Source organism: Oryx dammah, unplaced genomic scaffold (genome assembly GCF_014754425.2).
Source record: "Oryx dammah isolate SB20612 unplaced genomic scaffold, SCBI_Odam_1.1 HiC_scaffold_17, whole genome shotgun sequence".
Classification (NCBI taxonomy): Eukaryota; Metazoa; Chordata; class Mammalia; order Artiodactyla; family Bovidae; genus Oryx; species Oryx dammah.
In genome coordinates this window covers 46,310,831-46,382,919 of record NW_024070201.1, presented here as the reverse complement: position 1 = coordinate 46,382,919, position 72,089 = coordinate 46,310,831, and the positions used below count along the sequence as shown (strand labels likewise).

Genomic DNA, 72,089 nt, shown 5'->3' with positions numbered 1-72,089 from the left:
AGCTCACAAAATATAAACAATTAGAAAATAATTATATAATAGTAAATATATAAATAAGTATCTTGTAATAAATTTTCATGGAGGCAACACCTGACTAGACTTTCAGGTATTGGGGCAAAAGATTTTGTAGCATTGGGGAATATAAATCTAGATTCCCCAGAAAACAGGCCTGAGACAAAAGCTTGCATATTGGCAGCTCATTTAGATATGTAGCCACAAAATATGGGCCTTTGTAAAATAGAGTGAAACAGGAAAGAAGAAAAGCCAATATAAGGATTTTTTGGTCCAGTTGCACACTGTTAGTGGAGACTATTGTCCAGCCCTGCCAGAACCATCTAAAGAGCCTTCTGAAATACATCTCAGAGTATTTCATCCCCAGGGGATGAAAGGACTTCTCCCAATGGCTCAAACAGGGTTCCTGGCCTGCCCAACAGGTGTTAACTCCAGGTACTTATGCATGACAGCAGAGCTGTTTGCTAGGGGCATCCATGGACTTGGGGAAGCCCCATGGCAAGATGTTCCACATTACTAGGCATGACCTGAGCTTGACTGTCTGATTATACCTGCTAGGAACTGGTCACAGCAGCACTGCTTGAGTGAATACAAGAGGATTGTGGATGGAGTGCAAGAACTGTCTAACGTAAAAATCTGCACGACCAAGGCCTCACAGGCTTCCCAGGTGGCACAGCAGTAAAGAATCTGCCTGCTAATGCAGGAGACACAAGAGATGCAGTTTCAATTCCTGGGTCAGAAAGATCCCCTGGAATAGGAAATGGCAACCCACCCCAATATTCTTTCCTGGAAAATTCCATGACAGAGCAACTTGGTTGGCTACAGTCTATGGGGTCACAAAGAGTTGAACACAACTGAGCAAGTGAGCATGCAGGGAGCATCACCATAAGCTGTGAACTTTCTTTGAGGCTAAGAAGGGCTCACACCTTGAGTTCATCCAATAGATTCATTATTTTAATTTGGCAACTTCAAATAAAAAGTTATCTCATTAACATGGTTCAACGTCCATAACTATACCTAACTAAAAAGTATTCTTCTGAAAATATTTAAAAGTGTTCCTAGAAAGAAAAGAGCTTCTATAGATGTGTATAGTTCTTCTCAATTCTTACTTCTTTTTGTCTTCTTTTTTACACAGAATGAAATAAAGATTGCTACTTAACTATTGTTGTTCTTTCTATTTTTGTGGTTAAAATAATACATATACTTTGTAAACCAAACAAATGTGATAAGATACACAATGAAGTGTAAAAGTCTTCCTTCTCCTTTTACATGACTGGCCCTTGGAAGTAAGCCCTTTAAATAGATTTTATGCATAATTTGCTAACTGTAATTACTTTGCTATTTAAAGTAAGCATATAGATATAAGCATCTAGATATAATTCCTTTTTTCATAAATATGACTTCAGTTCAGTTCAGTTCAGTTGCTGAGTCGTGTCTGACTCTTTGTGACTCTATAAATCACAGCATGCTAGGCCTCCCTGTTCATCACCAACTCCCGGAGTCCACTCAGACTCACGTCCAGCGAGTCAGTGATGCCATCCAGCCATCTTCATCCTCTGTCATCCCCTTCTCTTCCTGCCCCCAATCCCTCCCAGCATCAGAGTCTTTTCCAGTGAGTCAACTCTTCACATGAGGTAGCCAGAGTACTAGAGTTTCAGCTTTAGCATCATTCCTTCCAAAGAAATCCCAGGGCTGATCTCCTTTAGAATGGACTGGTTGGATCTCCTTGTAGTCCAAGGGACCCTCAAGAGTCTTCTCCAACACCACAGTTCAAAAGCATCAATTCTTCATATTTATTTAACTTTGAACTTTTATGTGCAGCAGGATTTTTAAAATTTCTCTCTTTGTTGCCAATTGTGAATTCCCTTCTTCTGCCTCTTGACAAGACCAAGGAGCATTTTTCTTTGTTTTCATTTGATTCATCGAGTCCTGGACTTTTCTACTTTGGTTCTTTGGTCAGCAACACTTCCCTATGTATAATTCATTCTTCTTCACCATACATGAGACAAAAACAGACCTACTTCAGAAGAAAATTAAAGACAAATAAGTCTATAGTTCCTCTTCCCTTTGTATTATCAGGTTGCCAGTCATAGACTTCCTGTATTGAGCAGGACAATGTTTCCTCCACTGCTGCAGGGTTCTTTTACCTGAAGTGCTTCTTGTACTTTTCTTCCACTGAGAAATCTTTCCCAGTTGGAGCTCATGCTCCATTTTGATAAGATAAAAATACCACTCCACATGCCTCTCCTGAGAATCTCCCATGTATATGCAGGAGAGCTGATTTCTTTGTTGGAGGCTTGGTGGTATTCTCTTCTTCCTATCCAATAGTGTCAAATGAAGCTTCCTAAGTTTACTAGTTTTAGTCTGTAGTTTAAAATAATAATTTATTTCCGCTTGTGAGGTATCAGATTTCATATCATGTGACTAAATGTGCTTTTTCCAAACAAACCTATCATCAGTTTAACATAGATTTTTAGATAGGTTTTCTATGTCTTAAAATAATACTGATAAGTTCTTTTCTTAAAATGTTAGTCCCTATGGCTGTTTTAATAAACCAACACATCTGAGAATAATCTAGCATATTCATAACTTCTCAGCTTTACTTTATTTAACTTTAGAGAAAAATATGCATTTATCTAGCCATGTATCTCATTGCATTCTTTGTTAACAACTCTATCAAAACATTTCAATATTCAATTCTGTGGCAATGATGTCTGCAGGTAGGTCTGTATATTTAGATCTAAATTTTGGAGTCTGATACTTTACATATGTGCAACTGACTGAGGGTCTATTATTCAGGTGGTGAATACTTCAGCTTTAGACAAATATTGCTTTATTTTTCTTTGTTTCTTCATTTGTTCACATTTATAAAGCTTTCAGTGATCAATGCAAAGAAATAGAGGAAAACAATAGAATGTGAAAGACTAGAGATCTCTTCAAGAAAATAAGAGACATCAAGGGAACATTTTTTGCAAATACAGGCACAATAAAGGACAGAAATGGTATGGACCTAACAGAAGCAGAAGATATTAAGAACAGGTGGCAAGAATACATAGAACTATTCAAAAGAGATCTTCATGACCCAGATAACCATGATGGTGTGATCACTCACCTAGAGCCAGACATCCTGGAATGGAAAGTCACATGGGCATTAGGAAGCAACACTAAGAATGAATCTAGAGGAGGTGATGGAATTCCAACTGAGCTCTTTCAAATCCTAAAAGATGATGCTGTGAGAGGACTGCACTCAATATGCCAGCTAATTTGGAAAATTCAGCAGTGGCCACAAGACTGGAAAAGGTCAGGTTTCATTCCAATTCCTCCAAAAAGGCAATGCCAAAGAATGTTCAAGTTCAGTTCAGTTCAGTTCAGTTGCTCAGTCGTGTCCAACTCTTTGTGACCTCATGAATAGCAGCATGCCAGGCCTCCCTGTTCATCACCATCTCCCGGAGTTCACTCAGACTCACGGCCATCGAGTCCGTGATGCCATCCAGCCATCTCGTCCTCGGTTGTCCCCTTCTCCTCCTGCCCCCAATCCCTCCCAGCATCAGAGTCCTTTCCAATGAGTCCACTATTCTCATGAGGTGGCCAAAGGACTGGAGCTTCAGATTCAGCATCATTCCTTCCAAAGAAATCCCAGGGCTGATCTCCTTCAGAATGGACTGGTTGGATCTCCTTGCAGTCCAAGGGATCTCAAGAGTCTTCTCCAACACCACAGTTCAAAAGCATCAATTCTTCGGTGTTCAGCCTTCTTCACAGTCCAACTCTCACATTCATACATGACCACAGGAAAAACCATAGCCTTGACTAGACAGACCTTAGTCAGCAAAGTGATGTCTCTGCTTTTGAATATGCTATCTAGGTTGGTCATAACTTTGCTTCCAAGGAGTAAGCGTCTTTTAATTTCATGGCTGCAGTCACCATCTGCCGTGATTCTGGAGCCCCCCAAAATAAAGTCTGACACTGTTTCCACTGTTTTCCCATCTATTTCCCATGAAGTGATGGGACCAGACGCCATGATCTTCGTTTTCTGAATGTTGAGCTTTAGGCCAATTTTTTCGCTCTCCTCTTTCACTTTCATCAAGAGGCTTTTTAGCTCCTCTTCACTTTCTGCCATAAGGGTGGTGTCATCTGCATATATGAGGTTATTGATATTTCTCCCGGCAATCTTGATTCCAGCTTGTGTTTCTTCCAGTCCAGCGTTTCTCATGATGTACTCTGCATAGAAGTTAAATAAGCAGGGTGACAATATACAGCCTTGATGTACTCCTTTTCCTATTTGGAACCAGTCTGTTGTTCCATGTCCAGTTCTAACTGTTGCTTCCTGACCTGCATACAGATTTCTCAAGAGGCAGGTTAGGTGGTCTGGTATTCCCATCTCTTTCAGAATTTTCCACAGTTGATTGTGATCCACACAGTCAAAGGCTTTGGCATAGTCAAGAAAGCAGAAATAGATTTTTTTTTCTGGAACTCTCTTGCTTTTTCCATGATCCAGCGGATGTTGGCAATTTGATCTCTGGCTCCTCTGCCTTTTCGAAAACCAGCTTGAACATCAGGGAGTTCATGGTTTACGTATTGCAGAAGTCTGGCCTGGAGAATTTTAAGCATTACTTTACTAGCATGTGAGATGGTGCAATTGTGCGGTAGTTTAAGCATTCTTTTGCATTGCCTTTCTTTGGAATTGTTCAAAGAATGTTCAAACTACCACACAATTGCACTCAACTGAGTGACTAAGCTGAACTGAACTGATAAAGATCTATCCAAATAGATGTCCTATTATAATTCTGGGAATTATTAGCAAGTTTTCAGAGTTTATATATTATAGCTCTATGGAAGAAGCTACAAATTTGATTCTTTGTCAAGAATAGGCAGAGGACCATAACTGAATATGTAAATATTAATTCAAATAGTTGATATCAGAATAAGAGGAATATTCACATAGGTCATGCAAAACACTACTGACCACAATGGGAAAAAACCGCATCCGAGTTTGGTAGATTTTGTGGTCTGTCAACATCAGTTGAACTGTTGTTGAGCTATTTCAGAAGTGGCCTGATTTCAAGGAAGTTCCACTATGGATTTCTGAGCTACATAGCTGGAATTTCATCAGAAAAAGTTTCAGTAAAGGCTGATAAGTGAAAAATAAAAATGATTCCAATTTGAATCATCTCCTTACCCCATTATATTTGAAGAGTCTGCTCTTGCTTAAATATATTAATGGTAAAACCAATTAATTTTGTATTTAAATAGTCCAAAGATATTATTTTTATTTTTAATACCACAAAGCATCACAACACTCTTGTCCACTATAATGTAACCAGACTGTGTTGTTTAGATAAATTGGAATCTTGAAAACTAGGATCAGGGCATGAAAATCTGGATGGATGTTACAGCTCAGCAACCACCATAAATCTGTTGGTAGAATATTCTAATTTTAGCTAATTACTAAATGAACATAAGAAAAATGCATTTTAAGAAAGGATAGGTGTCACTATATGTAACTTTGTTCTGTATTTTCCAAGTCTTCTGTAAATATGTTATCATACTTTCATAACTTAAAAAATAAAAAAGAAAGGCAAAAGATAAGACAGGTATCTTTGCATGTCTTCTATGGAAAAAATATATGCATTGGGAAAACTAAACAAGAGATAACTTGTTGACAGCACTACAGATGAAAAACATAAATGATAACACATTAGTATGTTTTCAAAATTTGTTTATCTAATAATACCTCTTAGCAATCATTCCATATGAGCATAGATAGACCTATTTTATTCCATTTCATGATTCTATAGCATTCCTGTAGATGTTTGTCAACGTTTATTTCAGCAGTCATCTATTGATAGCCATATATTTCTTTCCAAAATCTTGTTATGTATTGTGTTTTTAGAATTTTAAAGTGGCAAATTTTGTTGCCATTAGCTGTTTGGTGGCTCAGCCACGTCTGACTCTTTGTGACCCCATGGACTGTAGCCTGCCAGGCTCCTTTGTCCATGGGATTTCCTAGGCAGGAATACTGAAGTGGTTACCATTTCCTTCTCCAGGGGATCTTCCCAGCCCAGGGATGGATACTTCAGCTCCTCCTGGGTAGGAGATAGACAGGTTCCAGGTTGAAAATTCCCAATCAGCCAGCCTCTTCTTTGCATTTCCTGAGATAAGAGATATGTGTGCTCCAGCTGAGGAATTTACAACCAGCTCCACATTTGGGGATGAAAGTAACAACAGTTCAGTTCAGTTCAGTTCAGTTCAGTCGCTCAGTCATGTCCGACTCTTTGCGACCCCATGAACTGCAGCACGCCAGGCCTCCCTGTTCATCATCATCTCCCGGAGTTCACTCAGACTCACGGCCATCGAGTCCGTGATGCCATCCAGCCATCTCGTCCTCGGTTGTCCCCTTCTCCTCCTGCCCCCAATCCCTCCCAGCATCAGAGTCCTTTCCAATGAGTCAACTATTCTCATGAGGTGGCCAAAGTACTGGAGCTTCAGCTTTAGCATCATTCCTTCCAAAGAAATCCCAGGGCTGATCTCCTTCAGAATGGACTGGTTGGATCTCCTTGCAGTCCAAGGGACTCTCAAGAGTCTTCTCCAACACCACAGTTCAAAAGCATCAATTCTTCGGTGCTCAGCCTTCTTCACAGTCCAACTCTCACATCCATACATGACCACAGGAAAAACCATAGCCTTGACTAGACAGACCTTAGTCAGCAAAGTGATGTCTCTGCTTTTGAATATGCTATCTAGGTTGGTCATAATTTTTCTTCCAAGGAGTAAGCGTCTTTTAACTTCATGGCTGCAGTCACCATCTGCCGTGATTCTGGAGCCCCCCAAAATAAAGTCTGACACTGTTTCCACTGTTTTCCCATCTATTTCCCATGAAGTGACGGGACCGGATGCCATGATCTTCGTTTTCTGAATGTTGAGCTTTAAGCCAACTTTTTCACTCTCCACTTTCACTTTCATCAAGAGGCTTTTTAGCTCCTCTTCACTTTCTGCCATAAGGGTGGTGTCATCTGCATATCTGAAGTTTATTGATATTTCTCCCGGCAATCTTGATTCCAGCTTGTGTTTCTTCCAGTCCAGCATTTCTATTGATATACTCTGCATATGAGTTAAATAAGCAGGGTAACAATATACAGCCTTGACGTACTCCTTTTCCTATTTGGAACCAGTCTGTTGTTCCATGTCCAGTTCTAACGGTTGCTTCCTGACCTGCATACAGATTTCTCAAGAGGCAGGTCAGGTGGTCTGGTATTCCCATCTCTTTCAGAATTTTCCACAGTTGATTGTGATCCACACAGTCAAAGGCTTTGGCATAGTCAATAAAGCAGAACAGGGTAAATAGTTAGTCTTTGTCTCTTGTTTACACCTCAAGGGAATAATCATGGCAAGGACAAAGAGAGGCACAGATTCTTCTGAGTAAAAGGTAAGGGAGACACTATACATGCTCAGAAAGCCTCCTTGGAGTCAAAAGCCAAGGCATAATGCCAGGCCATAATGAGTCTTGTTCCTGCCAGAAGCCTTCACTTCGAGATCCATCTTGGCTGAGGGGTGCATGTGCACCCCAAGAGAGAGTCCCAGGGCAGGGCAGGTGTGGAAAAAGAAACCAGATAACTGGCCTGAAGGAAGGCAAAGTCAGAAGAATTGCCTTATGTTGTTGTAGCCATGTTCATTCTGGGAAACACTCAGAAGGACAATGCAGATAGTGGAATGCAGTTTATTATACCGGCGGGCCCAAGGCAAAGTCTCCTCTTAGCCAAGGACCTCGACCAGTCTTTTTGAAAACCTTATATACCCTAAGTGTACGTGCCCAAACCCACCTCTCCAAATTCCCTGAAACTAGTCTGAACAAAGGGAAAACACATAGCAGCAGCATTGAATGCTGTGGGAATCAGCCCAGGCCTATGACCGTGGATGGTGCAGTGCTAAGCCATGTCTTACTCTTTGTGACCCCATGGACTGTAGTCTGCCAAGCTCCTCTGTTCATGGGGATCTCCGGGCAAGGATACTGGAGTGGTCTGCCGTGCCCACCTCCAGGGGGTCTTCTGAACCCAGGGATTGAATCCACATCTCTTACATCTCCTGCATTGGCAGGTGGGTTCTTTTACCACTAGTGCCACCTGGGAAGCCCCATGGAACAGAAAGATACAATCAAAGTTAACCCATGAGTCAATGGCACCCCACTCCAGTACTCTTGCCTGGAAAATCCCATGGGCAGAGGAGCCTGGGAGGCTGCAGTCCATGGGGTCCCGAAGAGTTGGACACAACTGAGTGACTTCACTTTCACTTTTCACTTTCATGCATTGGAGAAGGAAATGGCAACCCACTCCAGTGTTCTTGCCTGGAGAATCCCAGGGATGGGGGATCCTGGTGTGCTGCCATCTGTGGGGTCACACAGAGTCGGACACGACTGAAGCGACTTAGCAGCAGCAGTAGCAACAAGCCTAGGTAGTTAACAATGGAGAGTTATCAGTAGGCCTGTGGTCATACCCCAATAAGCATAATAGAATTTATGATTGTTTTGATTACACATATAATTAAGGTATTTTTTAGGCTACAGAGAGTCTAGGTACAAGCCCTGGGGCTCTTCCATTCAGGGGAGTCTGGTTTTCCAGTGGTATGTTGCTTCCATAGATACTGGGCATATAGCTCAAAGTCCACAGTCCAGCCCAAGATGGAGGCCTGCTTTCAAGATGGAGCCTGTTCTGTCTGTTTCCTCTTTCAATATAAATGACTTAACTGCCTCTTTACTATGTTCTTCCTCACTAGAGGGGACACCTACACCCTTTCTCTCCAGGTATGCATCTCTGCCTTGCTTCTACCTCACCTAAAAATACTGCTTCTCTGTGTGCTCTCCTACTTGCTGTTCTGCTGTGTCTCTTATAATAAACTTTGTACCAGCATTTACAGTTTCTGTCTTCATGATAAATGCATTTTTCTCTGGGGGCAAAGATCCAGGGAAAATTAGCCTCTAGCTTCCAGCCCTTGTTGGTTTGGTGGCTAGGATTCCTAGTTTTCATCCAGGTGGGCCCAGGTTCAATAACTGGACAAGGATTTAAGATCTCGCTTCATGCCACCATTCACTGCTGCCTCACAGAGATCACTGTCACATCTACATTGCAGATGGATTCTTTTACCGCTGAGCCACCACAGCATTGCTGTGTACAAGGGCTGTGTGAGTTAGACTATTATCATCTGAAGCATGGCCTTATTCAAAAATCTATTGGGAGAGTAGCACTGAAACATATACATTCAGTTCAGTTCAGTTCAGTTCAATCACTCAGTCGTGTCTGACTCTTTGTGACCCCATGAACTGCAGCACTCCAGGCCTCCCTGTTCATCTCCATCCCCCGGAGTTCACTCAAACTCACGTCCATTGAGTCGGTGATGCCATCCAGCCATCTCATCCTCTGTCGTCCCCTTCTCCTCCTGCCCCCAATCCCTCCCAGCATCAGAGTCTTTTCCAATGAGTCAACTCTTCGCATGAGGTGGCCAAAGGACTGGAGTTTCAGCTTTAGCATCATTCCTTCCAAAGAAATCCCAGGGCTGATCTCCTTCAGAATGGACTGGTTGGATCTCCTTGCAGTCCAAAGGACTCTCAAGAGTCTTCTCCAACACCACAATTCAAAAGCATCAATTCTTCAGTGCTCAGCCTTCTTCACAGTCCAACTCTCACATCCATACATTACCGTATGTAAAATAGAAAGCCAATGGGAATTTGCAGTATGATGCAGGGAGCTCATCCTAATGCTTTGTGACAACCCAGAGAGGCAGGGTGGAGGAGGAGGTTGGTGGGAAGGTCGAAAGGGAGGGAACATATGTATGCATACCTGTTGCAAGGAAAAGTCAGTTCGGACCCCAAGTTGGAACTGTTTCTTTGACTTGCTTTTGTTATTATAATCATATATAATGACTTGCCTCAGAGAATCCTGCCCCTCTGCCTCGGTGTTAGGCTTAAGAGCCTTGGTTCAGGACTTTGTCCACCTGTGGGTGTCAGGAAGGAAGAAATTAACACATCTCCTGCCTAAAGCTTGCCATTCTAGGAGATATTTGTAATATTCATTGCCTTTTTACTTTGTTTCTTCATCTCCCTCCCATCTCTGATCATAAAGAAAGAGCACTTCTAGACCTCAATAAGATGGTTTTTTGATCAGCTGGCTCAGGATGAAGTAGTATTCCTTGCCTCAATATTTAATCTCTGATTCAATTCATTGGCCTCTTATGTGTTGAGCAGAGTGAGATTAGTCTTGTTGATACCTATGACTGATTCTTTTAATGTATTGCAGAACCCAGTACAACACTGTAAAGCAATTATCTTCCAATTAAAAATAAATATTTTTTTAAAGAAATAGCAAAAATGTCTATATTAAAGAGCTAAAGCTCTATCTGTAGGCATCCACCAAATAGAGGTTAAGTCACACAAAACCAACATTACGTAAAAACTGGGGATGGTCAAAATTATCCCTTTTCCCCTGAGAGTTGCTTTTCAGGTTATGTTGTTCTTTGAATGAATCCAGCCCAATGGGATACTCTAATGAGCTAGGTTTTTTTTTTTTTTTTAACTCTCCCTCTTTCTTTGATCTCTATAAAATCAAGCTCTGCCCTAAGTTCTTGGATGATGAAATCATAGAGTCCAAAATTTCCCTTATATTGTGTCAGAGCCTTAGTCCATGTAGAAAGGACGCTATATATTGTGCCCCAAGAAGAAGAAACAGGAAGAGACCCAGGCTGGCAGAGATCCCTTTCCCAGGGGCTAAGATCGACTCAGCAGAAAAGAAAAATAGTGTTCTATGAAACATGAAATAGGCAGACTCAAGTTGTGACTTTGGAATGACAAGCTCTGGTTATCAGAAGAAAAGAAGCTGGTAAGACTATGGGAAAACCTTTCCAGGTAAGTCTGATGTAAATCATTAGAACTACTCCTAAATCCCTTTCTTTTAATCAGATTGTCTTCTGTAAGTGCCTTCCATCTGTAGCACCCACTACTTTGAACTGGCCATTCATCTGCTACTCACTTAGCAACCTCTACCCCAGATATCTGAAAGTAGTGCCTCATGTCAGAAAAGTAAACAGGTTTATAGGGTATATAGGAGGTAACAGAATAAAAATTTCAAGAATCAGATGGTTTTCAAATAATGCAGAAATGTATTTAGATATGAGCATGTAGGGCTGATTTATAAGTCCCAGCTCATTGTTATCGTACAGTCAGTAAGTTGTGTCTGACTCTTTGTGACCCCACGAAATGCAGCATACCAGGCTTCCCTGCCCTTCATTAACTCTCAGAATTTGCTCAAACTCATGTCTATTGAGTTGGTGATGCCATCCAACCATCTTATCCTTTGTTGCCCCTTCTCCTCTTGCCATTATTCTTTCCCAACTTCAGGGTCTTCTCCAATAAGTCGGCTATTATTATCAGGTGGCCAAAGTATTGGAGCTTCAGCTTCAGCATCAATGCTACCAATGAATATTCAGAACTGATTTCCTTTAGGATTGACTGTTTTGATCTCCTTGCAGACCAAGGGACCTTCAAGAGTCTTCTCCAGTACAATTTGAAAGCATCAGTTCTTCAGTACTCAGCCTTCTTTATGGTCCAACTCTCACACCCATAGACAACTACTGGAAAAACCATAGTTTGGGCTCATAATGTACTTAATAAGTATTACTTAAGTAGAGAAATTGCTTAAGGAAAGGAAACTTAGCTTAAATGCTATGCAATAGGGCAGAGATATGGGCAGAAGCATGATGTGGTTTCCCTGGTAGCTCAGTTGGTAAAGAATCTGCCCGCAGTGCAAGAGACCAGAGTTTGACCCCTGGGTCAGAAAGATCCCCCGAAGAAAGAAATGGCAACTCACTCCAGTACTCTTGCCTGGAAAATATTATGGACAGAGAAGCCTGGCAGGTTAGAGCCCATGAGTTTACAAGGACCCAACTTAGTGACTAAACTCCCCATGATGTGAGCAACAGCAGGAAAGGGAAGATAACAATGAGGGGAGGATAATTCTTGAGTTTTCAAGAAAAAAATGAAAGCAATTTTAGGTAAATTTTAGGAAAGCATTTTAGGTAATAGGAACGGTCAGTCAAAGATCCACTTCTAACCTTGTCTCCAGAACTTCACTCACTTGATAGCAAGGTCACACTGAATTTCTCACTATTCCTTAATATACCTAAGTTACGTAGGAATCAGAAGCCTACAAACTTTTCAGATTCTTCTAATATGCAACCAAGACTGGGAACCACTCTTTTGACTATGAAGTATGAAAATAAGCCAGGAGAGGGAATAGAGAAAAATGGCTGCTTCAGAAGATGATATACAGTTATTGTGATAAAAACAGAAGTTTAATAAACCAGTTTTTTTTTTTTTTTTTTGCAGACTTACATAAGGGTGAGCGGTGGGTCATGTGAAAGTACACAGAGAAATTGAACAGTAAGGGCAAATACCCTGAAGCAGGAACAAATTTATCATGCTTCCAGCACTTCATGATATGGCTGAAGAATAAATTAGTAGCCCAGTGGACTAATTTGAATTAAACTACTCATGATTAAAGGCAATTCAATCTACACATGAGGGCTGACTGTAATGAAAGAAAGATGCACAAATCAGGAGAAAAAACACAGAAGACTGTCCATCAAGTGCAGAAATACATAGCTTGAGAGAGAGAGTAGGAGATTGTTTTGTACTTGACATTACCTATGGATAACCAGTGTGGTAGTTGGACCTGTAGTCCTTGTAGTTCTTGGCATAAATGGAAGATGCCCTCAGCAATAGCCATCAGGAAACTTTGCAGCAAGTGGGGAAGGAGAAAAATTACATAGCAAACTTGGGACCACATAGTGAGGTCATGAGTAGCACCTAGGTCTTGGGTTCTTCTTTTATTGGAGTCAAGTATGTGGGCTTAGGATTTTGTAGGCTCACTGTTTGTTGGTGAATTTAAAACATAGGAGCAGAAATCTAAAGTGTGGGGAAAAGGAAAACAAAGGACCCAAATGGCCAGATATCAAAAATAACCAAGAACTCTAAAATAAAGGAACCTGGCCTCCCCATTCATCTAGTCCTCTGGCTGCCAAAGTGTTTATGTGAGATAGCCATCTCTGAAGTGTATGCCTAGGCAATCAAAGCTCAAGGCAAGCACTTACATTACAAAAAAAGAGAAAATCCAATTGTCCGGGCTTATTCTACAAAAAGAGCAAGCTGATGTCTTCATTTAGATAACATATCTATGACATTTTGTCCAAAAAAAAAACCAGAGGAATCCAGTGTCAAGAAACAGAATCATAACCAGAGACTAGATTTCTGAAAGAAGGATAACATAAAGAATACAGAGACTCCCAACAACTCATCACTCTTGCAATAAAAGGTAAGAGTATTTCTTCTCCGTAGGCAGCTTCCCAATGAGAATATTACAGTTCTTCTATCATGTTCTTCCATCTTTTAATCAAGGTTGAAAATCTTTTCTCCTATTCTTTCAGAATTTCAGACAAAATTTTTGATGTAGAGAATTGCTGAACTGAACTGGAAGAGGTGAGAGTTAAAGTCCATTACAACATTCTTTATACACAAAAGAAACTTGAGGCTCATAAAGAAGTGAGTGTGAAAATGATGTTGTGATAGAACTGAAGGCATGTTGAAAACTCCATGTTTCCAAACGGGTATTCTTTCATCTTTCTCTGAACCCCAACTCAAGTGAGTCATTGAAAGCCAAACTGATATAAAGAAACAGCACACTGCCATGTCTCATTGGGAAGTGTCAAAACTTCCTTTATCAACCACCACCAGTTTCTACTATGCTATCTTCAACTGCTCCAACTTTATGACCTTCACTTTGATGGGCGTACCTGGCTTAGAGGCACAGCACTTGTGGTTATCTCTTCCTTTCTTCTCCATGTTTTTGGCTATCCTCATCAGCAATGGCACCATCCTTTACATGCTAGCCAGGGAGCCCACACTCCACACACCAATGTACTTGCTCCTGGCTCTGCTGATGGTGGCTGACCTTATATCCACTCTGGCTCTGTTGCCTAAGCTCCTCTGCCTCTTCTGGTTCAATGATCGGGACATAGCTGTCAATGCCTGTTTCACTCAGATGTTTTTCATCCATGGAACATCCGTGGTACGATCAGCCCTACTTGTTGCAATGGCCTTTGACCGATTTGTGGCTGTGTGTGAGCCACTACGCTACCACACAGTTCTGAGCCATTCCTTAGTTGGACGCCTGGGACTGATGGCTTTAGCCAAGGGGGTGATTCTTATCCTACCCATGCCTCTTCTACTGCAAAGGTTGACCTTCTGCCACATGGTCATTCCTCATACCTACTGTGACCACATGGCTGTGGTGAAACTGGCCTGTGATGACACCAGACCTAACCGGATCTATGGGCTCTTTGTGATTCTGCTTGTGGTGGGGCTTGATTTAGTGCTCATTGGCTTCTCTTATGGTCTCATCTTGCAGGCTGTGATACGTCTCAGTTCTCGAGATGCCATCTGCAAAGCCCTTAACACCTGCTCAGCCCACCTCTTTGTCATCCTTATCACTTATGTGCCTGCACTCTTCTCTTCTCTCACCCACCGCCTTGGTCACAATATCCCACCTCATGCCCACATTCTTCTTGCCAATCTCTACCTTCTTCTACCCTCATTGTTCAATCCCATCATTTATGGCATGAAGACAAAGGATATAAAAGCCAAGTTGGCAAAATGCTTGTGCAGAAGACATTCATAGGTTATAAGTCTTGATCATGTACCTGTGAGTAAGTGAACAATGAGGACAATTGTATATACCTTTGCCCAACCACCCAAGGTCCGGTTGTATCTCCAGATGAACTGTGGAGACCATGAAGAAGTGTGTGTTGCATGTGTTAGCTTATATGAAGAACAAATATGATTGACTTTCACTGATTTGTAAACTAGAAAGGAGAAAGCCAAGACAGCTCTTTCTATGTCTTTTTAACAGCACCACCCTTATGACATGGGTCTCTTTATAATTTTCACATACGTGTTCATGTTTGCTAACTACAGACAAAATTTTTCTGTGAATGATCCAAGGTAAACTTTTCCTGTCTTGTGGAAGGTTTGTATTTGTTTCAATTTTCTATTTCTCTAATTCTATGCCTGTTTCTAAATAGTATTGTATTGTTGCAAGGGACTTGACATACTCATTATCTTAAATATCACCTTAACGTGTAATGTTTCTGAACTTTTTACTGCAATGGACCTGGGGGGTACTTTGCTTAGTGAAATAAATCAGAGAAAGGGAAATACAGTGTTATCAATGATCATGAATGAATATCATGAATGACTAGCAAAACAGAAAGAAACTTCCAAATATAGAGAACAATCTAGGGGTTACCAAGGAGGAAAGAAAATGGAGGAGGGGTAAAATAGTGATAGGGGCTTAAGATGTACAAACCATTTTGTATAAAATAATAATTATAAGATTACATAGTATAGCACAGGGAATATATCCAATATTTTGTAATAACTTTAAATTGACTTAATCTATGAAGATGGCTGGATGGCATCATGGACTCGATGGACATGAGTCTGAGTGAACTCTGGGAGATGGTGATGAACAGGGAGGCCTGGCATGCTGCGATTCACGGGGTCGCAAAGAGTCAGACACGACTGAGTGACTGAACTGAACTGATGAAGATATTGTGGTGTTGGAGAAGACTCTTGAGAGTCCCTTGGACCGCAAGGAGATACAACCAGTCCATTCTAAAGGAGATCAGTCCTGGGTGTTCTTTGGAAGGAATGATGCTAAAGCTGAAACTCCAGTACTTTGGCCACCTCATGCGAAGAGTTGACTCATTGGAAAAGACTCTGATGCTGGGAGGGATTGGGGGCAGGAAGAGAAGGGGACAACAGAGGATGAGATGGCTGGATGGCATCACTGACTCGATGGACGTGGGTTTGAGTGAAGTCCGGGAGTTGGTGATGGACAGGGAGGCCTGGCGTGCTGCAATTCATGGGGTCACAAAGAGTTGGACACAGCTAAGCTACTGAACTGAACTGATGAAGATATTGAATTACTATGTTGCACATCAGAATCTAATATTGTAAATCAACTATGTTTCAGTAAAACAAGTTACTTAAGAAAAAGCAGTGAAAGAGATACACTTTGATAGTTTACAGTGAACAATGTCAGATTTACGATCTCCAAAGATTTAGCTTCGGGACCAGAGACCAGGCTTGATCACTCAAGAGCTTTTGTGTAGCAGTTTTATTAAAGTGAAAACGGATAGAAAGCTTCTGACATAGACATCAGAAGGGGAACAGAGAATGCCCCCCTCGCTAGTCTTTGGAAAGGGAATTACATACTTTTTCAATTGGTTATTACAATAAATCAAAAGAATGTCTCATGGTTGTAAAGATCTTATTAGACCTTCCACAATTTACATTTTAAGATGACAGGATTAGAATTAATAATAGAAAGATCTTACCAGACCCAATCCCATTATATACATTTTAGGATAATAGGATTAGTCCGAAATTTCTCAAGAAGGAGAAATGTGTCCTCAAGCAGGATACATTGTTGTTATATAATCCTTACTAAGACTAAAGTGAAAGTGAAAGTGAAGTCTCTCAGTCGTGCCCGACTCTTTGTGACCCTGTGGACTGTAGCCTACCAGGCTCCTCTGTCCATGGGATTCTCCAGGCAAGAATACTGGAGTGGGTTGCCCTTTCCTTCTGCAGGGGATCTTCCCAACACAGGGATCGAACCCAGGTCTCCCGCATTGCAGGCAGACGCTTTAACCTCTGAGCCACCAGGGAATCTCTAAGACTAAGGATGTAGAAAAAGAAGTTTGTCCTTTCCTTCTCCTTGAGAGTTCCAGACTCCTGTCTTCTTTAGAGCCTTAGACCCCTTTCTCCTCCTCAGGTACCCTGGACTTCTTATCAACCTGCCTTGGAATTGACTCTCTCAACTTTCATGACCCACCTCTCAGAGTAATGGAAAGAAAAGCAAAAATAAACAAATGGGACCTAATTAAACTTAAAAACTTTTGTACAGTGAAGGAAACTATAAACAAGGCAGCCTTCAGAATGGGAGAAAATAATAGCAAATGAAACAACTAACAAAGAATTAATCTCCAAAATATAAAAGCAGCTTATGCAGCTCAATTCCAAAAAAATAAACAATGAAATTTAAAAAATGGGCCAAAGAACTAAACAGACATTTATCCAAAGAAAACATACAGATAGCTAACAAACACATGAAAAGATACTTAACGTTATCATCAGAGAAATGCAAATCAAAACCACAATAAGGTACCATTACATGCCAGTCAGAATGACTGCCATCAAAAAGTCTACAAATAATAAATGCTGGAGAGGATGTAGAGAAAAGGGAGCTCTCTTACACAGTTGGTGGGAATGCAACTAGTACAGCCACTATGCAAATGAGTACAGTGTTCAGTTCAGTTCAGTTCAGTCGCTCAGTCATGTCCGACTCTCCGCGATCACATGAATCGCAGCACGCCAGGCCTCCCTGTCCATCCCCAACTCCTGGAGTTCACTCAGACTCATGTCCATCGAGTCAGTGATGCCATCCAGTCATCCTATCCTCTGTCGTCCCCTTCTCCTCCTGCCCCCAATCCCTCCCAGCATCAGAGTCTTTTCCAATGAGTCAACTCTTAGCGTGAGGTGGCCAAAGTACTGGAGTTTCAGCTTCAGCATCATTCCCTCCAAAGAAATCCCAGGGCTGATCTCCTTCAGAATGGACTGGTTGGATCTCCTTGCAGTCCAAGGGACTCTTAAGAGTCTTCTCTAACACCACAGTTCAAAAGTATCAATTCTTTGTGGAGATTCCTTAAAAAATGGAAATAGAGCTGTCATATGACCCAGCAATCCTCTTGCTGGGCACACACACTGAGGAAACCAGAATTGAAAGAAACACATGTAACCCAAAGTTCACTGAAGCACTGTTTACAGTAGCTGGACATGGAAGTAACCTCTATGTCCATCGGCAGACGAATGGATAAGGAAGTTGTAATAACATATACACAATGGAATATTACTCAACTATAAAAAAGAACACATTTGAATCAATTCTAATGAGGTGGATGAAACTGGAGTCTATTATATAGAGTGAAATAAGTCAGAAAGAGAAACACCAGTACAGTATATTACCGAATATATATGGAATTTAGAAAGATGGTAACAACAAACCTATATGCAAGACAGCAAGAGACACAATGTAAGAACAGACTTCTGGACTATGTGGGAGAAGGCAAGGGTGGGATGATATGAGAGAATAGCATTGAAACATGTATATTACCATATGTAAAATAGATGACCAGTGCAAGTTTGATGCATGAAGCAGGGCACTCAAAGCTGATGCTCTGGGACAACCCAGAGGGATGGGGTGGGGAGAGAGTTGGGAGAGGAGTTCAGGGTGGGAGGACACATGTACATCCACGGCTGATCCATGTCTATGTGTGGCAAAACCACCACAATATTGTAAAGTAATTAGCCTCCAATTAAAATAAATAAATTAAAAATAATAAAGATGGATCTCAAAAAAAAAAAAAAAAAAAGGAAAGTAAAGAGATATACTTTAACCCTCCTCTCTCCCTCCATGAGAGCAAACAATAAGTTTCTCATGTCAAAATGACAACCTCCTCACCAGAGACAGGATGTTGGGGCCAAGAAGCCTGTATAAAGAAATGCTGTTCCTTTTCTAATTTACTACTTCAAGCCCACACTCTGTTTAGATTCCTCGTTAATTATTTTAAGTTTCTTTGTCTTATCAATTCCTCACAAATTTATAGTTTCCTTCTCTAAATGTATAAAAACTCTCTGCTTTGCCATTTGTTAAGTTCTACTTCTACAAAACCTCAATGTACATGGATTAAATTTGCTTCCTTTTCTCCTACTAATCTTTATGTGCCAATTTTATTATTCATCTGTCCATAAGAACTCAAGAGGAATAGAAGGGGCAATTTTCCCCTATCAAACTATAGTTTAGACTATCCAAGTTGACATCATAGCACTACTGTAAGCTCCATAGAATGCACCACTCAGGACTTTTCCTGTATCTTGCTGAGAACTAGACTTGGTTAGGGGAGAACAAAGGCATTGCAAACCTTTATTTCTCCCTTGTTTTATTTTCTTTTTCATTTAACTAAAAGGAGTGAAATGGATTGAAAGTTTCTCTAAAGCACTTTTAGCTGTAGACAAATGAGAACATTGAAAGCAGGTTTCAGGAAAGGAAAGATGCTACAATCTTGTTCTGCTCTAGGTTTTTAAGGTAACATGTTAAAGGTGTTTATGATAGCTACATTGTCCAATAGCACTCACCAGAGTGCAGACCATAGAGCAATTTGATAAGGAAAATCCAACCAAAAGATTTTTTTTTAATGTTCATTTTCTTAAAACAGTGTTTCTTAAAGTGTAGTTCCTTTATCAATGACATTTGCATTAATTGGGAAGTCATAAGAAAGGCACACGTTAGGACCCTGCTCCAAATTTAGTGAATCGGAAATTCTGAAGGTATGGACTGGCAACCTGTGTCTTAACAGGAGTTACAGGTAATTTTGAAGAACATTAAGTTTGAAAACTGTTGACTTTGGAGAGACTCTCCAAAACTAGGATCAAGAGCATGCATGCAGTTGATTGAACATAGATCTAGTCTAATTGTGTGAAGTGTCTACAAATGAAAATTGATCTGTTTGAATATGGTGGGACTAGAGGAGAAGCATTTAGAATGGTGATAAGGAGACCAAATCTTGCAGTAAATTATGGATAGAGACCATAATTCTACAGAGAATTCTTGGAATATCCCCACATAATATAAGGCCCTAGACGATGGCTGGGGCTGGTTTACTGGGAATAGAAGTTTAAGACATTTTTTCAAGAGTCTTGGAATGCATGGTAAGTAAACTCTATGAGTGGTAAAGTTATATCAAATAAGTAGACTCTTTACATATGAGAGTATTGTTACCAAGAGTGAATTAGACCCAGAGAAGACAGGATTGTGGTTTTAATGCAAATGAGCTCTCTAACAGTACAGTTTACTGAGATTTGTTGCTTAGTCACTAAATCATGTTTAACTCTTTTGTGATCCCATGGACTTCAGCCTGCCAGGCTCTTCAGTCCATTGGATTTTCCAGGAAAGAATACTAGAGTAGGTTGCCATTTCCTCCACCAGTGGATATTCCTGGCTCAGGGACTGAACCAGTGTTTCCTTCATTGGCAGATGGATTCTTTACCACTGAGCCACCTGGGAAACCCTCATTGCGATTAGCACAGTTGATAAGTTCTCAGCAAAGAACAACAGGAGACAGAGGTTTAGTAATGCTTAATGTATATGACTTTTTAATATAATTTCTTCTTATGGTGAAAAACTGCCTTTAGTATTCACATCTCCTAGATACCAATATAATTTCCTATTGAATTCCATTACCAGCTTGCTATATCATGCACAAGTTAAAAAAAAAAAAAGACAAAGTGTCTAACAAAGCCAATTATTGTGCAACTATGTAACAGTGAGTGGTCTGGGGACATGTGCAATAAATCCTCTATAACAATGTAGTCCCAGGAAAAAGTAAACAAGGCAGGATGACTCTGGGATAAACAGGGACATGAAGAGAAAGCATATCCATCCTGGGATCCTTGGAAAATGGAGCTGCATTGGAAACAGGGATCCAGGTCAGATAACCATAGCACTTGTATCTGCAAGTTAAAAATGTTAGGTGCCCTTAGATAAATAGTCCCATCTCTGAGAGGTGGAGAATTGGAAAGAAAACAAAACAAAAATAGAGAAAGAATTTCAAGGATACAGACTATAAATATTCCTTCCCTGACTCTTTAACAAAAGCCTCTAGCTTCACCTCTATAATCTGATCTGATCATCTGGAAAAGAAAGGCCTGGATGTTCTGTTTCCTAGGAAACACAGATGCTCCCTAGATGGCTCTGGCCTTAAACACAATGCAATCCACCTAACTCCCAAGCGGGACTGTGAGACAGATTTTATTAGCATAACAACCTCTGGGCTCAGTATTCAGAAAGTTTAGGGAGGGAGACTAGTAATGTTCTTGCCATCTTCGGAGAATATTTCTAGAAAGTTGTGCCTTCTCTTCTCTGCTGTCCTGCGGTTATGTGAGTTTGGGCTAGGGAAAGATTCTAGGAAAGATGTTTCCTAGCCCTCAAGAAAAATCTTTCTGTGTAGATGGTGATGGAAAATTTACTTCAAAGAAGAGAAAGTGAGATTTAGAGGTATGGAAAGGGGATTTTGCTAAATAACAATTCTATGTAATCTAATTTGAAGTTTGTTCAGCATATTTCCTAAAATGGGAGTTTTAATTTGTCATTAAGCCCTCTAGTTGGAAAGGGAAGCTGAGTGGAGAGCCTTCAACAAAGCAAGTAGCAAGTGATTTATTAATCAAACCAGAGAAATGGGAGGCATTATGAAGCAAATTCAAGACATTTGCTAAGAACTAATTACTCACTAAGCATTTGAGAGGAATGTGTGTGTAGTGACACTTTGCAGAGATCAACAACAGGGCAGAGGGATCAGCAGAACCTTATTGATTCCATTGACTTTTTTCATGTTTCAATGGTTTTACAATTGCCAGAGGTATCCCAGTTTAGCTGTGCTCTTACCCAGACAGAATGACAGACTTTGATTTGTGCTGCAGTTTCAGGCATGGAAAGTTTTCTCCAACCTATGTTTCGCCAAACGGTGATGTTGGAACTTTGATCTTACTGAGGGCATTGGCTTTAATGTCACAATAAGAATTGGATTAGAACTTTAGTCAGAAGGCCAGGTTCAAACTGCGGTGTGAGTAAGAATGATCCCAAATATATATCAATATCATAAAATATTTTATGTAAGAGATGGTGTGAGATAGGGGTTTATTCCTGTGAGCTGGATGAGATGGTAGTGGGAAAGAGTGACATGATAAGAGGACATGGCCTTATGAAGGTGGTGGTATGCATAAAGTTTGGGATTCCTTAGATGAAAACTACAGGAACTACAGGTCATGTTCACTTGCATCAATCAAGTTATGAGCCAATTTAGTCAGGTGATATGAGCAATACATGATAAGTCCAACTTCTACAAGAAAAAAAGTCATAAGACATAAAGTCAGTGACTTAAGAAGTAGGAAGGAAACTCAGAGAACCATCCTCAAATTAAGCATCGGGCTAAGGGTGAGTGAATTTGTGAGCGACTGAAAGCCATAGGGATGTCTGGCATAAACTTGGAGTAGTGCTGTGAGCAGAGGTCTACTTTCACAATCTGACTCTTGCTCCGCAATCCATGTTGAGCACTTCACATTAGCTCAATGAGCAAATCTGTGTCATAAAAGTAAGAGCTGAGGACATATAGTGTAGCTGAGATCAGACTGGGAAGCTGTTTTCCAGTCTCCAAATTATCATCATTAAACTGTGGAGATCATACCGAAAACATAAAGAATATGTATTTTGTCAGGTTTACCTCCTAATTCTTATGTATAAATATTCAAGATGAGATTAGATTCTAATAAATATCAGGTTAAGGAAGCTGTGTTAAGATAGGATATGAAGTTACTGACCTATTAATATGAAAGCAATGGTAACAGCAAATGACATTGTTTACTGAACACCTTCTATGAGCCACACACTGTACAAGGTGGTGTTTGCATTTCAACATCCTTACAAAGTATTATTACCATATTCTAGACCAGAAATGGAAATCTGGTCTTAGAGGAAAATTGGCTTGTCCAAGGCAATCCTGTCAGTAAGAGATTTGTTCCCATTTATATGGGTCCCAAGCTCTTTTCTTTCTTTTCTTTCTTTTTTTTTTTTTTTTTTTGTGAGCACACATTCCAGCTTTAAAAATTCCAAGATTCTGTATCTCTAAAATATTCCTGCCTCTCTTAAAAAATAAGAGAAGGCAAAAAAAAAAAAAAAAGAATCTAGAATATACTGTTACTTGAATATTTGGTAGAGATCGAGAGCTCAAAGCACATAAATAATGTTCACATTTTTGGAACAGTAAAATCTTTTACCTCAATGAGTTTTCATTTAGGAATGAAAAGATCCTAAGTTAAATAGATCAGAACATTAGATCTTTGCTGTCTCTGCCCTCTCAGATATAAATTCATGGGACAGTGTGTCCAACAATACTCTACATAAATACCTTATGGAATAAGCCATATTTATCCACCTTCTGTGGAGGTCATGTAGTTTATTGGTCTTGACCTGTTGATAGAATAGTGCCTGTCACCAACCTTCTCTCCTCTTAATCCCTATGTTTATGAGAACAAACAACAATAGTTGATCTTGTTCTACACATTTGGGCTATCTGGTACATTATCTCTGAAATTCATCCACATTGTAAGGAAGGATATTCTGTGACGTCCAAAATGAAAAAGTCTCTTCCCTGATTTTTCTTATCCTGTGACTCTGCACATGCAGTGTCTGGTCTACTAAGGAATAGGAGAGTTCACTTCACTTGTATTCTGTTAGATACAAATGTGGAGTAAGAAAGAGAAATGTGACTCTAGCTGATTCATATCCCTGTTCTGTGTTGTTTCCTTAGGTGATGTCATACTGTATGAGAGTTTCTGACCCAAGAAGTTGCCTAATACTCTTGGCCAGACCATGGAGTCTCCTAATCATACTTCACTGGACTCTTCTGTTTTCATACTCATGGGCATCCCAGGTCTGGAACAGTTCCACTTGTGGCTTTCACTCCCTGTGTGCCTCCTCGGCACAGTCACAATTGTGGGTAACATAACCATCCTGGTGGTCATTGCCACTGAACCAGCCCTGCACAAGCCTATGTACTTGTTCCTGTGTATGCTTTCAACCATTGACTTGGCTGCCTCTTTCTCCACAGTTCCCAAGCTGCTGGCCATCCTCTGGTGTGGAGCTGGACACATGTCTGCCTCTGCATGCCTGGCACAGATGTTCTTCATTCATGCTTTCTGCATGATGGAATCCACTGTGTTGCTGGCCATGGCCTTTGATCGTTATGTGGCCATTTGCCACCCACTCCGCTATACCACTGTCCTCACTGACACCATCATTGCCCGCATTGGGGTGTTAGCTATGGTACGAGGTTCCATTCTCATGCTCCCATGCCCCTTCCTCATTCAACGCTTGAGCTTCTGCCAAAGCCATGTGATCCCGCACACCTATTGCGAACACATGGCTGTAGTGAAGCTAGCCTGCGGAGACACCAGGCCTAATCGTGTTTATGGGCTGACGGCAGCACTTCTGGTCATTGGGGTGGACTTGTTTTGCATTGGTCTTTCCTATTTCCTCATTGCACGAGCCGTCCTTCGCCTCTCATCTCATGAAGCTCGGTCCAAGGCCCTCGGGACCTGTGGTTCTCATGTCTGTGTCATCCTAATCTCTTATACACCTGCCCTCTTCTCTTTTTTCACCCATCGCTTTGGTCACCATGTTCCACTCCACATCCACATTCTTTTGGCCAATGTGTATCTGCTCTTTCCACCTGCTCTTAACCCTATGGTGTATGGAGTTAAGACCAAAGAAATTCGGGAAAGAGTTGTCAGGGTGTTTCAAAAGGGGCAGGGAACTGGACTCAAGGCGTCAGAGTGACCTAGGAGTATAGAAGGGACTTAGTCCATACGGTAATAAGCTTTTCAAGATTAAACTGTCCTTAGTGTTTGATACTTGGATAGAGGTTTAGACAAGCTTATGTTGGGTTACAGTATTTTCTAGACCATTCTAAAGCATAAAAAATCACAGTGAAGGTCAAGTTGGTTCATGCTTCTTAATTTTCATCCAAGGAAGTATAACATAGGGAGATTCTTCCAAACTTGGTTAGAGGAGCTTTGGCATAGTCATCAGAACTCTCCTCGCTACCTGGACCTCTTCCAGTTCTGTGGGCATGGATTGCTAGCCTCATAATTTAGGCAGGTATATTACCAGACTTCTCTGGTGGCTCAGGCGGTAAAGCGTCTGCCTACAATGCGGGAGATCCGGGTTCCATCCCTGGGTTGGGAAGATCTCCTGGAGAAGGAAATGGCAACCCACTCTAGTATCTTGCCTGGAAACCCCATGGACGGAGGCGCCTGGTAGGCTACAGTCCATGGGGTCACAGAGTCAGACACGACTGAGAGACTTCACTTTCACTTTCATTACCATCAGAAAGATCAAATAATAGGACCATACACAGTTAAAGAAATCAGAACTACAAGGGACTTGTGTGCTTTTGCATTAATGGTATATTTCTCCATTAGAGCTTGAAGGCAGGAAGAGAAAAAAGACTAACCAATACTCTCAATTTTAGCAAGTGGCAGATCAAGGCCTTGAAACCTAGACTCCTAAAACATTAAGGCCTTCATGGATGAGGGCACAGCATAGGTAAGGAAGAGCTGTTTCTAAACTTGGAATATTCATCTCACAGATAAATTTCTGACTCCAGTCTCTAGGGATCCAACCTAAGTCCAAGTGACCTGGAAATTATTCTGGGACAAAGGTTTCTAAATATTATGCATTCATGTAATTAAGAGGTCCTTCCAGAGATCGTTGACTTGTAACTCTGAACCTAGGAGTCAGGATAGTCACTTGCTCAAACTAGTAGGGATAGGAAGTCTTAGCCATTCATTCATACATTTATGTAGAAGGAAAAAGGTCCCAAGTTGATCTTAATCATTCAGTCTTAGCTACCACAATGTAGTGGAAAGGTCTTAATTGCATCTTTGAAACTGGGCTTGGAAATTGTTACTGTACAGCCTAAGTCTTCTGCTTTCCAAAAAGAATAGCTTCAAACAATCAGCCTGACACATTTAACTGACAGATTAATTTTCAATTGTGAATTTATAGATGGTTCTCATTGTCTGCTTGTCATCCTCTCAGTTTGCCATCTCACACTGTTAGGTGGAAGAGACACGAAATTCCCTGTTGTAATTAACAGATTTTCCCACACGAGTCTCAAGGGCAAAATACTAAGATGAGCTTCTAAAGCTTCCATTCTTATGAATATGAATAATTCTGATACTTCACATAGATGGGAATAAACAGTTTGCAAATATTAGAAGTCAATAAAATATGTCGAACACTATTTTTCAAAGGAAAGGTAATCATTACACTGTTCTATAGGAAGATTGCCATTGCGTGGAGTGGCACTGACTTTAATTTTTTTTTTTAAATTATAGTCCTCAAATGGAAATGTTCTTAACAGATTTTTAAGAATTGTATACAATTCTTAACACCATGTTTCCCCAACTAAATTTCTATTTTATCCTTCAAAATGACCATCATACTGGCATACAAGCCCTACAACACCAACTCTGGAACAATTCTGTGCTCTGTGTCACGTGTTGCTATACTCCTAGTATGGAGCACTTCTGAAGAAAGTATAAGAATGGGCCGATTTCAAGCACCATTTGCTCATAATTTCAGATTTTAACTCGTATCTCGTTACATAACTATGCTTTACCTATTACATGGTTTATAGCAATAAATTTTTTATCCTACTAAATCTGTTATGTACCTCCTGCCCCTCATGGCTTCCATATTCCATTAATTTCTATTCCATAAAGAAAAATAAAAGTATTAGAAGTAAACTGGACTTCCCTGGTGGCTCACATGGTGAAGAATCTGCCTGCCATGCAGGAGACCCGGGTTCGATCTCTGAGTAGGGAAGATCCCCTGCAGGAGGGCCTGGCGACCCGCTCCAGTATTCTTGCTTGAAGAATTCCATGGACAGAGAAGCCTGGCAGGCTACTGTCCATGGGGGTGCAAAGAATTGGACACGACTGAAAGACTAACACTATCTCACTATCACTATAGAAGCAAACTATCTCAAATTCCAATCTTTTGATATCTACAGTCATTATTTTCTCATATTATTGTATTTGTTTATTACTAATTTATTTTTCTGATCAAGCAAAGTTCTCAAAACATGCTCTTGGGAGCTCAAACCATCACTCACTTTCTCTATTTCTTGTGTTCACAATGTGTTTGAACTTACTGACTTTTATATCTAATAGCAGAGACCTTGTGACTTTTCATTTTTATGCAAGTTTTTGATAAATATATTTGGAACTAATCATTTCTGCTTTCTTGCTTCCTATCTCTTCCCTCCATTATAATCTGGCTTCAAATGCAGGTTGAAGCTTCCAGTGAAGTGTGGGTCATCAAAGTCAGCAGTATCTTGTCTAATTGGACTACTTTTCAACAAGCTGTATTATTGACCAGTGTACTTCTCCACCATCTGTCTGCTATTGACTTCCTTGATAATACACTATCCTATCTTTTTTTCTAAGTCTACAATGTTTTCCTTCATGTTCTGAAAAAAATGATATTAGATCAAAAAGAAAACCTCAATGAGGTCCACAGGAAAAATAATAAAAAATATTTCAAAACTGAGTACACTAAGACTAGAGGTTTTTTGAAATGTCAATACCATTGACCTGAAGCAAACAGACTGACAGATATTTTTCCAGTACAGATAGGTCTATTTGCTATCACCAGGGAATTGCAATCTGGGCTCTGAAACCCTACTGAAACATATGAGTATCTGGCATATCAAGGAAAGAACTTTTTTTGCAACAAGAGAAAGAAAGTTGGGAGGGTCATAGTGAACCAAGGCTTCATGGTTTTTTACTGGCTGAATCCTTGCCTGAAAGAATCAAGGTCTTTCTTCCTGTTGGGCTCTAATCTGTGAAACCTTCCCTTTCTGAACTCCCAACTCTATTTAACTGAAATTTCTGTTTGTTCATTTTTTTAAACAAAATCTTTGGTTATTAAGAAACTCTAAATTTGAATGTCCATTTCCATGATATTTTTTGCAGAATACCAAGTAAATTTCATGAGACCTTACCCTGCACATGAGTTCTCCCTGTAATTCAAGTCTCAATAACATCAGGTTCCAGCAAAGAAAAATATGAATGGGAAACTGAACAGTCTTCTTGAAACATTTATCTAGAGAAACCAATGGTCTGAGGCCAGATGACTGAAACTGCTGTTTTCGCTTGTGAAGGAAATTTCAATTTAATAACTGCGACTTAACTCTGAACAAAATGTACTGTACATTCTTATTTTTCACCAAAGTTCTCTGTTTTCTCAATGATATCGTAAAGATGAAATAGAGAGTTTACCATGAAGTCAATAATATAATGAATTGTAAGCCTCTGTTTGTCTTATGAGAAACACAGAGACCTGATATTTGACCAGGTCTTTCCTTGCATATAAGTCTTACTTATATTTGCTTCATTCCCACCTAATGAGTTGTCTCCTTTAAGAGGGCTTTCAAACAATGCACATTTTGGAGGGAGAAGTACAATAATGAAATTTATGAAATATTATAATAAATGTATTTCTATGAGTAGAGGGTTATGGAGAGCAGTGGTTGCTTTCCTTCCATTGAGCTGAAAATGAGATTAATAGATTGACTTAAACATTTTCTGAATAATTTTCTGGATCTTTTAAAATTAATATGAAGGTGAGACACAATGAGTAATTTTACTTTAATAGACTTGTCACAGATATCATAGCAAAAATTTCAGCATTAATTCTTCCTGCCCAGTTCCAATATTTCACAATACTTTCCCCAATGTTGTTAGTTTACACTAAATTCTATTTTTTGATATATCTTTTTGTGTTTTTTCATTTCTTAAAGGGACAAAGCAATCTTTCATCACAAAATCACCCTATTTTAATAGTTTATCTTGAAAGCAAAATTTAATGAAAGATTGCCAGTGTTCATTCTCTCTACCTATTCATCACAAAATAAACCTCTGGCTTTTTCCAGAATACCTTACATCTGAACATTTCACTGAAATAGCATTTGTCAATTTCACATATTACTCTCATGTCATTAAATCTAGTACTTTCACCTTTATGTCAATTATACTCTACTTCTCAACAATCCTAAATATAACTGATTTGTCCCTTTGTCTAGAAATATTTTCTTTGCTTGACTTCTGGAGCATACCACATATTCAAACTTACTCTTCACTCTCATGAAACAGTTCTGATCATCCCCTGGCCCTTTCTTTTTTTCTGGATTTCTTTATACTAGGACATCCCTGGATTTAGGTTTCTTTTTAACTCTTTCCCTAGGTCTTCCAATTTAAATGGCCATAAGCATGAATGTATGCTAGTGACTCCAAAACTGATTAACTCATTAATAAATTTTTTGAAGCTCAGTTGCAAGTTCAAGGTGGATAAGCTTCCCGATATCTTTTTCTTAATGGTACACAAACTGCATCTTTTCTGAGTCTAGTTCTCTTTTTGCTTTTTGTTTGTACTTTTATGCTCCAATTTCACTCCTAATCCTTAGGCCTGTCAATCATTGGCATCCTCTATACTGTGTTTGACATATGTCCTCAGATACATGAATATAAAGTCATTTTCAGTTCAGTTGCTCAGTCGTGTCTGACTCTTTGCGACCCCATGAATTGCAGCACACCAAGCCTCCCTGTCCATCACCAACTCTCGGAGTTCACTCAGATTCACGTCCATCAAGTCGGTGATACCAGCCAGCCATCTCATCCTCTGTCATCCCCTTCTCCTCCTGCCCCCAATCCCTCCCAGCATCAGAGTCTTTTCCAATGAGTCAACTCTTCACATGAGGTGGCCAAAGTACTGGAGTTACAGCTTTAGCATCATTCCTTCCAAAGAAATCCCAGGGCAGATCTATTTTACTGGTCTGAAATGGAAAGAGGAACAAAGGAAAAAGAGAACAGAGGAAACTAAACTAAGATGATAGAAACATAGTAAACTTGACTAAAGATCAGAAACTACATAACGTAAGTTGCCTAAGCAATCAAACTGAAAGAATATGAAATAAAAGTTTAGAAAATATCTTCAATAAAAATATATGATTTTAAGAAGACATCATGTGTATATAAATACAAAAAGAACTTGTGTTCTGCCTATAATAGACAAAGTAGATTTTAACATAATAAATATTAGGAGTGATAAACTGCAGCATTTCATAATGATTACAGTAGCATTTCAACACAAAAATATAAAATGACTCAATTTGTGTGTGCTTAATATCATTATGGACACATACGCATATACAGATACACACAGAAGAATTTAGCAAATTCACAGTGAAATTAAAGTTGGATCTTTAAACAGGTCTTTTCAGTAACTGAGGGCTTCCCTTGTGGCTCAGCTGGTAAAGAATCTGCCTGCAATGCAGGAGATCTGGGTTCGATCCCTGGGTTGAGAAGATTCCCCTGGAGAAGGGAAAGGCTACTCATTCTAGTATTCTTGCCTAGAGAATTCCATGGACTGTATAGTCCATGGGGTGACAAAGAGCTGGACAGGACTGAGCAACTTTCAGTTTTTCAGTAACTGAAGAACAAGGCGTTAGAAAAGTCAAAATGCCTGCAGAGATCTGAAGAAGATAAGCATATTATGTTGATTAGTTCATGCAGAAAACAATAACCGACAGCTCTAAGGTGCAGTGTTTATTTCTCAAATGCAAAAAAGAAAAAAAAAAGAAAGAAAGAAACTGGACAGAAAAATACAAACAGAACTTTCAGAGATATACAAATGGTAAATATGCACATGAAAAATGTTTGGCATTATTAAGCACAAATTAAGACAGAATATGAACGCACAAATATGAGAATGGATAAAGTATAACTTTAGATGAAATTCAGGCAAGGATATGGAAGAATTGAATGGGAATGCTGAATGCTTCTGGGAACGTAAAATGATACAGCCACTCTGGAACATAGTTTAGAAATTTCTTTAAATCACAACCTGTAACTATTTCAGCTTAGTAGTTACATCTCTGGATACTTATACCAGAACAATGAATATTTATGTTCACATAAAAGCCAATAGATGGTGAATGACATCAATAAAAATAGCAAAGTAGGAATATAAAAGTTTGTCTCTAATAAAACAATGGATAATCTGGAAAAGTAATTGTCAGAATCAATCTTTCACAAATCTCAATACTAATTAAAAACTTGCTACAATTAGGGGAAGGCTTAACCAAGGGAAAAAATAGCTTAATCTCAGTAAGAGAGATGGGCTTCCCAGGTGGTGCTAGTGGTAAAGAACCTCTCTGCCAATGCAGGAGATGTAAGATGCATGGATTTGATCCCTGGGTTGGGAAGATTCCTGAAGGGCATGGCAACCCACTCCAATATTCTTGCCTGGAGAATTCCATAGACAGAGGAGTCTGGTGGGCTATAGTCCATGGGGCCACAGAGAGTTGGACACAACTGAAATGACTTAGCACACACACAGTAAGAGAGATACATGACATTTTTCTAAATGTCATAAAACTCATATAATAGAAAATTTGCTCCTTAGAGCATTTTAAAGGTACAATTTTAAATGTACAATTCTGCACAACAAAGGAAACTATAAGCAAGGTGAAAAGACAGCCTTCAGAATGGGAGAAAATAATAGCAAATGAAGCAACTGACAAACAACTAATCTCCAAAATATACTAGCAACTCCTGCAGCTCAATTCCAGAAAAATAAATGACCCAATCAAAAAATGGGCCAAAGAACTAAATAAACATTTCTCCAAAGAAGATATACAGATGGCTAACAAACACATGAAAAGATGCTCAACATCACTCATTATCAGAGAAATGCAAATCAAGACCACAATGAGGTACCATTTCACACCGGTCAGAATGGCTGCGATCCAAAAGTCTACAAGCAATAAATGCTGGAGAGGGTGTGGAGAAAAGGGAAGCCTCTTACACTGATCGTGGGAATGCAAACTAGTACAGCCACTATGGAGAACAGTGTGGAGATTCCTTAAAAAACTGGAAATAGAACTGCCTTATGACCCAGCAATCCCACTGCTGGGCATACATGCGGAGGAAACCAGAAATGAAAGAGACACGTGTACCCCAATGTTCATCGCAGCACTGTTTATAATAGCCAGGACATGGAAGCAACCTAGAGGTCCATCAGCAGAAGAATGGATAAGAAAGCTGTGGTACATATACACAATGGAGTATTACTCAGCCATTAAAAAGAATACATTTGAATCAGTTCTAATGAGGTGGATGAAACTGGAGCCTATTATACAGAGTGAAATAAGCCAGAAATAAAAACACCAATACAGTATACTAACACATATATATGGAATTTAGAAAGATGGTAATGATAACCCTGTATGAGAGACAGCAAAAGAGACACAGAGATATAGAACAGACTTTTGTACTCTGTGGGAGAGGGCAAGGGTGGGATGATTTGGGAGAATGGCATTGAAACATGTATACTATCATGTAAGAAACGAATCGCCAGTCTAGGTTCGATACAGGATACAGGATGCTTGGGGCTGGTGCACTGGGATGACCCAGAGAGATGATATGGGGAGGGAGGTGGGACAGGGGTTCAGGATTGGAAACTCATGTACACCCGTGGCAGATTCATGTCAATGTATGGCAAAACCAATACAGTATTGTAAAGGAAAATAAAGTAAAAAAAAAATTGAAAATAAAATAAAAAATAAGTGTACAATTCTGTGACTTTTAGTACACTCACAATACTGTGCAACCATACCGCTAGAATCAGTTGTTGAATTGTATTATTGCTTCTTTCATAGACATCATCATCACATAAAGTTTCAGGCATCTAATTATTCTTAACTTAATATTTACGCATGACAAACCTGAATTTTTGATGACTTTTTAGAATGCCATAATATGCATTATCTACTTCAGTTGAAAGTAAACTTCTTGAATAACAAGGCCAATGTTATCTATCCTCTACACGTTTCCTAATATGATTTGGAAAGCACTAAGTACACTATGATGTTATTTACACACATGACAAAATAAAAGTTTGATGGATATGTGAACAATTGAAACATTCTTATTTAGGAGCTTTTGACTTGTGTCTCAGAATGCCTCCCATGGAAAGACAATACTCTGCAATAAATACTAAAAACATTCACTTTTACTAAAATTAGTTTGTATTCATTTTAATTTCTCTCCTTTGAATACATGCACATACATAAGTACATTCATAGATGCCAAAATATGGAATAATTCACTTATTCAAGTATTATACAGCAGTAAGTGTCGAAGGCTGTTCTTTTCTTTTTCCCATGAGGTTAACCTGATGGCTGTACAAGCATCTGTGTCTCTTCTGAATTATCCCCTTGACATATGTGACACAGATTTTCCTTAAATACACATTCAATAGTACAGATATCAAGGGATTTAGAAGTTGAGGACTACGCATGTACATATATTGTAGAAGCATGAGTTTCTGATCAAGATTCTGAACACCTAGACCAGATCACATTCAGCTCACTGTTCTTCTATCCAGAAGCTAAGGTATTTAAGGAAATAAAAAGTGCAGTAGTGGTAGAATTATTAGGGTAGTAAGATAATGTGGAGAGAGGTTTTGAATGCATATGAATTGTTTGTGATATTTTTCAGAAATGTAGCTTTGAGTTCATTAATTATGTTTGAAGGCAGAAATGTACTGGGAATTTGGGAGGCTGGAAAATGCTTATTCCTTCAATTCTCAGATTGCATTTCAATGTAAATTCCCATCTTGATTATGAAGAGCTATGTTATTTTCCTCACCAATAGGAATGTTTGGTTCAGTTGTGGTAGAAGTCAGATACAAATCATCCCCATGACAAGAAGAAATAGGGGCATAGTCAGAGAGTATTCCTCAGTTATAGTCAGAATACTCTTGCCTTTTAACTACCCTCCCCTTGTTTTCAAATGACAGTCTAATTTTTCTTGGTTCATTTTTAGAGAGATGTAGTTATGACTATATTTCATCCATTTTAGATAACACTTGCCTGGAGGAGCCCATTGTCATATTGAGAGAAAATCATGAGTTTTTAAGATTGAGGACCTCCTAGTAAGAAAACACAGAGAAGGCAATGACAACCCACTCCAGTATTCTTGCCTGGAAAATCCCATGGATGGAGGAGCCTGGTGGGCTGCAGTCCATGGGATCGCGAAGAGTCAGACACGACAGAGCAACTTCACTTTCACTTTTCACTTTCATGCATTGGAGAAGGCAATGGCAACCCACTCCAGTGTTCTTGCCTGGAGAATCCCAGGGACGAGGGAGCCTGGTGGGCTGCCGTCTATGGAGTCGCAGAGAGTCAGACACGACTGAAGCGACTTAGCAGCAGCAGCAGTGAGAAAACAAGCTTGTCTACAGGATTTAGGAAAAATATATAACAGATGATGTCAAAATAGTGCTTTATAAAATGTGATATTCATGTGTTAATGTTACTATACCAATATATGCTGTCCACATTCATAGCATAATATTAATTTTCCCTGTAATAAAAATTAAATTATAATGTACTTGAATGATTTTCAATTTGTTTTAGAAAATGTCTTATTATGTGGTATAAGGATGGAGCTCTGACAGTGCTGCAAATGTGTTGAAGATTGGACCTAAAATTATTATATAACAAGAAAAAAATCAGTTTTAGTAATTAAAAAAATCTTAAAAAGCACAAAAGTATAAATAGGATATTTATTTGATATTTAGGAAAGATATTCTTCAGAATGCAGCACTTTGAAATTTGTTGTCTATTTTTAAATCATAACCTATACTTTTCTTGATTTCAACTGATTACATGGAGTTAAGAGTTGACTGTTCAAATGTATTAAGAATAAATGAGTAGTGGTGCCATTTTTGCAACAATTAATAACAATTTAGAATACACTATCCAAACATTTGGCATCACTGATGCAATGGACATGAACTTGGGCAGACCTCTGGAGGTAGTGAGGGACAAGGAGGGCTGGCATGCTGCAGCCCACGTGGTGGCAAATGACATGACCGGGCAACTCAATAACGCAGCCATATTTATCAAAAATCAATTTCAATGTCTATTTTAATGGTACTTTTATATTTATATACACACATATATACATATGTACGATTTTTATAGTGTTTTTATTTCTTTCAGTACATCTGTGAAAGTAGCTTGAGAAACAGAATGTATTCAAACAATTGTACCTTTACAACCTGACAGAAAGAGTGTTAAGTGTTAGTTGCTCAGTCGTGTCCAACTCTTTGCAACCCCAGGGAGTCATACCTACCGAAGGACTGAACTCAGGTCTTGAGCATTCGTGGCAGGTTCTTTACTATCTGAGCCACCAGGGAAGCCAGAAAGAAAGTTGTTGACAATTTTGGTATTCATGGAAAAACAACTGTAAAATTGGAAATCCAAAGTATTCTTTTTTTTCAAAATGCAAAATTTAAGGCTTTTGTTAACCTTTTGATTATTACTTTAAAGCAACACCAATGACATTAAAATATAATTGAGAATCAGCTAATAAGCTGCAATGTGATTTCAGGAATTGTACCATTTTAAAACTTCTACTGTGGACCAACAAAGTGAGTAAGAGAACTTATTTCTGTACTCTCGAATATTCTGGTTGTGAAAAATCTTTGCCAAGCCTAGAAATGGAATTGTTTGGTACATCAACTTATTTGTACTTTATCATACCTTCTTTTACTTTTCCCAAATGTGAACTTGATCCAGATTTTTCTTGCTTTTATTTCTGCATTGTCTGCAATTAATATTTGGTATGTTTCTGCTATTTTGGTGTTTTCTGTTTAGCATGGAAACATGTCTGCCTACTTCGAGCATGATTTTTCTTTCTGATACACTTCTTTATTTTAATGCACATGTTTTCAAAAATGACTCTGAATTAAGATAAATTTATAGTATAATTGTGAGGGACAAGGAGGCCTGGCATGCTGCAGTCCATGGGATTGCAAAGAGTTTAACACAACTTAGCAGCTGAACAACAACAACAAAATGGTATCATTGATCCTATTTACCTAATAATTGATCTATTTACCAAATCAATGTATTTTTCTTTTGCCTACCATCTTATTTTTTTCTACTTTCTTGAGATTGTTTTCTCTTCTTTATGATGGGTCTTCTTTGAAATTTAGAATATCTAGTGATTTATGAGCTATAAATTATGGTTTTGTTTCTTCTGGTGGTTCCTTTGTGTTTTCCAAGTAAAAATATTTAGACCACAGTGTTTAGTTAATAATGCTTAAAGTATAAAAAGTATAATTCATTAACCTGTTCATTCTTTGAAAAATACTTACAGGCATGTCATATTTAGTAGGTGTCTTGCCATATACTTCAAGTTTAAAATACAATCTGTTTTAGAATTAAGGGTTTTATTAAACTGGATGATTCAAGGGTATAACAATATTTTCATAATACCCTATAGGTAAAATAGTGACAAAATTGATTTCATCAACAAATCTATTCCTTAACTACAAGTCTGGTACTTTGCTAATTATATGAAATTAGAAAATATATATGTATATAACAAATATACATTATATAAACTTAGAGGTTGGTACTCTAACCTGATCAAGAGACTGGAATTTTCCTGAAAAATGTTATTCTAGAGGCTATTTTGGCTGTGACAAGGAGAATGTCAACAAAGGAGAAAAGATTCCAAATTCACAAAGCAAAAAATGTTAGTATGATTTGAGTAGGAAATAGTGAACAGCAACAAGAAAGAACACTGCTCTGCTTATTTTGCTATGGTAGAAATATAAGCATGCTTCAGATCTAAGAGAAATGGCAATTTCTTTTAGAAAATTTTCCTAATATAACTCAATATTTACTTAGTTTTCATTCCTACAATGGCAACCCAGGGTTCTGCAGGGGGAGCAGCGGCCTTGCCTCTCGACGGCCTTCACTGTGTGTTTTACAGTGACAGCCGCACAACACAGACTCTTTGACCTGTAACTTAAAGATCGTAAACTTCAGGCAATAATACTTTCTGTGTAAGCTTTTAAAATTATTTTTGGGGATCATAGCTTGTTTTATTTTGTGCTATAAAATTAACAGTATTGAATGACATATTCTTAGAAAAAAAATAAATAAATAAAAATAAAAGAAACCAGTAGGAAAAAAAAAAAAACAGAATAGACCGTATCTGGCTAAAAATAAACATAAGAAAATAACAAGGACCACAGTTGGGAAGAAATAATCCAAAGTTAACAGAAGAAAATTTCCAAAACCAAAGAGCATAGCTTTCCAGATTCAAAATTCCCAGTAAGTACCTGTACAATAAAAGATGCCAATGCATATTTATATCTCTATCATCACCAACATCAGCATTAATCTTGAAAGCACAGACATTTTAAAATGATATTAGATATTTCCAGAGTCAGAAAGTAAATAGCATAAGGAAATTAAACTTAAAAGCCTTTGCACAATGAAGGAAACTATGAGCAAGGTGAAAAAGCCTTCAGAATGGGAAAAAATAATAGCAAATGAAGCAACTGGCAAAGAATTAATCTCAAAAATATACAAGCAGCTCATGCAGCTCAATATCAGAAAAATAAACGACCCAATCAAAAAATGGGCAGAATTAAACAGACATTTCTTCAAAGAAGACATACAGATGGCTAACAAACACATGAATAGATGCTCAACATCACTCATTATCAGAGAAATGCAAATCAAAACTACAATGAGATACCATCTCACGCTGGTCAGAATGGCTGCTATCAAAAAAATCTACAAGCAATAAATGCGAAGAGGATGTGGAGAAAAGAGAATCCTCTTACACTGTTGGTGGGAATTCAAACTAGTACAGCCACTATGGAAAACAGTGTGGAGATTCCTTAAAAAACTGAAAATAAAACTGTCATACGACCCAGCGATCCCACTGTTGGGCATACACACCAAGGAAACCAGAATTGAAAGAGACATGTGTACCCCACTGTTCATCGCGGCAGGTATACAATAGCTAGGACATGAAGCAACCTAGATGTCCATTGGCAGATGAATGGATAAGGAAGTTGTGGTACATATACACAATGGAATATTACTCTGCTATTAAAAAGAATGCATTTGAATCAGTTCTAATGAGGTGGATGAAACTGGAGCCTATTATACAGAGTGAAGTAAGTCAGAAAGAAAAACACCAATGCAGTATATTAATGCATATATATGGAATTTTAAAAGATGATAATGATGACCCTACATGTGAGACAGCAAAAGCAACACAGGTCTAAAGAACAGACTTATGGACTCTGTGGGAGAAGGCGAGGGTGGAATGATATGAGATAATAGCATTGAAACATGTATTTACCATATGTGAAATAGATTGCCAGTCCAGGTTCAATGCATGAGAGAAGGCGCTCAGGACCGGTGCACTGGGAAAACCCTGAGGGATGGGATGCAGAGGGAGGTGGGAGGGGATTTCAGGATGGAAGACACATGTACACCCATGGCTGATTAATGTCAATGTATCGCAAAAACCATTACAATATTGTAAAGTAATTAGCCTGCATTAAAAAAAAAAAAGAACAGTTTAAAAAGGATCAAAATTGGAATGGTCCTCTTAATAGCTATAACTGAGGCCAAGAGATTGAGAAAGCCTTTGAAAATTGTACATGAAGAAACCTCATATACATCGGATCTCCATTTACTCAATTACAGAGTGCAGATTAATAGAAAAAAGACTTCATGATCTTGTGGTGAGGATTAAATGAGTTAATATTTATGAAGTTCTAAGGCTGTGCTTGGTGTATATTAAGCATGAGTATGAACCAAGAATGTATTTAAACTATGTTTCTATTGTAAATTCCTGACATTTAAATTTTGGGGTTCTGTGATTTAAAGTGCAATACTGAACAGAGACAAGAGACACAGAAAAAGAAGATCCACAACTGAGACTTTTTTTCTGTTTTTCCAAATCTAGGAGGGTTAAAAACAAAGCAATACAGACATAAACCTAAAAACATACAGTTTTCTTAATGACTACACCAGCCTGATCATGATAACGCTGAACCAAACAGACCAAATGACTACACCAGCCTCCTTCATTCTTAATGGGATTCCAGGACTGGAGGACATGCATATGTGGATTTCTCTCCCATTCTGCTCCATGTATGCTGTGGCTGTGGTAGGGAACTGTGGACTCCTCTACCTCATCTGCTATGAGGATGCCCTTCACAGACCCATGTACTACTTTCTGGCCATGCTTTTCCTAACAGGCCTTTTCATTAGCTCTAGTACAATCCCTAAAGCCCTCTCCATCTTCTGGTTCCATTTCAAGGAAATCAGCTTTGATGGATGCCTGATCCAGATGTTCTTCGTCCACACCTTCACAGGGATGGAGTCTGGGGTGCTCATGCTCATGGCCCTGGACCGCTACGTGGCCATCTGCTACCCTCTGCGCTACTCAACTATCCTCACAAATCCCGTCATTGCAAAGGCGGGTCTGTCCACCTTTCTCAGAGGGGTGTTGCTCATCATTCCCTTCCCTTTCCTCACCAAGCGCCTGCCCTACTGCAGAGGCAATGTAATCCCCCACACTTACTGTGACCACATGTCTGTGGCCAAGTTGTCTTGTGGCAACATCAAGGTCAATGTTATCTATGGTCTGATGGTAGCCCTCCTGATTGGGGGCTTTGACATCCTGTGCATCACAGTCTCCTACACGATGATCCTGAGGGCAGTGGTCAGCCTCTCCTCTGCAGATACTCGGCAGAAGGCCTTCAGCACCTGCACTGCCCACATCTGTTCCATTGTTTTCTCCTATAGTCCAGCTTTCTTTTCATTCTTTTCCCACCGCTTTGGGGGTCACAGGATTCCTCCTTCATGCCACATCATTGTGGCCAATATTTATCTGCTCCTACCTCCCACTATGAATCCTGTTGTCTATGGGGTGAAAACTAAGCAGATACGAGATTGCGTCATAAGGATTCTTTCAGGTTCCAAGTATATCAAATCCCATAGTATATGAAAGAGCTGTTTGCCTATGATGAGATGTGAAAGGAAAGAATGCTCCTGTTTGTCTAAGGAGAAAGCTTTCCAAGAATAGGTATCTGAATTTGCCAAGTGAGTAGATACTAATCCATCTCCTTATTTTTTTGTTTTTGCAGAATTCCAAAATTTTTCATGTCAAATCACCATCCACATGAGTTTTTCAAGTCTAGGTTCTCTGTATAACTCATATTTCAATAATGTCAAGTTCCAAGAATGAAAAAATACTAATGGAAACTGGTGCAATTATCCAGAAAACTGAATTAGGCAAAAGCAATGATCTGGAACCAGATGACTGAAACTGCTGTTTTTAATTGTGAATAAAATTTCAATATAATAACTGATTTAACTGTGGAAAAATCACAGTATATTTACTTTATTCCATAAAACCTTCTGTTTTCTCAACAACTTCTTAAAGGCAAGACTGTAAAGTATACCACAGGGTCAATAATATTATGAGCTATAAGCCTTTCTGTGTCTTATGAGAAACATAGTGATCTGGAATCTGACCATGTATCTTCTTGTATGAGTTTTTCTCATAATTGCTTTCTCCTCAGTGAATGTTTTGTCTCTTTTTTCAAAAAAACTTTAAAAGTTTGCACATGTTGGAGGGAGAAGTAATGAGTAATGAGAGAGTAATGAGATTTATAATATATTATAATAAATGTATTTCTATGAGTACAGGGTTATACACAGCAATGTTTACCTTTTTGCTTTTGAGCTGAAATAAAATGAGATTGAACAATAAAATTAATTGAACATTTTCTGGAAAATATTCAATATCTTCCTAAATTAAAATTAAGATGAGAGATTATGAATATATTTTTATAGCATTGTCACAGATATCATAAAAAGAATTTCAAAGTTGATTTTCCTTAATCAACTTCCAAAATTCTACATTACTTTCCCCTGATGCTATGACTTACACTAATTTATTTCCATTCTCTAATTGATCTTTTAATATTTTTCATTTTATAAATGCATTAAAAAATCACAAAATCATCCTATTTGCATATTTAATTTCTGTGTTCATCTGGATAGTAAAATGTATTAAAGATTGCCACTACTCATTCTCTCCAATTGCTCATCCCAAAATATTCTTCCCAACCTCTGGCTTTCTCCAGAATTCTTCCACCTCAGCATTTCACTGAAATTGTTTTTGTCAGTTTCACCAATGAATTTATGTTAAACTTAGTAGGTCTTTCTCTGTGTCAACCTTGTCATAGTTTTCATCTCTACTGAATATAATTGACTCATCTCTTTGTCTAGAAATACTTTCTTTGCTTGATTTTTCAAGTGCCACACATTCCAAGTTGTTCTTCACTATCACTTTTCTTTTCAACATTTGTTGAACACTATGTTCTTTTCTTCTGGACTTACCATGGTTTCAGGTCTCTCCATTTTGCACTCTTTCCCTAGGCCTTTCAGTATAATTGACTGTAAATATCATTGCATGCTGATGACTCCCAAGTTGATAGACTCATTAATAAATTTATTAAAGCTCAGGTGTGTGTTCAAGGTGAAGTAAGCTTCATAATACCTTTTTTATTAATGGCACATTAACTATGTCATTTCTGGGACCATTTCCTGTTTTGTGTTTACTTTAATGTGCTTATTTCAGTCCTAATCCTCAGCCCTGTCGATCATAGAAACCACTGTGGTGTGTTTGACATGTTCTTTGCTTTGTAAATGACTTACAAATAAGCCATTTACTGAATGTTTATTTTAGAAACATATCCATTTTTACTGTACTAGATGTCACTTACTTTTAACTGAATTTTTTGAAATGTACTTTTGCTATTATCTGTATATTTCTTGCTTCTAATTATTTTATAGACTTTTATAACATGCAACCAACACTATTTTCTTAATCATTTTCTGACTATGGATATCTAAGCTTTTTTCTTTTGTCACCAGAAATAATGCTATGATGAACATTTTTCTTACATGCACACATATATCACACATATATACACATGTGTATATATTCATGAAACATGAAATGTGATATTTTATTTCAAATATATGCAGAGAAGTGGGTTTTTCTACTCATAATCTCTGCACATTGCCTTTAATGAAGCAGTCTTTAGATTGGTGGCCATCTTTTCAATAAAAATTATGGAAGCCATAAAACAATGAAAATATATTTCTAGAGTACTGATAACTTATTTTCAATTTAAAATTATAATCTGATTAAAATATCCTTCAAAAAGAAGATAAATGTTTATTAATACAGACAAATGTATGTTATTCAGAACATAGAATGGTGATTACTCATGGAAGACAGAATGACAAAATTTAATAAAACCACCAGAAAAAGTGAGAGTAATTTGAAGAACATATACTCTTTAAAATGGGGAAAATAACACATAAAGTCTAAACAAATGCAGAGGTAAAATATATATAGTAATAATTACACAAATGGCAGGAAAGAAGTTAATGGAATTAAAATCTTGTAATAAGCTACTGCTGCTGCTGCTAAGTCGCTTCAGTCGTGTCCGACTCTGAGCGACCCCATAGATGGCAGCCCACCAGGCTCCCCCATCCCTGGGATTCTCCAGGCAAGAACACTGGAGTGGGTTGTCATTTCCTTCTCCAATACATGAAAGTGAAAAGTGAAAGTGAAGACGCTCAGTCGTGTCTGACTCTTAGTGACCCCATGGGCTGCATACAGCCTACCAGGCTCCTCTGTCTATGGGATTTCCAGTTAAAGTGATAAGTGTACTGTTTTAACATACACTGATAATTAAAAGATGTGTATTGAAAAATCTAAGTTAATCTTTGCACCAACATAAAGGAATACATAACAAAAACCAAAGTTGGAGAAAACTGCAACAATAAAAATAATAACACCTATTTGATTGGTCCAAAAGTAGCAAGAGGAACAAAGGAAAAGGAAGACAGGTGAGACTAAATTACACCAGTAAGAGCATGGTGCACCAGTAGATTTGAAAACAAAAGGCACCAATCACAATAATGTAATTTGACTAAACAATCGAAAGAAAATGAAATGAAAGATAAGAAAATATCATCAATATAAATATATATGACTTAAAAACATGTATGTGTAAATACAGGAAAAGTTTGTGTGGCTATAGCAAAGTAGATTTTAACACAATAAATATTAGGTGTGATAAAGTGTAGCATCCTGTAATATTTATAGTAACAATTCAACAGGAAAACAAAATAACTAAATTCGCATGTACTTAATATAGTTATAGACATCTATGCTAATATACACACACATAGAAGAAATAGTTAGAACTAGAAGGAGAAATCACTAATCCACAGTAAAATTATAGATCTTTCAACATGTGCTCTCAGTACATGAAAAACAAAGAGCTAGAAAGCTCTAAATGGCTTCAAAAGTTCTGAAGAAGACAAGCATCTTAAACCAATTGGTCAATACAGAAAATAATATCCAATAGTTCTAAAGTAGTTTTTATTTCTCAAATGCAAATACATTTACCAAAATAAACAGTAATAGAATATTAGAAACTAGTTTATGCCAATGCTCTTTAAATGTAGATGAAATAGATATACATTTAAAACAAAACAATTGATCTAAGAAGAAGTGTGAAGTCATAGTAGTTACAGACCTACCAAGAAATTTAATCAGTTACATAAAAATCCACATAAGCATTTGTGTTTGTGTGTACATGTATGTGTCAGGGGTTTTATGATTATAAATTAAAACCACGTGGGATTTATTCTAGGAATTCAAAGTTAGTGAGAAAACAAAATGTTTTCAATTCAGAATTAAAAGAGAAAAAAAAATCATAAGATTATTTCAATAGACAAAGAAAAAAATTGTTCAATTAAACATCCATTCTTGATAAAAACAAAGTAAGTTAAATTTGGAAGAGACTTTCCTTAACTTGATACTAAAAAATCCCTGTAGCTAACATCCTATTTATTGATGAAATATTAAAATCATTCTCCACAAGGATGATAAGGCAAAAACATCAATTGTTCACTTTTCTATCTGACATTGTACTAGAGTTCATGCAATAGAATAAAATAAAGAAAGGAAATAAAATATATTTGATATTCAAAGATATGAAACAAATGAAAATGGAAACACAGCACACCGAAACCCAGGGGATGCTGCAAAAGCAGTTCTAAGAGGAAAGATTATAACGATAAATTCAGAGATTAAAAAAAGATCTCAAATAAACAACTTAACTGTATACTTCCAGGAACCAGCAGAAGAAAAAATTAAATGCAAAGTTAGCAGAAGGGATAAAATAACAAAAATCAGAGTGGAATAAATAAAATGGAAACCAGAGAAAAACATGAGAAATCAAAAACCAAGTGTTTGAACAGATATACAAAATTGACAAATTTTAGCTAGACTAATAAAAAAGAGAGAGGACTCAAAAAAGTAAAATCTTAAAAGAAAGAGACATCACAACTGATATCACCAAAATACGCAGAATCATAAGAAATAACTAAGAACAATTATATGCCAACAAATTGTAAAAGTTAGATGGTCAAATAATATACAGACCGTTTATTGTTTTATCTTCAAATTGCTTCTTTGCTCTCTGGGACCACTTTTTTGAAAAAATTTTAATTGAAGGATAATTACAATATTGTGTTGGTTTTTGCCATACATCAACATGGATCAGCCATAGGTATACATACCTCCTCTCCCTCTTGAACCTCCCTCCCACCCCATCCCCCCCTTTTAGATTGTCACAGAGGCCCAGTTTGAGTTCCCTGAGTCATACAGCAAATTCCCACTGGCTATCTATTTTACATATGTTAGTGTATATGTTTCTATGCTGCTTTCTCCATTTGTGGGACCACTTTTCCATGTGCTGGCTAAACAGTTTTCACAAGAATGCTTCAGAGGCACCTCATGCTTGACATAACCTAATTTTAACTCTCTCTTGCCCTGTAACTTGCTCTTTTTCCAGTCTTCTTTAAGAATGTGACTAGCATCACCTGTCGTCCCACTGCATATACCAAGAAATCAGAATCGTTCCCCACATATCCTGTATATCTTGCATCGCAGGCAAATTCTTTACAACTAGTGCCACCTGGGAAATGCACTTCAGGTATAAGAATGATCAATTTTATCTCTAATATATCTTCCAAATCGATGTGCTTTTATTCATCTTTACTTCCCCTATCCAGGTTCAAGACACAGTCATCTCTCCCTTGGATTACTGTTGCCTATCTGATCTGTATCCCTGTTACATTTAATCTCATCTGCACATTGCTGCTATTGTGAAACTTCCACTTTCAGTGGTCCCTTACTATTTTAACATGAATTTGCTTGTAAGTTTCTGGCCTCTGTTATCTTAACAGCCCTATTTCCCACTGTATCTCGTTCTCCAAGATATCTCAGAGCTAATGCCATATTTATCCTCTTTTATTACATTGAATATGCCAAGATCCTTCTCATTTGGGCATCTGAAACTTCCTAGAATATTTCATCTGTTTCCCATTTTCCCCACTAAAAGCATGCCATTTTAAACCCACATTGAAATATTTGTCATCAACATAAATTGATATTGCTTCAAATCCTTCTCTGACACCAAAACTAAGTTAATTCTTTTCATTTTATGTTCTCAGATCTCTGGGTACTTTTGTTTCAAAGCACTTCTTCAATCTATAATAATGTTTGCTTGATTATTTACCTAATATTTTATCCTTCAGTCCCAGCTAGATCACAGTTTCCATGAGAACAGGGACTATGACAGGTTTATTGGTCATTTTATCCCTACCATGCATTTTCAGTTCAGTTCAGTCACTGAGTCGTGTCTGACTCTGTGACCCCATGGACTGCAGCATGCCAGGCCTCCATGATCATCACTAACTCCTGGAGCTAACTCAAACTCATGTCCATTGAGTCTGTGATACCATCCAACCATCTCATCCTCTGTCATCCCCTTCTCCTCCTGCCCCCAATCCCTCCCAGCATCAGAGTCTTTTCCAATGAGTCAACTCACTACAGGAGGTGGCCAAAGTATAGGAGTTTCAGCTTCAGCATCAGTCCTTCCAATGAACAGGCAGGATTGATCTCCTTTAGAATGGACTGGTTGGATCTCCTTGCAGTCCAAGGGACTCTCAAGAGTCTTCTCCAACACCACAGTTTCAAAAGCATCAACTCTTTGGCTCTCAGCCTTCTTCACAGTCCAACTCTCACATCCATACATGACCACAGGAAAAACCATAGCCTTGACTAGACAGACCTTTGTTGGCAAAGTAATGTCTCTGCCTTTGAATATACTATCTAGGCTGGTCATAACTTTTCTTCCAAGGAATAAGCGTCTTTTAATTTCATGGCTGCAATCACCATCTGCAGTGATTTTGGAGCCCCCAAAAATAAAGTCTGACACTGTTTCCTCTGTTTCCCCATCTATTTTCCATGAAGTGATGGGACCGGATGCCATGATCTTAGTTTTCTGAATGTTGAGCTTTAAGCTGACTTTTTCACTCTCTTCATTCACTTTCATCAAGAGGCTTTTTAGTTCCAGAAGGGACAGGGGTTCTGGGTGCAGCAGACTTGGGTATGGCATAAGCCCTCTTGGAGGAGGTTGCCATTAACCCCACCATAGAGCTAGACTCTTGGAGGGCACAAACAGAACCTTGTGTGCACCAAGACCCAGGAGAAAGAAGTAGTGACCCCACTAGAGAGTGATCCAGACTTGCCTGTGAGTGTCCAGGAGTCTCCAGCAGATGTATGGGTTGGTGGTGGCCTGCTGCAGGGTTGGGGGCACTGAGTATACTCATACATGCATGGGATCTTCTGAGGGCAGTCATCATTATTTTCATTACCTCCACCATAGTTTGTGAAGTAGCTCAGTCGTGTCCAACTCTTTGCGACCCAGTGGACTGTAGCCCACCATGCTCCTCTGTCCATGGTATTTTCCAGGCAAGAGTACTGGAGTAGGTTTCCATTTCCTTTGGACCTAGGTAAATAGCAGGGAGGGAACATAGCTTCACCCATCAGCAGAAAATTGAATCAAACATTACTAAGCATGGCCCCAACAATCAGAACAAGAGCCAGTTTCCCCCTCAGTCAGTCTCACCATCAAGAAGCTTACATAAGCCTCTTATCCTTCTTCATCAGAGGGCAGACAGAATGAAAACCACAATCACAGAAAACTAACCAATCTAATCACATGGACCACAGCCTTGTCAACTCAATGAAACTATGAGACATGCCATGTAGGGCCACCCAAGATGGATGGGTCATGGTGGAGAGTTTTGACAAAATGTGGTCCACTGGAGAAGGGAATGGCTAACCACTTCAGTATTCTTGCCTTGAGAACACCTTGAGCAGTATGAAAAGGCAAAAAGATAGGACATTGAAAGATGAACTCCCTAGGTCTGTAGGTGCCCGATATGCTACAGGAGATCAGTGGAAAAATAACCCCAGAAAGAATGAAGAGACAGAGCCAAAGCAAAAACAACACTCAGTTGTGGATGTGACTGGTGATGGAAGCAAAGCCTGATGTTCTAAGAGCAATATTGCATAGGAACGTGGAATGTTAGGTCCATGAATCAAGGAAAATTGGAAGTGGTCAAACAGGAGATGGCAAGAGTGAACATCAACATTTTAGGAATCAGCTAATTAAAATGACTGGAATGGGTGAATTTAACTCAGATGACCATTTTGTCTACCACTGTGGGCAAGACTCCTTTAGAAGAAAGGAAGTAGCCATCATAGTCAACAGAAGAGTCAAAAATGTAGTCCTTGGATGCAATCTCAAAAACGACAGATCTCTGTTCGTTTCCAAAGCAAACCATTCATATCACAGTAATCCAAGTCTACACCCTAACCAGTAATGCTGAAGAAGGTGAAGTTGAACAGTTCTATAAAGAACTACAAGACCTTTTAGAACTAACACCCAAAAACGTTGTCCTTTTCATTAAAGGGGACTGGAATGCCAAAGTGGGAAGTCAAGAAACACCTGGAGTAACAGGCAAATTTGGCCTTGGAGTACAGAATAAAGCAGGGCAAAGGCTAATAGAGTTTTGCCAAGAGAACACACTGGTCATAGCAAACACCTTCTTCCAATAACAAAAGAGAAGACTCTACACATGGGCATCACCAGATGGTCGACACCAAAATCAGATTAATTATATTCTTTGCAGCCAAAGGTAGAGAAGCTCTATACAGTCAGCAAAAACAAGACAGGGAGCTGACTGTGGCTCAGATTATGAACTCCTTATTTCCAAATTCAGACTTAAACTGAAGAAAGTAGGGAAAACCACTAGACCATTCAGGTATGACCTAAATAAAATCCCTTACAATCATACAGTGGAAGTGAGAAATAGATTTAAGGGACTAGATCTGATAGACAGAGTGCCTGATGAACTATGGATGGAGGTTCGTGACATTGTACAGGAGACAGGGATCAAGACCATGCCCAAGAAAAAGAAATGCAAAAAAGCAAAATGGCTGTCTGAGAAGGCCTTACAAATAGTTGTGAAAGAAGAGAAGGGAAAAGTAAAAGAGAAAAGTAAAGATACAACCATTTGAATGTAGAGTTCCAAAGAATAGCAAGGAGAGATAAGAAAGCCTTCATCAGTGATCAGTGCAAAGAAGTAGAGGAAAACAATGGAATGGGAAAGACTAGAGAGCTCTTCAAGAAAATTAGAGATACCAAGGGAACATTTCAGGCAAAGATGGGCTCAAAAAAGGACAGAAATGATATGGACCTAGCAGAAGCAGAAGATATTAAGAAGAGGTAGCAAAAATACTCAGAAGAACTATACAAAAAAAAAATCTTCATGACCCAGATAATCATGATGGTATGATCACTCACTTAGAGCCAGACATCCTGGAATGTGAAGTCAAATGGGCCTTAGGAAGCATCACTACAACAAAGCTAGTGGAGGTGATGGAATTCCAGTGGAGCTATTTCAAATTCTAAAAGGTGATGCTGTGAAAGTATGGAACTCAATATGCCAGCAAATTTAGAAAATGCAGCAGTGGCTACAGGACTGGAAAAGGTCAGTTTTCATTCCAATCCCAAAGAAAGGCAGTGCCAAAGAATGCTCAAACTACCGCACAATTGCACTCATCTTACATGCTAGTAAAGTAATGCTCAAAATTCTCCAAGCCAGGCTTCAGTAGTATGTGAACTGTGAACTTCCAGATGTTCAAGTTAGATTTAGAAAAGGCAGAGGAACCAAAGATCAAATTGCCAACATCCATTTGATAACTGATGAAGCAAGGGAGTTCCAGAAAAACATCTATTTCTGCTTTATTGACTATGCCAAAGCCTTTGACTTTGTCGATCAGCACAAACTGTGGAAAATTATTAAAGAGATGGGAATAACAAACCACCTGATCTGCCTCTTGAGAAATTATGTGCAGGTCAGGAAGCAACAGTTAGAACTGGACATGGAACAACAGACTGGTTCCAAATAGGAAAAGGAGTACGTCAAGGCTGTATATTGTCACCCTGCTTATTTAACTTCTATGCAGGGTACATCATGAGAAACAATGGGCTGGATGAAGCACAAGCTGGAATCAAGATTGCTGGGAGAAATAGCAATAACCTCAGATATGCAGATGACATCACCCTTAAGGCTGAGAGTGAAGAACTAAAGAGCCTCTTGATAAAAGTGAAAGAGGAGAGTGAAAAAATTGGCTTAAAGCTTAACATTCAGAAAATGAAGATCATGGCATCTGGTCCCATCACTTCATGGCAAATAGATGGGTAAACAGTGGAAATACTGACAGACTTTATTTTTGGGGGCTCCAAAATCACTACAGCAGCCATGGTGTAGCCATGATGGTGACTGCAGCCATGAAATTAAAAGACGCTTACTCTTTGGAAGAAAAGTTATGACCAACCTAGACAGCATATTAAAAAGCAGAGACATTACTTTGCCAACAAAGGTTTGTCTAGTCAAGGCTATGGTTTTTCCCGTAGTAGTGTGTGGATGTGAGAGTTGGACTATAAAGAAAGCTGAGCACCGAAGAATTGATGCTTTTGAACTGTGATGTTGGAGAACTCTTGAGAGTCCCTTGGACCATAAGGAGATCCAACCAGTCCACCCTAAAGGGAATCGGTCCTGAATATTCATTGGAAGAACTGATGAGTCCTTGTTCAAACTCCAATACTTTGGCCACCTGATGGGAAGAACTGACTCATTTGAAAAGCCCCTGATGCTGGGAAAGATTGAAGGCGAGAGGAGAAGAGGGAGCAGAGGATGATATGGTTGGATGACATTACTGACTCAATGGACATGAATTTGAGTAAACTCTGGTAGTTGGTGATGGACAGGGAAGCCTGGTGTCCTGCACTCCATGAGGTTGCAGAGTCATTTATGACTGAACAACTGAACTGGACGGAACTGAGAGCTAGAATTAGAAAACATTAATTTTGTATGGTTGCCCCCTCCTGGTACAGTTGTAAAGAATCCTCGTGCAATGAATGGGTCAGAAAGATCCCTGGAGCAGAAAATGGCAAACCACTTCAGTATTCTTGCCTAGGAAATCCCATGGACTGAGGAGCCTGATGGGTTGCAATCCATGGCGGGGATGGGGGTGTGGTTCACAAAGAGCTGGACACGACCTAGAGACTGAACAATGGTTGCTCTAGAAATTACCTCTTCTAAAAATTGTTGCCAGATTATCTTCAAGATTCATATATTAACTGGTAACCTCAAATTGCTGAAAATTTTTTGAAAAAATTATTTTCTTTTTGTGAACCCAGAATCGCTCCTTCTCTTAAATGTATCATGCAAGCAAATATCAAACAAAGGAAAAAAATTTTTAAAAATGGGGAAAATGTCAAAGCTACAAGAATGATACAAGAATGCATGGTAATAAATGAGTGTTTGACAAAAATACCAGACTTTGAGCGACTGAATGGGCTGCTGCTGTTGCTGCTAAGTCACTTCAGTCGTGTCCGACTCTGTGCGACCCCATAGACAGCAGCCCACCAGGCTCCCCCGTCCCTGGGATTCTCCAGGCAAGAACACTGGAGTGGGTTGCCATTTCCTTCTCCAAAGCATGAAAGTGAAGTCGCTCAGTTGTGTCCGACTCTTAGCGACCCCATGGACTGTAGCCTACCAGGCTCCTCTACCCATGGGATTTCCAGGCAAGAGTACTGGAGTGGGGTGCCATTGCCTTCTCCACCGAATGGGATACAAACCTCCAAACTCTCATGATGAAGGTATTGTACTGGGATCCTTCAGAACTCTCATCTAAAAGTCCACAGTCAAACTAGTTTTATCTCCAAATCTACTTGTCATATTCATTAAAATTTGCTAAAAACACATTTTGATGATTTTAATGTTCATCAAATCATAACAATCATTTAAAAAGGGTGATTTGTATCATGATTAGGCCATGCATGCCTATTCAGAGAAGTAGCAAAAAATATCTGAAAAGAATTCATTTAGTTTTCAATATGAATCTTCTTTTGCTGGTAATGTCAGAAGGAGAATGTTAATTTCTTTTTAGATTTTTTTTTTCTGATTTAAAAGCAATTGTGTCAAGAATAAATGTATAGGTAATTTAACTAAATTGTTAATACATACTGCAAAGTCGCTTAAGTCATGTCCAACTTTTTGTGACCCAAAGGACTGTAGTCCACCAGATTCCTCTGTCCATAGGATTCTCCAGACAAGAATACTGGAGTGGGAATCCCTGCCCTCTTCCAGGAGATCTTCCTGACCCAAGAATTGAACCCATGTCTCCTATGCCTCCTGCACTGACAGGCGGGTTCTTTGGTACTAGCACCACCTGGGAAGCCCAAGTGGTTAACTAAAATTACTTTAAATATCTTATTTCAAAACTTTCTCATATGATGTTTTAAAACATAATTTTCCAGTCTCTGTTTCCTTGCTCATAAATCTGCAATAGCATTTCACATGGTCAAAATATTGACAATTAAATGTCTTGCAAATAAAAAATTTTAGTTAAAAGCAAATATTTTGTGTATCTGAAGTGTAAGATACAAAGAGGTAAAACCAAGAGATGATGCTCAGTTGACTCATTCATGTCAAAGAGTGCATTCTGCACTATAAAGGAATTTGAATTATATTTGAAAGACAGTGCAAGGGCATACATTGTTTTAAGCAAGGGAATATCAATTTTAGAAAGGTAAGATTGTTGACAAAAAGAGAGACGCATGGGGAGGGAAGGTGTGACCAGGTGAGATGACAAGAAGCAATAATACAGAAGAGAAGGGGTGTATGAGTACAACAAAAGAAAGACATCAACAACAGAGTGAGGAAGCAATTGTTTGTGGAAAGGAAAGCCCGGTTAGTCAGTTTCAAGCTTGTCTAGCTGGGCCCTTGGACAGAATAAAATTTCATGAGGAGCAGTCCTGGCAGGGCTTTTCTTTAGAACTCTGTGGCAGGCATGATGTAGACATAGAAAACACGGCAGGAAGGAGAGGGAGGAAACGGATTGAGAGAGTAGCATGGACATATATATGTATATTACCATGTGTGAGAGAGATAGACTATGGGAAGCTGCTGTAGAGCACAGGGAGTGTTCTGTGATGACCTAGAGGGGCGGGGTAGAGGGGCGATGGGAGGGAGGCTCTAGAGAAAGGGCATAAATGTATACCTATAGCTGATTCATGCTGTTGAACAATAGAAACTAAAACAACATTGAAAAGCAATTATACTTCAATATTTTAAAAGTACACAAAAACAATAGAGTCTGAGAAAAGCCAATGAGTCTAGTTTTAAACATGATTCTAAATCTACAATGGTCACTGTGAAGACAAATCATTCTTATTCATTAAGTAAAATCAAAAGCACCTTATTCCCTGCCCCTAAATCCTGTTTTACATATCTTTGTATGTTCTTTAAGATTCAACTAAAACATAATAATTTGCTAAGGTTGCTTCCTATATGAGTACTTATAGTAACAAACTCAGTCATTATCATTTAACTTCTTTTAAACTATTCTTCTGAGGCCACCTCAGAAGTCCATACAAAGTCAAACATCAAAGAGAGCTTTCCCCTTTCAATCTGCAACATGCTTTATGTCTACAAGTCTTTAAAAGTCTGTAATACAAAATTATTGGAATGGTATATAAAATATTAATGCATATTGGTTACAAGTTCAAGTGGTACTGTAAGAAAACATAGCTAATGTTCCAAAATGATACATAAAGGAAATAAATCTGAATTTACAAATTTAATTTAATTTACAATTTAATGTCACTTAATGATAGTCTGAAACAAGAAAGATACATATGAAGAAAACAAACACATTTGCTTGATTTCACAGAATTTTTGAAAAGAAAATGAAAGATTTAAAAATCAAATCAGCAACAACACTAACAACAAACCCTAGAACTATATTTATGTGTTGGTGCCAATCTGAAATAACTGAGGACAATGTACGTAAAAGTGTGAAATTCATGAAGAATTTTCTCTGAGTAACCAATATTGATAATTGCTATTTTTGTGTTTACTTTCCACTTTGATTCCTGGGTCAGGAAGATCCCCCAGAGAAGAGCATGACTAGGCACTCCAGTATTCTTGCCTGGAGAATTCCATGGGCAGAGTAGCCTGGCAGGATCACAAAGAGTCAGGCACCACTGAGCGACTAACACTTTCACTTTCACTTTTTCACTCTAAAGTCCTAGAACTTCATTGTAATTTATTGTGAGATGGACTACAGAATCATTTCATTAACAGCAAACGACAAACTATGCTATGCAGAGACCGTTTCAAAATGATGTTCAGTATAACTAGGCTCAGAGAATGCAACTTTAAAAATATATTTGTTTTATTCTCAGGAAAATATGTCTGCATCTCCTAAAGTCTCCAATAGCTCTAAATTACAGATCTCTGAGTTCAAGCTGATGCGATTCCCAGGGATTCACCGTTGGCAACACTGGCTTTCTTTACCATTGGTGTAACCCTACCTCTCAGCAGTTGGTGCTAATATCCTCATCCTCATCACCATCTGCCAGGACCCTGCTCTTCAGCAGCCCATGTACCTCCCATGTATCTGTTTGTGTTGGACATGGGTCTGGCCACCACTGTCATGCTCAAGATTCTAGCCATTTTCTGGTTTGAGTCCAAGGTCGTTAGCTTCCCTGAGTGTTTTGCTCAAATTTATGCCTTTCACTGCTTTGTTGGCATGGAGTCTGGTATCTTCCTCTGCATGGCTTTTGATAGATACATAGCTATTTGTCACCCTCTTCACTATACATCAATTGTCACCAATGCTTAATCTTCAAATCTATCTTGTTCATTGTGCTTCAGAATGGCTTGCTTGTCATTCCAGTACCTGTGCTTGCTGCCCGGCATAATTATTGATCCAGGAATGAGACTGAGCATTGCCTGTGCTCTAATCTTGTGGTCACTAGCCTGGCTTGTGATGGCAGGAGGCCAAACAGCATTAGCCAAATGGTTTTGGCATTTGGAATCGGGAATGATCTAAGTCTTACAATATTGTCATACACTTTGATTTGCACTCTCTACTTAGACTGAACTCAACTGAAGCTGCATCTAAAGCATTGAGCACTTGTAGGTCTCATCTCATGCTCATCCTCTTCTTTTATACAGTTGTTGTAGTGATTTGAGTAACTCACCTAGCAGAGACAAAGCTACTTTGATTCCAGTTCGACTAAATGTGCTGCACAATATTATGCCCTCTTTCCTCAACCTTATGGTGTATTCACTTAGGACTAAGGAACTTAGGGCAAGCTTCCAAAAGGGGTTTTATTTGAGTTTAGAAAAGAAAGTAAGGCACCCAAGACCTTCTCCATGATGTATAGGTACTTCAACATCTTTAAGAGTAGATATTAGACATTCAGAGATGATGGGCAATGTGAATGCCTTTGAGATACCTTTCTCACATTTTCATATAAACAACTGTGAAATTACTCTAAAGAAAAAAAAAAACCTTCACAGTAGCTCCAAATTATGAACAAGAGCTAAATATATGTGAGGAAAGGAAACGCTTTCTAACAAACAACTCAAATGGAATAAAAAACTGTAATTAATGATTTATCTCTTTCCCCTACAATAAATAGGATATAAGAATGGCATACACACACATACACATTTGCAATCAAACAAATGAAAGTGAATGGGATGTGAATTACAAATATTGCCTGTTTGCTGATAGCTGTGACTTGGAAGCAAAGCCAATCTGGCTGAACAAGCATCATTTCAGTAATATGAATGCAGATGCAGTGGTAGAAAATACTTCAGATGAGCAAAGCCCGACTGGACTATAAAGAGGCTTGGGGAGAATATGGCTAGACGAGCAGACTGAGGAGAAAGTCGTAGGTCAGTAGATGAATGCATGAGAGAGAGAGGGAGAGAGAGAGAAATATTCAGAAGGATCATTATCTTGCTCCATTGGTTTCTCCACATCTGCTCTCTGCCCTTTCTACACTGTTCTGTGCCCTAGAAGTCTGAAGCTCATATACCATATGACCCAGTGTCCTTTGTTGTCTAGCATTCAGTTGGATTGAGCTCACTGACAGGAGATTACTGTTCACGAGTTGAAAGAGTTTGGGTTTTTTTTTCTTTTATTCTTAGCCTGCTCTGACATCACGGCTCTGATGTGTCCCTTAAGGTCTTGCCTTGCTGACCATCTGCTTGAGGCTACAGTTCTTATGGTTTTTACCCAAGAACACTTTTTTTTCTCTCTTTTCCCCTTAAGGGCAAGGGAGCAATTCAGTTCTTATGATACCCAACCAGTCAATCCTAAAGGAAATCAACCCTGAATTTCCACTGGAAAGACTGATTCTGAAGCTGAAGCTCCAATACTTTGGGCACCTGATATGAAGAGCTATCTCATTGGAAAAGACCCTGATGCTGGGAAAGACTGAAGGCAGTATAAGGGGACAACAGAGGACAAGATGGTTGCATGGCATCACTGACTCGATGGACATGAGTTTGAGTAAGCTCTGGGAGATGGTGTGGGACTGTGTGCTGTGTGCTGCAGTCCATGGGTCGCAAAGAGTCAAACATGCCTGAGCAACTGAACAACAACAATCCAGTATTTATTTTCTCAACATTTGTTTTTGTTTCCTTACTCCTTCCTACAACTCTGTTAATATCAACTTCACTGAATTCTTTTCTGACTCACATTGTTTGTGAGTCTTTTGTTTATTTTTGTGACTGATTCATCAGCTTTACCTCTATCACCACACCTCTGCTACAAGCTACTTCTCGGCCTCTGACAACAGTCACACAAAGATATAGGCTGCTTGAGTAAGAGAGGAATTTATAGATAATCAAACCAGAAATATTTGTAAGGCAGGAGGCAGATGCAGAATTTTCATCCCAGTGAAAAATCTTGCCCTGAATTTTATTTTTTTCCACGATCTTAAAACCAAAGATAGCAGAAACAAAGCTTAGGCTATTAGTGTGATATATTTCACTATGTTCTGGGCTGGTTTACATTGAGCTCATGCTTGCTATCATTGTTGTTCAGTTGCCAAGTCCTGCCTGACTCTTTGCAATACTATAGACTACAGTACGCCAGCATCCTCTGTCCTCCACCATCTCCTGGAGTTTGTTCAAATTCATGTGCACTGAGTCGGTGAGGCCATCCAACCAACTCATCCTGTTTCATCCCCTTCTTCTTTTGCTGTCTGATAATCTAATCCTCTGTCACCCCCTTCTCTTTTTGCCTTCAATCTTTTCCAGGATCACAATCTTTTCCAGTGAAATAGCTCTTTGCATCATATATTTTGTTATGATCTGGGCTAGTTAAATTGAGCCCATGCTTAGAATGTTTCATTAACTTGCTGAGATATGTTATGGGTTACCACTTGAAAAATGAGGTCTAATTTTATGCAGGCCCACCAGATGTTAGGAATTCTATTTCACATTGATGATAGTCACTCATTTTATAGCTAGAATTAAAAAGTAAATTCTATCATTCTCAAGTATTCTGAAAACAGCATGGAGTATTTTTCTTTATTAATCTGGCTTTTCACACAAACTTGCATTTATTTATATTCATTTAGAGGCTGACAAAGAGAAAACTCAATGTTCCATGCACTCGTAAAACTATGTTCTTTAATAATAACATATTTCAGAGCATTAAAATAATATAAGTAAACACATGCTTGATATTTTCAATAAAGATACAAGAAAATGGCACTTCTGTTAAATAACAATGACACCATCAAAGTGCCATGAAAGAAAGCAAAAATTTCCTGTCATTCCAGCAGAGATAACCTACACATTACAGTCTAACAGAATTTAAATGTCAAGAATTTATGCAAGAGTAACAGTGAGAATTTTTAAAGGCATTAAAAAAATGAGGAAAAGTTTATGAGAAGCAGTAAGAAGTGCAGACCATGAATTTTCAAAATAACCCATTAACTTTGTTACAAGAAAGAAAATCAATCAGCTGCAGAGGTTTTGAGCAGCAGAAGTTGTCTTGGTGCATTGGTGAGAGGCTGCTGGGCCAGAGCTGGTACTCTGTGATGCTACAGCCTGAGCAGTTCTGAAAGCTGTTTTTCCAGCTTATCTATAGAGCTGTTCATCTTTAGCAGCATTTCAATATCATAGATCTTCTTAAAATGGACAAGATGATTCCCACTTAGATTTGATGCACTTGAAGAGTCATTTGCAGTAGTTGACCTCAATAGCAATGGATTCATTTGTGACTATGAACTCCTTAAGCTGAAGGAAGCCCATATGCCATACCAGGATATTAAATGAGAGAAATTATGCAAAATTCTACATTGGATAGCAACTTTTTGAATAAGTATGGGATGTTTGACAAATTTATTTATATTTTCCAAGAGGTAAAAAGTAGTGATAATTGACAAAATCTCCCACAAAGCAGTTAACAGGGAAGAATGGATTTGCAGTCAGGATCTTCAGAGCCACCAGTGAAGGAATCAGTTTATGCTCTCCTTCTAAATTGCTGCCCTTTACGTTGGCCTGTATTTTATCTCTATGTATCGTTTTCCCTGTTAGGATGTCCATCTTTTGGAGCTTGTTTAGATGATTAGATATGAATATTATTAGACAGCAATTTTGATTTCCATACAGTGTTCTATTTTTTACTTGAGAACTCTGGTCAGAGGGTATGTGGATATGAGTGTCCTTTGCTTATTGTTATAGCAGTAAAAATTTTCCAGTGTCACTAACTGTTTGTTTTTGTTTCCTTACTCCCTCCTACAACTCTGTTAATATCAACTTCACTGAATTCTTTTCTGACTCACATTGTTGAAGAATATAATGCAAGCTCTTTATAGACTTTAATTCTTAAAATCAGTGGATTTCTACAATATTCTATCTGCCTGATCCTTTTTGTTCCTTTAACAATATTTTGTTACATTAAATAAGTGCAGATTTTTCTACTTTTTAAAAGGGAAAAGTAAATAAGTAAAAGCATACAATTATGTAAGAAGTTGGAGGAGAACATGGACACACACTCCAGTATTCTTGCCAGGAGAATTCCATGGACAGAGGAGCCTGGCGGGCTCAGTCCATGGGATCACAAAGAGTTGAACATAGCAGAAGCAACTTGGCATGGCATGTGAAAAGTAAGTAAAAATGTATGTTATAGAGAAAAAAGAGTACCTTAAATGTGCATTTTTCTCTCATATCCAAAGTGTAAACAATTGACATAATTTCTCCAAAATACTTGATTTGATACATGCTTATTTGTTTTAAAACTTTGTCATCAAACTGTTCAAATTTGAAATGGTGTTGAATGTGACACTTTTGAGGCGAGACTATGCTCAAACTGAAACATGTACGGCCGTCGAGTGTGCTGCATGTACACATGTGCTCAGTAGCTTCAGTCATGCCTGACTCTGCAACCCCATGGACTACACTGTCCATGGAATTCTTCAGGCAAGAATACTAGCGTGGGTTCCCATTTTCTACTCCAGGTTATTTTCCTGGCGAGGGATCTAGCCCGGGTCTCACACACTGCAGGCAGTTTCTTTACCATCTGAGCCACCAGGTATATGTAGGACTTAATGTACTCTTGCATTTTCAAGCTGTTAGCTGTGGTTTTCAAAATCATGATGTTACTCTAACTCTAAACACTGAGGTAACTTGGTAGCAATGCATTACTTCAAAATAAAAGATTTATGTAATAAAGAAAAGAAAGTCAAGGAAATGCATTAAGGATATAATGAGCATTTATTCTATACAAATGTAGACTCTTGAGACTGGAAATCAAGAGGGTTTCTTTCGGTTTTAGGAAGCAGAATCTCCCTTAAACCAACATCAGCCAAAAGTATGTGACTTAGGAGGGTACAGAGGCTTATCACAGAAGCCAGGGAGAAAGTGAAACTGGGCTTCCCAACTCAGAAATTTGAATTCCCGTATTAAGTATTTTATGCCTTTGAGCAGCATGGTCTCTTACCTTCTCTGTGCCTATGAGAGAGACATAGAAAGAGAACTAGCCCAAACTTCTCTTCATGTAGGTTAGTTTCCTCCGCTTCTCTATGAGTGTGGCTAGGCGTACATTCAGGTTTTCTAGATTCTGAAGCACATGCAAATTTAAGGATCCACTTAAGAATTAACCACAAAATAAATATTTACTTAGAATTGAGAAAAAATTAATAACACAAATTTAATAGCTGTAATTTCACATATACTACAGAATCCTGAAAAATATAATTTATTACCAGGTAAATATCAATAACAAAATTTAGATATAGCTTTTACTGATATAATTTCATGTTTATAGAGTAGTTGTAGAAGTAAAACAAGTTCTGCATATTCTGTCACAGATTCACCAATAGGTTGCATTTTGCACCAATTTTTTTTAAATTTTCTCTCTTTCCATTTGTATATGTGTATATTTATATACTATTTTTTTTCTGAGCAATTTTGAAGTAAGTTGGAGAGACTATGACTGTTTACTTTTACAAATTTTAGTGTGCATTTCTAAGAATAAAGACATTTACTTGCATAACCATAACACATACAACAGAATCAGGTAAATTATGCTGATACTTTACAATAATCTAATCCATACTACACATCCAAATTTTGTCAATGGTCTTTATGATGGCATTTGTAGCAAATCTTTCTAGGTTTGGGATAAAATCCCAAACATTTCAGTTGATTGCTCTATGTTTTCATTTTGATATAAGGTTTCCTCACCTTACTTTGGATCTTTATATTTTATAAGAGATATGGTAGGCATTTGCAAAACATCCCTAGGTTTGGGATTGACTGGTGTTGTCTCATAATTAGTGTGGTGGCCTTGGACATGTGCCTTCAAGAGAAGCTGATTTGCGTAGCCCTGTTGATGACAGCTGACTGCTGGACCTTGGAACGTGCCATGACACTCACACCAAGATCGTGCTTCCCTTGGCTGTTCCAAGACAAGACTGAACAACGTAGAGGAACTTGAGCTAGGTCCTTCCTGCCAAAAATGGAGCTTTTTTAATGATCCGACTTTGCTTGTGGACTCCCTTGTAGCCTGGTTGAGACATTCTCAGAGCTGCACTAAAGATCTAAAGTACCTAAAATTAGTGATTGTCCCTACCCTGCTGCTGCTGTGTTGCTTCAGTCGTGTCCGACTCTGTGCGACCCCATAGATGGCAGCACACCAGTATCCCCCGTCCTGGGATTCTCTGGGCAAGAATACTGGAGTCGGTTGCCATTTCCTTCTCCAATGCATGGAAGTGAAAAGTGAAAGTGAAGTCGCTCAGTTGTGTCCGACTCTTAGCGACCCCATGGACTGCAGCCTACCAGGCTCCTCCATCCATCGAACTTTCCAGGCAAGAGTACTGGAGTAGGGTGCCATTGCCTTGTCCTTATCCTATTTTGGTTTAATTCTCCAGTCTAGCCCTTGCAGAAAGAAAGATAGATCTGGGAGATTGGCTGTAGGCTACTGAAAGTTCGATCAAGCAGCAGCCGCGGTAGCAGTTGCAGGGTCTGAGATTGTATCTATGTTAGAACAGGTTAATCAAGCCCAAGGTACATGATATGCAGCAACTGATCTGGTAAATGAATTATTTACTAATTTAGTTAAAAATGGGGGGAATCAGAAATAGTAATGATTCAAGTGGAAAATGCAACTGTACTCCTTTAAGGCTTTCTCCAGGGTTGGAATAGTTTGTATTATTTTATAAGTTTACATTCTTGGTGATTTTGTGTGTACTTGTTCTATCCATTACAGAAAGAGGAAATTGAAATTTTCATTTGTATTTTTGGATTTGTCTATTTTTCTGGCAGATCTGTATGTTTTTACTCCATGTATTCTGAATTCCTCTTATTAGACTCATAAGCATTATGAAATTGACCTTCTTTATCCCCTTGGTAAAATTATTTGCTCTAAGAGTATTTGATATTAAAATAGTCACTTCAGCTATCTTTTGACTAGTGTTGTTGTTGTTGTTTAGTTGCTAAGTCATGTCTGACTCTTTGTGACTCCATGGACTATAGCCCGCCAGGCTCCTCTGTCCATGGGATTTCTCAGGAAAGAATATTGGAGTGGGTTGGTATTTCCTTCTCCAGGGAGTCCTTCCAATCCAGGGATCAAACCTGCATCTCCTGCTTGGCAGGCAGGCTCTTTACCACTGCACTACATAGGAAGCCCTTTTGCCTAGTGCTAGCATTGTATAACTTTCTTCGTCCTTTAACTTTTAACCTATTTGTGTCTTCTTACTTCAACATTACCGTTACTATTAAAAATGATTATTGAAATGGTTAACTTTAGTCTATCATCTTTTACTTGGTTTTTATTTATCATGTATTCTTTGTTACCTTTGCTTCTTATTTTATTTTATTTTTTTTTTTTTGCCTTCTTGAGGATTAAATAACTATCATGATTGCATTTGATTTTCTAGCTTAACACAGTTGCAAGAACAAATAAACAGAAAAACTAATAGTGGAAGATGTGAATACACTATTTTTCTTCCAAGGCAAATCAAGAGTATACACAAAAAGTAAGCCTAATAAATGACATATTTATGGACATATACCCCAATAAGAGACAATATTCATTCTTCTCAGGGGCATGTGAATAATTAACAAAATATCATGCTCTTGTAAAGGAGATTACACAATACCATCAGCAAGCCCTGTAGAGAGAAATAAAACAAGCAACTCTCATCACAGTGAATCAAAACTAGAAATATAAAATTTTAAAATAGCATTTTTCATAAGTAACCAAGTGCATAATTAAATGACAATAAGACAACAGTTTCTTATCAAATTGGCACATAATTTTTGGAATGGAAGAGGAGGACTCCAATACAAAACAGGAATTTGTCTTGAGGAAATAATCAGATCAGAAATGTAAAAGTTTCACATATGGGTCAATTGCTATAGTGTTTAAAAGGATCTATAGTATGAGATTAGGGTATCTTTAAGTAAATTATGAACTTTTATTCAATTATAATAATTCTGAAGGGAATGGCAAGCCACTTCAGTATTCTTGCCTTGAGAACCCCATGAACAGTATGAAAAGGCAAAATGATAGGATACTGAAAGAGGAACTCCCCAGGTCATTAGGTGCCCAATTTGCTACTGGAGATCAGTGGAGAAATAACTCCAGAAAGAATGAAGGGATGGAGCCAAAGCAAAAACAATACCCAGTTGTGGATATGACTGGTGATAGAAGCAAGATCTGATGCTGTAAAGAGCAATATTGCATAGGAACCTGGAATGTCAGTTCCATGAATCAAGGCAAATTGGAAGTGGTCAAACAAGAGATGGCAAGGGTGGACATCGACATTCTAGGAATCAGTGAACTAAAATACTCTGGAATGGGTGAATTTAACTCAGATGACCATTATATCTACTACTGTGGGCAGGAATCCTTCAGAAGAAATGGAGTAGCCATCATGGTCAACAAAGAGTCCGAAATGCAGTACTTGGATGCAATCTCAAAAACGACAGAATGATCTCTGTTCATCTCCCAGGCAAACCATTCAATATCACAATTATCCAAGTCTATGCCCCGACCAGTAATGCTGAAGAAGCTGAAGTTGAACGGTTCTATGAAGACCTCCAATACCTTTTAGAACTAACACCTAAAAAAGATATCCTTTTCATTATAGGGGACTGGAATGCAAAAATAGGAAGTCAAGAAACACCTGGAGTAACAGGCAAATTTGGCCTTGGAATGCAGAATGAAGCAGGGCAAAGACTAATATAGTTTTGTCAAGAAAATGCACTGGTCATAGCAAACACCGTCTTCCAACAACACAAGAGAACACTCTACACAGGGACATCACCAGATGGTCAACACTGAAATCAGATTATATTCTTTGCAGCCAAAGATGGAGAAGCTCTATACAGTCAAAAAAAACAAGACCAGGAGCTGACTGTGGCTCAGATCATGAACTCATTATTACCAAATTCAGACTCAAATTGAAGAAAATAGGGAAAACCACTAGACCATTCAGGTATGACCTAAATCAAATCCCTTATGATTATACAGTGGAAGTGAGAAATAGATTTAAGGGCCTAGATCTGATAGATAGAGTGCCTGATGAACTATGGAATGAGGTTCGTGACATTGTACAGGAGACAGGGATCAAGACCATCCCCATGGAAAAGAAATGCAAAAAAGCAAAATGGCTGTCTGAGGAGGCCTTACAAATAGCTTTGAAAAGAAGAGAGGCGAAAAGCAAAGGAGAAAAAAGAAGATATAAGCATCTGAATGCAGAGTTCCAAAGAATAGCAAGAAGAGATAAGAAAGCCTTCTTCAGTGATCAATGCAAAGAAATAGAGGAAAACAACAGAATGGGAAAGACTAGAGATCTCTTCAAGAAAATTAGAGATGTTAAGGGAACATTTCATGCAAAGATGGGCTCGATAAAGGACAGAAATGGTATGGACCTAACAGAAGCAGTGATATTAAGAAGAGGTGGCAAGAATACATGGAAAACTGTACAAAAAAGATCTTCACGACCCAGATAATCATGGTGATGTGATCACTAATTTCGAGCCAGACATCTTGGAATGTGAAGTGAAGTGGGCCTTAGAAAGCATTACTATGAACAAAGCTAGTGGAGGTGATGGAATTCCAGTTGAGCTGTTTCAAATCCTGAAAGATGATGCTGTGAAAGTGCTGCACTCAATATGCCAGCAAATGTGGAAAACTCAGCAGTGGCCACAGGACTGGAAAAGGGCAGTTTTCATTCCAATTCCAAAGAAAGGCAATGCAAAAGAATGCTCAAACTCCTGCACAATTGTACTCATCTCACATGCTAGTAAAGTAATGCTCAAAATTCTCCAAGCCAGGCTTCATCAATACATGAACCATGAACTCCCTGATGTTCAAGCTGGTTTTTGAAAAGGCAGAGGAACCAGAGATCAAATTGCCAACATCCGCTGGATCATGGAAAAAGCAAGAGAGTTCCAGAAACACATCTATTTCTGCTTTATTGACTATACCAAAGCCTTTGACTGTGTGGATCACAATAAACTGTGGAAAATTCTGAAAGAGATGGGAATACCAGACCACCTGACCTGCCTCTTGAGAAATCTGTATGCAGGTCAGGAAGCAACAGTTAGAAATGGACATGGAACAACAGACTGGTTCCAAATAGGAAAGGGAGTACGTCAAGGCTGTATATTGTCACCCTGCTTATTTAACTTCTATGCAGAGTACATCATGAGAAACGCTGGACTGGAAGAAACACAAGCTGGAATCAAGATTGATGGGAGAAATATCAATAACCTCAGATATGCAGATGACACCACCCTTATGGCAGAAAGTGAAGAGGAGCTAAAAAGCCTCTTGATGAAAGTGAAAGTGGAGAGTGAAAAAGTTGGCTTAAAGCTCAACATTCAGAAAACGAAGATCATGGCATCTGGTCCCATCACTTCATGGTAAATAGATGGGGAAACAGTGGAAACAGTGTCAGACTTTATTTTTTCGGGCTCCAAAATCACTGCAGATGGTGATTGCAGCCATGAAATTAAAAGACGCTTACTCCTTGGAAGAAAGGTTATGACCAACCTAGATACTATATTCAAAGGCAGAGACATTACTTTGCCAACTAAGGTCCGTCTAGTCAAGGCTATGGTTTTTCCAGTAGTCATGTATGGATATGAGAGTAGGACTGTGAAGAAGGCTGAGTGCCAAAGAATTGATGCTTTTGAATTGTGGTGTTGGAGGACTCTTGAGAGTCCTTTGGACTCTTAGGAGATCCAACCAGTCCATTCTGAAGGAGATCAGCCCTGGGATTTCTTTGGAAGGAATGATGCTAAAGCTGAAGCCCCAGGACTTTGGCCACCTCATGCGAAGAGTTGACTCATTGGAAAAGACTCTGATGCTGAGAGCTATTGGGGGCAGGAGGAGAAGGGGACGACCGAGGATGAGATAGCTGGATAGCATCACGGACTCGATGAACGTGAGTCTGAGTGAACTCCGGGAGATGGTGATGGACAGGGTGGCCTGGTGTGCTGCGGTTCATGGGGTCGCAAAAAGTCGGACCATACTGAGCGGCTGAACTGAACTGAACTGATGAAAATGGACTCATAAAGGTTAAATAAAAATACCAGTCTATACTTTCACATATTATGATTTTTTTGTTAAAATATAGATAATAAATATATATATAATTATATTTTATACACGTATTTTTTTTAAATCAGGATAAAATACATATGAAGTTTCCTCTAAGTTGTAGACTATGGATGCTTTTTAATATCTTTTTAAAATAACTCCTGTTTTTCCAAATTATTCAATATATGCTGACATTACTTTTATTATCTGTTTTTAGTAGATAAAAATTGAATCAGTTATCTTTAAAATTACTGCTATTATCATGATTATTATCCTAAGGATATATATTAATCTAATTTTTCCTAACTTAATATGTAAGTATAATATGCTTAAACTGTCGAAGACTTTATTTTCTAGACCACCATAATGTTTATCACTTCCCTTACTTGAAAGTAAACTTTATAAACCAGGGGCCATGCTCACAGACTTCCTAGCTTAGCTTGGAGAGTAGAAAATTCTCAGTAAGCATTATTAAACAGGGAGATGAACTAATGCACGAATAAAAGAAGAAATGTTAACAAATAAATCAAGGTATGAATGAAAAAGAGTCCATACTCAATTGCTTTTGAATGTTTTCCAAAGGGCAGTGGTTAAAGGGAAATATTGCTTGCTATTTAGTTACTAAGCTGTGTTAGATTCTTTTGTGACCGCAGGGACTGTAGCCCACCAGGGTCCTCTGTCCATAGAACTTCATGGTTTCACAATCAAGATTACTGGGGTGGGTTGCCATTTCATCCTCCAGGGGATCTTCCTGGCCCAAGAATTAAACCCATGTCTCCTGTGTCTCCTGCATTGCAGGCTATTCTTTACTGCTGAGTCACCAGGAAAATCCCAAAGGCAAATATACATTTGAGATAAAATATTTAAAAGAAAATATTTAATCCTAGTTTTCATTAAAATAACTTGTGTTTGCTTTCAATCTCTCCCCTAACAAATATACATGCTAATGCACAAACACACATATATGAGAGTGCTCACATATTTGTGTATCATTATTTCAGCACTAAAAGTGGAAAGTGTTTACTCTGTTTCTTCCTCCTATAGAGGATGTTTTGATTCCCACATCAACACTTGTGTCTTGATACTCTGAAATATCCCATTGGGACATTTAACACACATTTTCCTTTAAAGGCTCAGTTTGATAATACAGATAGCAAGGAAGCAAGAGTTTGCTTGCTATGCAAGCACATTTATTCTAAGATTTGAATTTTTTTTAACCAAGACCCTGAATACTTGGGCCAGATTGCCTTCAGCTCACTGTTTTGCTGTGAAAGCAAAACATAAGGTAATTAATATATACAAAAGAAAGGATAATGGCAGGATTACTTTTCTTTCTTTTTTTCTTGTAGGCAGTAAGACAAAGTGAAGAAGGTCTATGGATACATAGCAATTGCTTATTATTTTTCCAGAAATAAATCTTTGATTCTAGTCACACAATTTTAAGGCAGAAATGTTGTATGATATTGGACATTCTTGAAAAAATGTTTATTTCCCCAAGTGTAACATTGTGGTTATGATTATTTCTATTATTTCTCTATCCAAAGAGAAATTAGAAGCAAATCACTCCCATGACAAAGAGAAATAGGAAAATAGTTAGAAAAATGGTTCTCAATCATTAGTCTGATGGTAAATGTGCTCTTGTTTTTCCCTGATTCTTTTCTTATTCCTCAAAATCATAATGTAATTTGCCTTGATTGTGTACTACAGAGACAGACCTATGACTTTTGTTTCATTGATTTTGGATAGAAAAAATTACATGGAGTAAAGAACCCTCAAATGAAAAGAAAAATATGAATCCAAGGATTAAACATGGTCTAATGAAAATACATCTATTACCTATTAAGTTTAAGGATGAAGATAGGCAACAGATATATCAAAGATATATTTTATAAGTGGCCATAGTCCTGTGTTTGTATTATTATTCCAGTAACTCTGACCATACCCCAGTACCCTATTTTTCTTCAACACAGGTAATTATTCTCTCTGCAGAGAAATTATTAAGGCACCAAACTGACATTGTTCACTCTTGTCAAGAGACCCTTTTACTCCAAGAGAAGCTGCAATATTGCATTGTGCACTGCTATTTACAATGCAATATACAGTTCAAGGTTTTTCATTCATTATGTCAGCAAATCTGGAGGACCTAGCAGTGGCCACAGAGCTGGAAAAGGTCAATCCTCATCCCAATTCCCAAAAAGTGTAATACCAAAGAATGTGCTAACCATTGGACAATCACACTCATCTCTCATGCTAATAAGGACATGCATAAAATCTTGCAGGCTAGGCTTCAGCATTATGAGAACCAAGAACTTCTAGATGTCCAAGCTGGGTTTAGAAAAGGAAGAGGAACTAGAAACCAAATTGTCAACATTTGCTGGATTATAGAGAAAGCAAGGGAATTTCAGAAAAAAAAAAAAAAAAAACTATCTCTGTTTCATCAACTATGCTAAAGCGTTTGACTGTGTGGATCATGACAAACTGTGGAAAGCTTTTAGAGAGATGGGAATACCAGACTATATTCCTTGTCTCCTGATAAACCTGTATGCAGGTCAAGAAGGAAGAGTTAGAACCCTGTATGGAACAACTGATTGGTTTAAGATCCAGAAAGGAGTACGACAGGACTGTCTGCTGTCACCCTGTTTGTTTAACCTGTATGCTGAGGATATCATGAGAAATGCTGGGCTGGATGAGTTACAGGCTAGAATCAAGACAGGAGGGAGAAACATCAACAACCTCAGATATGCGGATGATACCAGTCTAATGGCAGAAAGTAAAGAGGAACTAAAGAACCTCTTGATGAGGGTGAAGGAGGAAAGTGAAAGAGCCAGCTTAAGACTAAATATTAAAAAACTAAGATTGTGGTATCCAGCCCCATGACTGCATGGCAAACAGAAGGGGAAAAGGTGGAAGTACAGACAGATTTTCTCTTCTTGGGCTCCAAAATGACTGTGGATGGTGGCTGCAGCCATGAAGTCAGAAGATGATTGCTTCTTGGCAGGAAAGTGATGACAAACCTAGACAGTGTGTTGAAAAGCAGACATTACTGTGCTGACAAAGGTCTGTAAAGTCAAGGCTATGGGCTTCCCAGTGGTCATGTACAGTTGTGAGAGCTGGGCTATAAAGAAGGCAGAACTCCAAAGAATTGATGCCTTCGAACTGTGGTGCTGGAAAAGACTCCTAAAAAAACCTTGGGCAGCAAGGAGATCAAACCAGTCAATCTTAAGGGGGATCATCAACCCTGAATATTCAATGGAAGGACTGATACTGAAGCTGAAACTCTAGTATTTGGTCATCTGATGTGAACAGACAACTCACTGGAAAAGTTCCTAATGCTGGGGAAGACTGAAGGCAGAAGAAGAGGGCTTCAGAGGATGAGAAGGCTGTATAACATCATTGATGCAATGAACATGAACTTGGGCAAACTCCAGGCGATGGGGAGGGACAAGGAGGCCTGGAGTGCTAGGGCCCATGGGGTTGCAAAGAGCTGGACGCAACTGAGTGGCTGAACAACAATACAGTTCAAAGCAGTTTCTCTTATCACAGTTAAGAGAAACAAGAAAGGAATAGAAATCATATTTTTCAGTTAATTAGAATTATGTCAAAATTGATAGATGGTTTAAGTAGTTTATCTTTATTAACCAAACCAATATATTTGTTCTGTGTTTGTCATCTTATTCTTAGCACTCTGTATTTTGTTTCCCTAGTTTATCAAGAGAATGTTTATGTGTGTATCTTTCTAGCAATCTCTTTTAAAAATTAATTTTTATTAGAGTATAGTTGATTTACAATGTTGTGTTAGTTTCACATATACAGCAAAGTGAATCAGCTTTACATATACATATATACACTCTTTTTCAGATTCTTTTCTCATATAGGTCATTACAGAGTATTAAGTAGAGTTCCCTGTGCTATACAAAAATATCATATCAGTTATCTTATATATAATATCTGTATATTTCAATCTTAATTTTCCAGTTTATCCCTCCCCTCCTTTCCCCCTTGGTAACCATGTTTGTTTCCTATATGTGTGACTCTAGAGATCTTGAGGAAGATGCTTTGTATTTTTTATTCTACTAGTTTATTTTATGCATTCCAAGTAATACTAATTAGATTATAACTTAAAAATTTTCAAAGTCAAACATAAAATGTTATTCATTTATTTATTTCCTCTTTCATCCATCTGTTTGAAAAGTTATCTGATATGTATCAGGTGGTTGTTAGATACTGGGGGTTTTAATGTAAATACAAACTGTCCTTTTTTAAAAATATACAAACTGTCCTTAATGTAAATAATTTTACTGAATTGTGGAGGATTCCCACTATGAATTGATTTTTATAGCACCATGAGTTAAATACAATGAAAATAATTATTATTTGAATAAATCAGTTCCTTGCCTCTAATTATGGCAGTTTATAACTATATTATTTTAAGATTATTTATAGAATGTTTCACTACTGTCACATTCAAGAGGCATTCAATTCTTTCTGAAGAATTTTTTTTAATGAATATGAATTAACTATATTTGATGAAGGTTGGAAGATGAACACCAAAATGGCAGAGAACCACATATCACAAAGCAGAGAATATCAGTGTGATATGAATAGAAAGCAGCAGGTAGCGTCCTGTGACAGTCAGCATAACTGTCTGAGATTTTGTAATGACACAAGGAGAAGTCCTTGAAGGGCATGTGTATCAATATGTGCAACCTGTGTTTCTTTTTTTTCCAAAACTTTAACAAATCTAACCTGTCATTTCTTGGTGGCACTTTCTGATGCAGAATTTCGAAGTGATTATATTCCCTATAGAAAATGACATTGAAATAGGCACATTTATTAATGGAAGGTAGAACGAATATTCTCTCAAATGGAACACAGTAAAGGATTCATTTAGTGGCACTCAATGGTTTTCTAGAGCATTAATTTTTGTAAGCATTCTAAAATTGCTGTCAGTCTGAAAAAAATTTACAAATATTCAACACAGAAAATGTGGTAATGTGTTTCAGTATGCTCCTTCAATGTTCTCTTCAATATGATTTTCTGATTTTAGTAGCATAATATACACATGAAATTTTCACAATTACATCTTGATGATTTTTTACCACCGGAAACCCATTTCTCTCCCAACTAGATCAAGAAAGACAATATTCCCAGTATGTCACTAGAGCCCTCTTCCTCATGCTTCTTTTCACTCATTCACACCTGGGAAAAACACTCTTCTATGTTAATAGCACTTATTTCTTTGACCCATTTTTGTATTTAATGTGAATGGTGTTAAATATTACATTCTATTTTGTCTGCTGCTGCTGCTGCTAAGTCGCTTCAGTCGTGTCCGACTCTGTGCGACCCCATAGACGGCAGCCCACTGGGCTCCCCCATCCCTGGGATTCTCCAGGCAAGAACACTGGAGTGGGTTGCCATTTCCTTCTCCAGTGCATGAAAGTGAAAAGTGAAAGTGAAGTCGCTCAGTTGTGTCCGACTCTTAGCGACCCCATGGACTGCAGCCTACCAGGCTCCTCTGTCCATGGGATTTTCCAGGCAAGAGTACTGGAGTGGGGTGCCTTTGTCTTCTCCATTATTTTGTCTAGTTTTCAAAATTAAGTTTGTGAGATTTATATTTTTCATATTGTGCATGTAGTTATAGGTTGTGTATTGTCATCGTTTCACTGTGGGAACACACCAAAATTTATTTACCCATTCTGATATCAATAGAAATTTAGATATCTTCCAGGTTTAGATTGCTAATATATTACAAAGAATATTGGAATAATCATTCAATTAATAGTTGATATGTTCTGGCAAAAATATGTACACATTTTTAGTTGGAATGGATGTGATGGCTATATGTACACTCACCATCAAGATATGCCAAAACTATTTCAAACCTACACTCATACTAGTAGTGTATGAGAATTCCAGTCATTCCAATACTTGGTATCTTTTATGCTTTTTCGTTTTAACTATCTGGTTTGGTATGTGTTCATATGCCATGAGACATTCAGATTGCATTTATTTTCCAAATTATTATAAAAATTGGTGACTACTTACATGTTTACTCTCACTTTTTTCCTCTTTTGTGAAATATATATTTTATGTAATTTGTCGCTCCCTCTTTTTCTTATTGCTCTTGTAAGAGTGTTTTAGATATTTTGAATATTAATTTTTGTTGAACTTATGTGTTGCAAATATCTCCTCCTAGTCTGTGGCTCATTTTTCATACTTTTGGCAGTGTTTTTTAATTAAAAAAAATTAATTTTAACTTAATTCACTCTGTCATTTTTCTGTGGGTAGCACCTTTTGTGGTCTCTTCCAGATATTAAAGAAGATATGTATATTGCATTTCATATTTAACTCTACTTTTAAAAAAACTGTTGTATGAACAAAATGTGTATCTTTTCCTGCAATGTATATCCAACTGATCCAGTAATACTTATAGAAAATGGTGTATTTTCTCCCAATCTATAGTGTTTCCTTTGTCATAAATTAAATGGCTTAATGTGTGTTTCAGAATTTGGTTTCTGGGTTCTGTATTTCTTATAATAGTATTTTTCACCACGTTTAAAAGGATGAGTAATTTATTTTTTAAGGAAGTTATAGAAATTATCCTCATGCATATCTTTAAGAAATGGAAAGATAAGGTTAAAATCTAAAGATATATTTCTCTTCTATACTGCTCTACTTGTACTACCTGATCTTGGACAAATTGAGATGTAATAAAATCTCAAGGAGATTAAGTGAACTACAAAAATCAATTATAGAATCCAATTTTCTATCCTATAAATTGGTGGGATTTCCATCATGATAGTTGACCATGTTTCTAAAAAATCAGATAAACTGTTTCATATTCTGGTAATTATAGGGTTATTAAGAAGGTGTTTAATAGAAACCAATATTTTATTCTTGGGAAACTGGTCACAGAATTATTTTCATTCTACTAAATATAAAGCTTACATACATTTTTGGTGAT

General features: G+C 38.2%; 3 protein-coding genes and 1 pseudogene across 3 annotated transcripts; all 4 read left to right on the top strand.

Annotated features, from left to right (window-relative positions):
• Positions 1 to 13,736: 13,736 nt before the first annotated feature.
• LOC120876591 (putative olfactory receptor 52P1) lies at positions 13,737 to 14,726 on the top strand. The gene has a single exon (XM_040258565.1). It carries the CDS (start codon positions 13,737 to 13,739, stop codon positions 14,724 to 14,726), a length of 990 nt encoding a protein of 329 aa, XP_040114499.1.
• Positions 14,727 to 23,573: 8,847 nt separating this feature from the next.
• LOC120876590 (putative olfactory receptor 52P1) lies at positions 23,574 to 24,557 on the top strand. Its single transcript, XM_040258564.1, has one exon. The coding sequence runs from the start codon at positions 23,592 to 23,594 to the stop codon at positions 24,555 to 24,557; it is 966 nt and encodes a 321-aa protein (XP_040114498.1). The 5' UTR covers positions 23,574 to 23,591.
• A 14,156-nt stretch (positions 24,558 to 38,713) lies between these two features.
• LOC120876589 (olfactory receptor 52N4-like) lies at positions 38,714 to 39,685 on the top strand. Its single transcript, XM_040258563.1, has one exon. The coding sequence runs from the start codon at positions 38,714 to 38,716 to the stop codon at positions 39,683 to 39,685; it is 972 nt and encodes a 323-aa protein (XP_040114497.1).
• Positions 39,686 to 53,450: 13,765 nt separating this feature from the next.
• On the top strand, positions 53,451 to 54,424 carry LOC120875893 (annotated as a pseudogene).
• Positions 54,425 to 72,089: the final 17,665 nt, after the last annotated feature.

Excerpts from the sequence above, each read along its gene's own strand:
- LOC120876591 (XM_040258565.1), top strand. The coding sequence starts at position 13,737 with ATGTCTCATTGGGAAGTGTCAAAACTTCCTTTATCAACCACCACCAGT.
- LOC120876589 (XM_040258563.1), top strand. The coding sequence starts at position 38,714 with ATGATAACGCTGAACCAAACAGACCAAATGACTACACCAGCCTCCTTC.
- LOC120876590 (XM_040258564.1), top strand. The coding sequence starts at position 23,592 with ATGGAGTCTCCTAATCATACTTCACTGGACTCTTCTGTTTTCATACTC.